A 72,089-nucleotide genomic window follows, 5' to 3' on the forward strand; every position below is an offset into this window, starting at 1 on the left:
AAGTATCCCATGGTCCCGAAGCATTTCCTTTGAAAAAATTAAGTGTCTAAACTACAGGTGGTGTAGCTTGCTTAACAGCCGGGATAATCCGCTGACTAGCAGACACTGCTACTAGGCACAAAGTATTTCCTGGGCTAGATGCAGTTAAAAATTTGTAATTAGATACTCTCGTTGGATGCTGAGAAAGCATTCCATAGAGTCTCCTGGCACGCCATATATGATTCTCTTAAAAAGCTTGGGGTAGGGGTCTAGGGGACCCTTTTATAGCCAAAATCACGGCCCTGTATCACAATACGTCACCTAGGGTGAAGATAAATGGAACTGTAGCACCCTGAGGGCTCGGTTGCTACAGACGTATTGCACCTCACCCAGAGGTGTGATATCTCACTCTCAGGTAAGGATGGAGTGTGGATCAGGACCCGACACCTGCATGCATTACACCACATTGCCGTGGGGCAGGGCGACCAATATGCCCCTGAGATGGGCACGACAGTCCCTGTCCCTGGCTGGAGTGGGGGGAGGGAACACTGAGGAAGGGGAACCCTGTAGTGCAGGAGCAGGGAGGAAGCAGTTCCTGGGTGCATTGAGAAGGGAGTATAAAAGGTGGGCACCATCTTAGTTCAGTGCAGAGAAGTCTGAGCAGAAGTGGCAGGGAGCAGGGGCTCTGCATGAGCTCTGCTCCGGAGGCGGGCCTAGTAACAGAGGCCCAGGCCTGGAAGAGGGAGAAGGAAGGAAGAGGAGCCGAGAAGGCTCCAGGAACGAGGAATGAAGGGATCCCAGGGGTGCGGACGGGCGAGTCGCCACCGCACGCCCGAATCCACCTGCGTGGAGGGGTCAGGCCAAAGGGGGAGACCGGTCCCCGAACTAGTGGAGGCAGGAAACGACCCTCAGCTAGAAACCGGAGGCTCTGACATTTTATGTGGCGCAGCCCCTCGCTACACCCGCTAGGAAGGCACCACATAGGGTCAGGGAAACTGGCGCCAAGTTTACCAAGAGGAGGCCCGAGGCAGCCGGACAGAAGTGTTGGTAAGAAAGGCCAGACAAAGGACACACAAAGGGGGTCCTGTGAAGTGCTCCAAAGTTATCTGGGAGTTGTCTGAGCCCCTCACCTGGTGAGCACAGTACGACGTGGGCAGCCGTTACCTGCAGACGTGGTCTGGATAATAAGAACTGTGAGTAAAGGCCCTGAACTGCATCACTGACTCCGTGTCGTTACTGCTGCTGCCCTGCACCATCACCCCCATCCTCCGCATACACTGCCCTGAGGCTATACTCCTCCCGTGGGGAGTTATGCTATGCTCTGCTGCACCCACAACACCAGCCTCAGCGGTCTGCCCTGTAGCGGCGGTTCACTCTGACCGCAATCCACGGGTGGCGTAGTCGTACATTTAAACATCAAAACCACATAAATAGTTCCGCCACTGGTTTGACCGCCCTGAGCCACGGAACCGGGTCGCCGCCACGAAGACTACAACCACCAGCATCCACCAAAAAGGGTCCGGCTCCGGGTGTCCCAAGGCCCAGGGGGTGCGTCAGAACATTTTCATCACCTTTCACAATCACCAATGGGACAAGGCAGGGATGTCCTCTGTCCCCTCTCTTATACATCCTAGTGACGGAGCACCTGCTCTCATCAATTCGCCATAACCCCAATATTAGGTGGATTGAGGTGGGAGGCACCGAGTACAAGTGCTCTCTATTTGCTGATGATGTCCTAGTATATATCACTCAATCACATATATCCATCCATGCTGTTATGGCTGAAATAGATCACTTTGTTACATGGTAAAATTTTAAAATCAATGCAGCGAAGTCTGAGGCCCTCGATGTCTCCCTCCCTAAATCCATATAGGATTCCATCCAGTCCAACTTTCCCTTTGCCTGGCCCTCACAGGGTATCAAATACTTAGGAATTCCTATTCATAGAGACCTCTCCCATCTATGTTATCTTAATTTTGGGCCCTTTATTGAACAATTCCATACAGACCACGGTTGGCAAGTTAGAACTGTAAGATTCACTACGTGAACCACTGGTGTTTTGTGGAAAAGCACATGTACACCGCGTTCCAAATTATTATGCAAAAAGTGTTTAGGAGTGATAAGGGAAGAATTTGTTTGTTTGTCAGTTAAACTCATTGATGGTGATGTGTGTCAGGGCTCTTTATATCACTGTAAGCAATTGCAGACACCTGTGCTAATTAGTTTGGCAGGTGTGTCCAATGAAAGGCAAGACTACTTAAGAAGGCTCTCTCACATTATTAAGCAGCCTACATTTTCTGCCAAAATGGGAAAGAAAAAGGATGTGTCGGCTGCTGAGAAGCAACAAATTGTGGAGTGTTTAGGTCAAGGCATGACTACAATCAACATTGTGCGATGATCAGGATGAAGTGTCTTGGCAATCAAGAAGTATGTAGCTGATTCACAGTACACACGTGTGCGTGCTGATAAGGGCAAATTGAGGACTCTTTCCTACAGGCAATTACGTCAGGTTGAAAGAGCAGCGGCAAAAAAGCCTTGTCATAGCAGCAGACAAGTTTTTGAAGCTGCTTGTGCCTCCAACGTCCCCCGAACAACAAGATGCAGGGTCCTTCAGAGGTTTGCAGCTGTGCATACGCCATCCTGTCGACCTCCTCTATCCACTTCACACAAGCAGAAACGGCTCCAGTGGGCCAAACATTACATGAAGACTGATTTCAAAACTGTTTTGTTCACGGATGAGTGCCGTGCAGCGCTCGATGGTCCAGATGAATGGAGTGGAGGATGGCTGGTTGATGGACACCCCACGCAAACACGGCTACAGCGCCAACAAGGAGGAGGTGGAGTAATGTTTTGGGCTGGAATCATGGGGAGAGAGATTGTCGGCCCCTTTAGGATCCCTGAAGGCGCTAAAGATGAACTCCATAATGTATGTGGATTTTCTCAAACAGCACTTCCTGCCATGGTTCAAGAAGAAGAACCGTGTATTTCACAGCAAGATCATTTTTCTGCATGATAATGCACCATCTCATGCTGCACATAAAACATCTGCATCTCTGGCTGATATGGGCATAAAAGGGGACAAACTTATGGTGTGACCCCCATGCTCCCCTGACCTCTACCCCATTCAGAACCTTTGGAGCATCATTAAAAGGAGTGTCTATGATGGCGGGAGGCAGTTCACATCTAAGCCACAGCTCTGGGAGGGTATTCTGTCCTCATGCAAAACAATTGAAGCAGAAACCATCCAAAACCTGACAAATTCAATGGACGAGAGAGTTCAGAAGCTCCTTTCGAACAAGGGGTCCTATGTGAAAATGTAACATCACCTAGAATAAAGTTTTGAGTTGAAAACTGTTTGATTTCAGTTTCTAACAACCTGCTAATGCTTATAATTTCAAAACTGACCATTTTTTTGGTCTTTATTAAAATGAAAAGGTTGATCGAAAAGTTTGGGGGATCTAAGAGTGTGGCAACCCAGTAGTCATGATTACTTCGAATTCTGACAATATGAGGGTCATGCTGCAGGTAGTGCAGCAAGAAGGCACTTATGTGTCTTGCGCATCTCGGAGCCCCAAAATTATTTTCCGGGCTAGATGCAGCTAAAAATTATTTTTAATTTTAAATCTGGTGAAGCTTATTATAGATGGCCTAATAGGATCAGTGCTGCACACTGCTACAAAGCCCAAATTATTTTCCAGTCAAGATACAGATAAACATGATTAGTAATTTGAAAGCTTAAAACGGTTGGTAGGGTGATTTTAACCAATCATCAAGCTTTTACTCTCCCCAGGATGACACAGGGGTAGAAAAGTCGTTTCGGATCCATGATTTGTTCATCTTTATGAACGTGAGTCTGTCTACATTATCAGTGGAGAGCCGCGTGCGCTTATCTGTCAGCACACCACCAGCAGCGCTGAACACACATTCAGACAGAACGCTGGCTGCGGGGCATGACAAGATCTCCAAGGCGTAAGTGGCTAGCTCCGGCCATTTATCCAGATTGGAAGCCCAAAAAGAGCAAGGGTCCAGTGACACAGTCGTGGCTTCAATGTTTACTTGGAGATACTCCTGTACCATCGTCTCTAGGCGTTGACTATGTGTCAGACTTCTTGTCTCCTGTGGCCTTGCAAAGGATGGGCTAAAAAAGTGGTGAAATGATTCCGCAAAATTGATGTTACCAGCAGATACTGTGGTTCTGTTACGGTTTGAGTGCTGAACACTTGACGGTCCCACGGTTGGCAAGTTGGAACTGTGAGATTCACTACGTGCACCACTGGTATTTTGTGGAAAAGCACATGTAAGATTCTGCAACAGTCTCTGCTGATACTCCTGCATGCGTGCATCCCTTTCTATGGCAGGAATAATTTCTGCAAATTTACTTTTGTACCGGGGATCTAACAGTGTGGCAACCCAGTAGTCAGGATTATTTCTAATTCTCACAATTCGAGGGTCATGTTGCAGGTAGTGCAGCAAGAAGGCACTCATGTGTGTTGCGCATCCAGGAGCACCAAGTCCCTGTTGTGTTGGTGGCGAGGTAACAATCATGCTTCCTTCCTCTGTCCTCTCCCCCCAACCTCGCACAACAGAAATGTGATCAAGGTCTCCCTCATCTGATGAGTCTTCCATCAGTTCGTCCTCCACTTCTTCCTGGGCTCCTGCACCTTCCTCACTAGTTTGGCTGCTACCATGCGCCCTGGTAAAATCATCTCCCCCACCCTCACATGCCTGCCGCCTTGGTGCTGCCGACCGTCTGGACCTTGCAGATGTTAGCCCTTCCGCATACAACTCCTCCTCCTCTACTTCCTCCACCTCCTCTTGTGCCACCACCTGACTCCGAATTCTGTTTAACATGTGCTCCAGCATGTAAATCACCGGAATAGTCATGCTGATAATGGCATCGTCAGCACTAAACATCTTCGTCGCCATTTCAAAACTGTGCAGAAGGGTGCATAGGTCCCTGATCTGAGACCACTCCTCCAGCGTGATTTGCCCCACCTCTGAATCTCGTTGGCCCAGGCTATACGTCAGAACGTATTGCACCAGGGCTTGTCGGTGCTGCCACAGTCGCTGCAACATGTGCAGAGTTGAATTCCACCGGGTAGGCACATCGCATTTTAGCCGGTGAAGTGGCAGGCCCAACGACTTCTGTAGAGATGTAAGTCGCTGAGCTGCGGGATGCGAACGGCGGTAGTGAGCACACAGCGACCGTGCCCTCTGCAGAAGGCCATCTAGTCTGGGATAGTGGGCTAAAAATTGCTGGACAACCAGGTTCAACACGTGAGCCATACAAGGCACGTGTGTGACATTGCCCCGGCGAACGGCCGCACCCAGGTTTGCAGCATTGTCGCACACGGCCTTCCCTGGTTTCAGGTCCAGTGGAGACAACCATTCATGAAATTGGTTCTCCAGAGCTGACCACAACTCCTCAGCTGTGTGACTCACATTTCCCAGACATTTCAATGTAAAAACCGCCTGATGACGTTGAGCCCTACTGCCAGCATAGTAAGGCGGTGTGCAGGATCCCTTCTGCGCAGTTAGAAAGCTTGTGGCATGACCAGACAGGCTTTGGGTGCAGGTGGAAGACCGAGAGGAGGTTGAGGAGGCAGAAGCAGTGGAGGAACTTTGACATAAAGAGGATTGACGCACAACTCGTGGGGACGGCAAGACTTGGACAGCAGCCCCTTGTCCTGCTGTCACCATAGTTACCCAGTGCCCAGTCAGCGACATGTAACGCCCCTGTCCATGCCTACTCGTCCAAGTGTCTGTGGTGAAATGCACCCTGTCACACACAGAGTTTCTCAAAGAAGCGGTGATGTTGTGTGCGACATGCTGGTGGAGCGCAGGCACACCTTTCTTTGAGAAGTAGTGCAGACTGGGCATCTGGTACTGGGGCACTGCGACGGACATAAGGTCTCGAAAATCCTCTGTGTCCACCAGGCGGAAAGGCAGCATTTCTGTAGCCAAGAGCTTGCAGATGGTGAAATTCAACCTCTTAGCTTTCTCATGGCTAGGAGGAAATGGTCTTTTACTTGTCCACATCTGAGGGACCGAGGGCGCCTGGCTATTGTGCTTAGACGGGGTTGATAAGGGTGTCCCCGGCAAACTGCCGGTCTGTGAGGAAGATGCAGGCGGACATGTTAGGTTGCCTTGATCCAAAGGTGGTGCTATCGATGTCGGACAGCGCTCAAGACCAGCTGGTGTTACCACCTCCAAAGAAAATGATGACCTGCCAATCACGCTGGCTGTTGCGGGTAAAGAGGTGGCAGGTCTGCGCCCCAAAACAGGTGTGACTGCTGTCCCCCCAGTCACAGAGGATGAAGAGGCCGCGGATGCACAAGATATGGCAGACGGTGGTTGGCCCGGCCGGCTAGGCCGCATTGTAGCACACTGAGCTTCCCACTGCAACTTATGCTTCATGTCCATGTGCCGGTTCATGCATGAAGTACTCAAACTATGTATTTTTTGGCCTCTACTTAGCTTTTGCTGACAAATGTTACAGATAACACGAGTTGGGTCATCTTTATCGATCTGAAAAAATGCCCAGGCTATGCAAGGCTTAGCACCCATGCGACCTGAAGAGCCACCACGACTTGTGGTGAGAGGCAGAGTTGTGTTTGAGGATGCAGTTGTTGACGTGCTTCCAGTACTACGTCTCTGTCCAGGAAGGCGCAACCTGACCTCGTCGTCACTAGCATCTTCCTCCACCTCCTCTGCTGACCTCATCTCTTGGCTGACTGTGGGTTGACAGTAAGTGGGATCTCCGACCTCATCATCATCACCCTGTGCGTTATCACACCCGTCGTCCTCAGAGTCAACCTGTTCCTGCCCTGACAAAAAACTAAAGTTGTCGCTCCAATCAGGTATTTGAGTCTTATCATCGTCTTCCTCATTGTCTCCACCAACAGGAGTTACAGTTTGGGAATGAGGGTCTACATTATGGTCAGAACCTTGTGCGTCTGGTCCTGGATCCGACTCATAAAGATTCTGGGCATCAGTGCAGATCATTTCCTCGTCTGGATTCACAGAAGCGCTGGAGTCGACCTCTGATTCCCAGGCTATAGTATGAGTAAACAGCTCTGCAGACTCAACCATCTGTTCTACCTCATACTCAGACGGGCAGCTGGAGATTTGGGAGGTGTGAGGAAGCAAGTGCGATTTGGGTGACACCTTTGAGGACTGGAGTATTTGTGATGTTGAAGTTGATGTGGAGGAGAGCCCACTTAAAGGAGCACTTGATATCCGTTGAAGCACCTGCTGTTTTTGTGCCTCATCTGGAATTTGTAGCGATTGGCGTGGCCGTAAGAAAGGGATCTTATCACATTGTCCGCTAAAAGAAGTAGACATTTTAGTTTGGCTGGAAGATGGTCTTTCTTCTGCACCTACCCCACGGACACAACCTTTTTTCCCCTTCCCAACACGCCTATTCCCCTTTCCACCAGCAGCAGGCCTTTTTCCACTCATTTTGGTGGTTAACTAATTCACAACTCTGGAGTTGTTTGCACAAAAAAACAATGGATGGTAACCGAGCAGAGCTGAGTGGCCAAACTGTGGTATTAGGCCAAAACTATTGGCTGGGTTAGATGCAGAAAAAAATTATTTTTAATTTGCAACCTGATGGAGGTCAGTATAGATGGACTAATAGACCAAGTCCCACACACCGCTAGAAGCCCAAATATTTTTTCAGAGCTAGATGCAGAAAATTTTTTTATTCAATTTGCAACCTGATGGAGGTCAGTATAGATGGACTAATAGACCAAGTCCCACACACTGCTAGAAGCCCAAATATTTTTTCAGAGCTAGATGCAGAAAAAAATTATTTTTAATTTGCAACCTGATGGAGGTCAGTATAGATGGACTAATAGACCAAGTCCCACACACCGCTAGAAGCCCAAATATTTTTTCAGAGCTAGATGCAGAAATTTTTTTTATTCAATTTGCAACCTGATGGAGGTCAGTATAGATGGACTAATAGACCAAGTCCCACACACTGCTAGAAGCCCAAATATTTTTTCAGAGCTAGATGCAGAAAAAAATTATTTTTAATTTGCAACCTGATGGAGGTCAGTATAGATGGACTAATAGACCAAGTCCCACACACCGCTAGAAGCCCAAATATTTTTTCAGAGCTAGATGCAGAAAAAAATTATATTCAATTTGCAACCTGCTGGAGGTCAGTATAGAAGGACTAATAGAACAAGTCCCACACACTGCTAGAAGCCAAAATATTCCTTTTAAAGGAATAGAGGAATCCAAGTTATCTGTAAACAGAAAGATTGTGAGGGAATATTTAGCTAACATAAATGAGTTCAAGTCTCCAGGTCCAGATGAATTACACCCCAGAGTACTGAAGGAGATCGTAGAAGAAATTTTAGAACCACTCTCCATAATCTTTGAAAATTCTTGGAGAACAGGAGAAGTCCCAGAAGACTGGAGAAGAGCAAATGTTGTTCCTATCTTCAAAAAGGGGAAGAAGGTGGACCCAGGGAACTATAGGCCGGTGAGTCTGACTTCTATACCAGGAAAGATCTTTGAACAAATTATTAAACAACATGTATGTAAGTACATGGATAAGAATGAAGTGATTAACCAGAGTCAGCATGGGTTTGTAACTAACAAGTCATGTCAGACTAACTTAATTTCCTTCTATGACAGAATCACTGACTGGGTGGATCAGGGAAATGCTGTAGATATAGTATATCTTGACTTCAGCAAAGCATTTGACAAAGTATCTCACACCATCCTTATTGAAAAAATGACCAAGTATGCAATGGACCAGGCAACTGTTAGGTGGATTCATAACTGGCTTAGTGATCGGACTCAAAGGGTGGTTGTAAATGGCTTCACATCCAGCTGGATGAATGTCTCAAGTGGGGTACCACAGGGCTCTGTCCTGGGACCTGTATTGTTCAACATCTTTATCAATGATTTAGATGAAGGAATTGAGGGTAAACTGATTAAATTTGCTGATGACACAAAGCTAGGAGGGATAGCTAATACTAGAGAAGAGAGAGAGAGGATTCAAAAAGACCTAAATAAACTGGAGCAGTGGGCAGCAACCAACAGAATGGTTTTTAACAGGGAAAAATGCAAAGTACTACATCTGGGCAATAAAAATGAAAAAAGCATATACAGAATGGGAGGAATAGAGCTAAGCAACAGTACATGTGAAAAAGACTTAGGTATACTAATAGATCATAGACTGAACATGAGTCAACAGTGTGATGCAGCAGCAAAAAAGGCAAATACAATTCTGGGATGTATTAACAGAAGCATACAGTCTAGATCACGTGAAGTCATTATCGGTCTTTACTCCTCTTTGGTCAGACCTCATCTGGAATACTGTGTACAGTTTTGGGCACCACATTTTAAAAAAGACATAGACAAACTGGAGCAAGTTCAGAGAAGAGCGACCAGAATGGTGACGGGTCTGCAAACCATGTCCTATGAGGAACGGTTGCAGGATTTGGGAATGTTTAGCTTGCAAAAAAGAAGACTGAGAGGAGACTTAATAGCTGTCTACAAATATGTCAAGGGCTGTCACATTGTAGAAGGATCATCTTATTCTCATTTGCACAAGGAAAGACTAGAAGCAATGGGATGAAACTAAATGGGAGGAGACACAGATTAGATATTAGAAAAAACTTTTTGACAGTTAGGGTGATTAATGAGTGGAACAGGCTGCCACGAGAGGTGGTGAGTTCCCCTTCAATGGACGTCTTCAAACAGAGGCTGGACAGACATCTGTCTGAGATGATCTAGTGAATCCTGCTTTGAGCAGGGGGTTGGACCAGATGACCCAGGAGGTCCCTCCAACTCTACCATTCTATGATTCTATGATTCTATGATTCTATGAAAAAAAATATTTTTAATTTGCAACCTGATGGAGGTCAGTATAGATGGACTAATAGACCAAGTCCCACACACTGCTAGAAGCCCAAATATTTTTTCAGAGCTAGATGCAGAAAAAAATTATTTTTAATTTGCAACCTGATGGAGGTCAGTATAGATGGACTAATAGACCAAGTCCCACACACCGCTAGAAGCCCAAATATTTTTTCAGAGCTAGATGCAGAAAAAAATTATATTCAATTTGCAACCTGCTGGAGGTCAGTATAGAAGGACTAATAGAACAAGTCCCACACACTGCTAGAAGCCCAAATATTTTTTCAGAGCTAAATGAAGAAAAAAATTATTTTTAATTTGCAACCTGATGGAGGTCAGTATAGATGGACTAATAGACCAAGTCCCACACACTGCTAGAAGCCCAAATATTTTTTCAGAGCTAGATGCAGAAATTTTTTTTATTCAATTTGCAACCTGATGGAGGTCAGTATAGATGGACTAATAGACCAAGTCCCACACACCGCTAGAAGCCCAAATATTTTTTCAGAGCTAGATGCAGAAAAAAATTATATTCAATTTGCAACCTGCTGGAGGTCAGTATAGAAGGACTAATAGAACAAGTCCCACACACTGCTAGAAGCCCAAATATTTTTTCAGAGCTAAATGAAGAAAAAAATTATTTTTAATTTGCAACCTGATGGAGGTCAGTATAGATGGACTAATAGACCAAGTCCCACACACCGCTAGAAGCCCAAATATTTTTTCAGAGCTAGATGCAGAAAAAAATTATATTCAATTTGCAACCTGCTGGAGGTCAGTATAGAAGGACTAATAGAACAAGTCCCACACACTGCTAGAAGCCCAAATATTTTTTCAGAGCTAAATGAAGAAAAAAATTATTTTTAATTTGCAACCTGATGGAGGTCAGTATAGATGGACTAATAGACCAAGTCCCACACACCGCTAGAAGCCCAAATATTTTTTCAGAGCTAGATGCAGAAAAAAATTATATTCAATTTGCAACCTGCTGGAGGTCAGTATAGAAGGACTAATAGAACAAGTCCCACACACTGCTAGAAGCCCAAATATTTTTTCAGAGCTAAATGAAGAAAAAAATTATTTTTAATTTGCAACCTGATGGAGGTCAGTATAGATGGACTAATAGACCAAGTCCCACACACCGCTAGAAGCCCAAATATTTTTTCAGAGCTAGATGCAGAAAAAAATTATATTCAATTTGCAACCTGCTGGAGGTCAGTATAGAAGGACTAATAGAACAAGTCCCACACACTGCTAGAAGCCCAAATATTTTTTCAGAGCTAAATGAAGAAAAAAATTATTTTTAATTTGCAACCTGATGGAGGTCAGTATAGATGGACTAATAGACCAAGTCCCACACACTGCTAGAAGCCCAAATATTTTTTCAGAGCTAGATGCAGAAAAAAATTATATTCAGTTTGCAACCTGATGGAGGTCAGTATAGATGGACTAATAGAATGATGCTATGCCCAAAAGATTTTACTTCACTAGGTGCAGTAAAAAAATTGGTATTCTATACACAGGTGGTATATCTTGCAACACAGATAGGCTACTCCACTGACTAACACACTCTGCAATAGGCCAAAAAGGATTAGCTTTGCTAGATTCAGCCAAATGCTGTGAAAAAAACTTGCACAGCACTGGCACAGACCTGCCTGGCAAAAACTGATAGGAACTCATGTAACCTAGTCCTGAAAAAGACTCCAATTACAATTAGTCTTTACTCCCACAATCTATCTATTTAAGAGCACAGACCTGCTTGATAAAAGTCGTAGGAAATGCTGTAACCTAGTCCTTAAAAGGACTGCAATCACAACTATTCCCTACTCCCAAGCTATCTGTATATTTGTGCGAAAATTGGCTTGAAATTAACAAGGTATAGCGCACACAGCAACAGCGGTGCCGTCTAACACGCAGCTGCAGCAGTGAGAAAATGGTGGCGACGGGGAAAATGGCTTGGTCTTATAGGGCAAGGACATGTGACATACACTGCCAATCACACATGCCCTTGCTTGTGTGAAAAAAAGCACTTCGCTCCGTGTGTGCGCTGCTGATAGGCTGACAGATTGCACCTCCCCACTGCAAATGCGGGAAAGAGAAAAAAAAATGGAGATCTTCATTGTTCCTGCAGAGATCCATCCCCTGCCCCTCCCCCCACCCCGCTGTACACTCAAACTGCGTATTAACATTAATTTTCATCATTACTGAGAAAAAATCCAGTTATGATTTTGGTGCACGAACAGTTATCGAACATAACCTCGAACAGCCGAATTTTTCTCAAATTGTTCGTGTTCGCCGACCGGCTCGAACACCGCCCAAAACAGCTCGAATTTGAGATTGGCGAACAGTTCGAGTAGAACAACGCTCATCTCTACTCCCAACCTATCTATTTAAGAGCACAGACCTGCCTGATAAAAGTCGTAGGAAATCATGTAACCTAGTCCTCAAAAGGACTGCAATCACAACTATTCCCTACTCCCAAGCTATCTGTAGATTTGTGCGAAAATTGGCTTGAAATTAACAAAGTATAGCGCACACAGCAACAGCGGTGCCGTCTAACACGCAGCTGCAGCAGTGAGAAAATGGTGGCGAAGATCTTCATTATTTCTGCAGAGATCCATCCCCTGTCCCTCCCTCCCCTCAAACTGCGTATTAACATTAATTTTCAGCACTACTGAGAAAAAATCCAGTTATGATTTTGGTGCACGAACAGTTATCGAACATAAACTCGAACAGCCGAATTTTTTTCAAATTGTTCGTGTTCGCCGAACGGCTCGAACACCGCCCAAAACAGCTCGAATTTGAGATTGGCGAACAGTTCGAGTCGAACACCGCTCATCTCTATTATTGACATGATCACCACTAAAATTAGGGTTGGCAGAATGAGCCAACTATTAGCCCAGAAAGAGAGCACATGGTTTTGGACTTTAAAAACACTCCATCCATTGGGCTTGAACGAAAATATTAGTTATGCCCCATTTCTCTGATCACCTATATCCACATTGTTTTAGCTATTTTGTCTTACCTTTTTATCTAGTATGGTTGGGTAGTTTGTTTGTATTTTAACTTTTTTCTATTTCTTTATTGTTCCTCCATGAGAGTTCGTCGTCTTTTTCTACCAAATATTCATAAAGGCATTACATGGCGATTGGCATGTTTGTATACGTGATACTGTATCTCCATTTCTATCCGTCAATGATGTTGAGGACTTCCATTCTGCTATTGGATAACATGGACATAATTGCTGGCGCTGTATTGTCTCTCAAGATCTGTAACTTTTTTCTGTGTGCGCATTTTTTGTCCATACAGTTATTATTGTATATATTTCGCATTTATAGATCGATATTTTGAGAGATATTTTCTTATATCTGATTATACATTTATACTATGATCTCATATAATCATGTTATACTTCATGCTTTTCTTAAAGATATACTATATTTATTTTGTCATGGTCAATTAACTTATTTATATATAACTCTGACTTATATATAATTGGCTATCGCCTATACCCCTTAGATATATATATACACATTTGGGATATGCTATTATTGACAGTTTACCCCATTATGCTAGTTTCTTTTTCTCTCCGGTTGTATTTGACTATATATGTCTGTGGACTGGGCGGTACGCATGGCTTCACGGTTCTCTGTGGTGTCCTCGCTGACCGTATCAATATGTGCAACATGATGCACGGTCACGTGGTTCCCCACTTGCTTGCGGCGTCATGGATCACATGACGCGTTTGCCGTGGATGCGGCGGTGTAGTGGTGATTGCCATGTGTCATGCCACACCCTCCCCACACCCATTGGCGGAGAGACTACACACCCCCTTTTCTATTGGCTCAAGGGTTTCTAAACCCTACCCACCTTCATTGACGCCACCTCCTGACGAAGGCAGCCGTGCTGAAACGCGCATTAGGGTGAGTGCCATTGAGGACCGTGTTCACATCCACTGTGGCTGTAAGTATTCTATAGGATTCATGATACACTCTTTTTGCTGCCGTTCTTTAATCTTTTTTCCTACTTAGGTGCATTTTCTAGGCTTTAATATGTATTAGGATATACTTTTACCCTGTAGCCTAAGGGGTCAGGGCACTGATACCACTAATAAAGATCTGCTATCTTCGGTATGAGCTATCTATATTAGTACCTATATATAGACAGCGGTATGACTAACCTCTTATATAGCAACTGCTTCTGACCTACCTCATAAGCACCTGCACTTTTATTGAATGCTTCATTGCATTTTAACAATATATTCTTATTTTTTTGGCAGCCCAATTATGTATTTACATCAGAAAATAATCATGTTAATTTGTCTCATGCTCCTCATTAGTGATCCTCTATTGTTTTACTATTAACTGTCTCTGTTTCTGCAATTCATATTTTTTTCCTGTATAAATTATAATTAATACAATTTTGTAATTTTTTCACTATTATATGGGACGCTGACTCAAAGTTTTTCCCTCTTGTTTCTTATGTATGGAGGACTATGTGGGGCCCATTATTCTGTATGGAGGACTATGTGGGGCCCATTATACTGTATGGAGGACTATGTAGGGCCCATTATACTGTATGGAGGACTATGTAGGGCCCATTATTCTGTATGGAGGACTATGTGGGGCCCATTATACTGTATACTGGTTGGCCCACGACTTTGTCAAAGTTTTTCATTTTGGCCCTCTGCATGTTTTGAGCTTTACAACCCTGATATAAAATCAGTATGGGTAAATGTACATGAAAATGGCAATAATGCAAAGCTGCTAATTGGACTTTGCTACAAGCCTCCTAATATAGCTGAACACGAAGAGGATAATATGCTGCAACAAATTAAAAAGACAACAAAAACAAGTCATGGTCAAAAGTGTTGGATCCCTTGAAATTGTTCCAGAAAATGAAGTAATTCTCCCAGAAAATTATTGAAATTACACGTTTTGTTATACACATTTATTTCCTTTGCATGTATTGGAACAACACAAGAAAACAGAGAAAAAAAGGGAAATTGAACATAATTTCACACAAAATAGGCCGGACAAAATTGTTGACATCTTGTGGGTAAACAACTCTGTTTCAAGCATGTGAAGCTTGTTCAAACGCAATTGTGGCAAGTAACAGGTGTGGGCAATATGAAAATCACAACTAAAACCAGATAAAAATGGGAGAAATGGATTCAATCTTTGCATTGTGTACATATGTGAGGCACACTAAGCATGTAGAAAACAGAAAAAGGATTAGAGAACTGTCTGAGGACTTGAGAACCAAAATTGTTGAAAAATATCAACAATTTCAAGGTTATAAGTCCATCTTTAGAGATCCACATGTTCCTTTGTCCAAGGTGCACAGATAATCAATAAATTTACAACCCATACAGTCAAATATGGTGGAGGTTCAAAGGTATTTTGGGGTTGCTTTGCTGCCTCTGACTGTGTGCAAGGCATCAGGAAATCTGAAGATCAGCAAAGGATTTTGGGTCACAATATAGTGCCTAGTGTCAGAAAGCTGAGTTTGCGTCCTAGGTCATGGGTCTTCCAGCATGAAAATGAGCCCAAACATACTTCAAGAAGCACCCAGAAAATGGATGGAAACAAAGTGCTGGAGAGTTCTGACCAGCAATGAGTCTGGATCTAAATCCCATTGAACACCTGTGGAGAGATCTTAAAATTGCTGTATGGAGAAAAATATTAAAATTTGAGAGTCCTCAGTGGTAATCTCTTCAGTTAGCCATTAGTCAGTAAGCTTTCGAGACTACTCAGGTCTCTTCATCAGACAAAGTATAACACAAAATCTGAAGAGTCACATATTTATACATAACAGGGCACAGGAATAATGCAATAGATAAGACAAGTGACGTGAAGCAGAACTATCAGTTTCGGAAAAGGATAAGCAGTGGTGGCCGGAAAAATGTGTGGCCACAAGTAGTTCTATTCTTTTTTTCTTTCTGTGTGGCGATGAGAATTCATCTAAGTTTTTGCCTTGCCTCCCCTACATACAGACCCCCAGTTGGACATTTGCTACATATAATTAAGTACATTATATTAGATGTGATGCAGCTGAAAGTACCTGGGATCTTGTGGTCCTGATGTGAGTTGGGAATCTTTATCTTGTCCATGGTCATTATAAATGGACGGGTTTGACATATACAGTTGGTGAGGATGAATTTTGTAAGTTTCACCACAAAGGTGAAACTATCCTACCGGTCAGTTTGCTTTTCCTCCCAGTACCTTTTCATTCTAAAAATGTTAGGTTTCTGGGAGATTATACTTGTTCCTTTTATTTTTGGTTCTCCTTAGCTTGCCTTCTTTGCCCTATATGAATGTGTTTTTGTTTCTCATTCAGGGTTTTCGTATTTTACTTCATACTTTCCTTTCCCCTTGTTGATACTGTGTTGCGGCCTCCCCTCTGGTTCCTCAGGAGGTATGAGAAACTCCTCAACGACTTATTAGGGAGTTAGGTCTGTGGTGGCGTTTTTAGTTGTACAGCTAGGGCCTTTCTTGTCTGTACAGAGACTAGTTGGGTGTAGTTGCGGCATTCTCCCCTGTGTGGGTTCTCTGGTGGTTATCAAGATGCGCTTTCTGTTTAAAACATTTCCCACATTTTGAACATAAAAAAGGCTTCTCCCCTGTGTGAGTTCTCTGATGTTTATTAAGATTTGATTTCTGTACAAAACATTTCCCACAATCTGAACATGAAAATGGCTTCTCTCCTGTGTGAGTTCTCTGATGTTTGATAAGAGTTGATTTCTCTGTAAAATATTTCCCACATTCTGAACATGAAAATGGCTTCTCTCCTGTGTGTGTTCTCTGATGGTTGATAAGAGTTGATTTCTTTGCAAAACATTTCCCACATTCTGAACATGAAAATGGCTTCTCCCCTGTGTGAGTTCTCTGATGTATATTAAGATTTGATTTCTGTACAAAACATTTCCCACAATCTGAACATGAAAATGGCTTCTCTCCTGTGTGAGTTCTCTGATGTTTGATAAGAGTTGTTTTCTCTGTAAAACATTTTCCACATTCTGAACATGGAAAAGGCTTGTCCCCTGTGTGAGTTCTCTGATGATTGATAAGAGTTGATTTCTCTGTAAAGCATTTCCCACATTCTGAACAGGAAAATGGATTCTCTCCTGTGTGAATTATCTGGTGCCTAACGAGACTTCTTTTCTGATTAAAACATCTCCCACACTTGGAGCAAGAAAATCTATTCTTCGCTGTGTGAATTTTTTGATGTTTAAGAAAAGACTTTTTGAGAGGAAAACTATTTCTATATTCTGAATGTGAAAATGTCTTCTTTGCATTAGGAGCAGTTTGTTTTTTAATGCTTATTTTGTGACTTTGATTTTCCATAGTAGTCGGTAATGAATCAGAAGACAGGACCTGTTTCAAAGGATCAGATGACAGATCATTGCAGTGAAGGGATGATGGTAAATCTGGAGTAATGGCATTCACTTCAATTGTATCCTGTGGGATCTGAAAATTATCTGATTTGAAAATTGAAGATGTCAGTGGTCCCTCTAATCTCCTGGTACAGACATCTGCCAATAATAAAACCATTTATTATTTTTTAATAAAAAAATCCTTGAATTTTATATTTTTGAACATTTCTACTTAAATTGTCTGTAAAAAAGGCAAGTTATATTAAAAAATTCACTTATTCACCAGGACAATGACTGTCTAATAGAAAACCTCATAGGATGGACCAGGAGCGTGGTGTTCAACTGTTTGTTCATTCTGCCTCCCAAATATGGAGTAAAAGGCGCAGGCTCTGTCCAGCTACTAAGATTAGGTTTGCTGGTACCTGTAGTACCATCGAGTCCGACAGTATGAGTGTGTGTGTTCTGTCTAGCTGGATTAATCTGCTCCCTGCTTCAGCAATTTGGAAAGCACCACACCCTACTAAAGCTGGAAGCATATTGCCGGAAGCTGCCAGATGCAGCCTTGTTCTCCTCTGGTTCAGTCCTCTGTGCTCAGCTCCCGGCTTGTGTATTTGTTTCTGTTGTGACCTCGGCCCGTTTACTGACTACTCGTGTCTTCTGATTTTGTATTTTCTCTATCCTCTTGGTTCTGACTCGGCTACCTGACTATTCTTCTTTCCATCTCAGTCCACCGAATAGCAGGTAACACTGTGGCTCAAGCCTAGGGGTCTCTGTGTAGGTTCAGATCCATGTAGAGGGGTTAAAGGGTGATGAGCAAAGTAATTTGTGAAATCTGTAAACAGGGTAGATAGTGATAAGCCTGTTCATGGTAGCCATCTTTTGAGCATTTCTAATAGCTAAATGTCACTCCTTACCTTCTTAACCTGCCATGTGCCCAAACAGTAGTGTACAACCGTATATAGGGGATTGTCAGATTCAAAAATTCAAAAATAATTTGTAAGGTCCATTTGTTTCCTATTATCCTTTGTGAAGAATTCCAAAATTATCACCACATAAAGTGACACACGTCAGATTTGAAAAATGGGGCCTGATTAGAAACATAATACTGGCTGCAGGAAGAGGTTAAATCAGAGGATTACTGAAGTCAAAAACTGTGAGTATAGACAATAACACATCTACTGAAATGATAAAACTGAACTGTCTGCATCAAAAATAGTAACTAGTGGTGAAACCTCTCTGGGGTAATTAGAGTATGGGGCTCGGTGGCTCTTGGCAATCTAAACTATCGTAAGGGACAATATTTTCTGTCAGATGAGTTTCAAGAAGAAATACTAGACATTTAAAGTGAACTTTTTATAATAGTGCAGAGATGAGGTGTCTTAAATATAGATCTCGGGCATTTGGAAGACGCAATGGAGATCTTTTTGAAAGACTACCAGGGAGTTACAGACTCACATAAGCGAGGCAGGCCGATCCAACCACAATGAAAATACATACAGAATGAACTTGTAAAAAAAGAAAGAATATATAAACATGTAACATCCCCAACAACAACGTATGTATGAAGGGAGAAATCCAACACTAAACCGGAGTCACACTCATTTATGGTTGACCATTTGGGCCGAACAAGCCGGAACCCCGAACACGAACCTGAATTTGAAATGCCGAACAAATTCGCTCAATACTATTTATGATGTGGAGTGAATCCATGAAACCAGGGCTCGAGCCAACACATCTCCAGCAGGCAGGAATAAATGTATATTACAGCCATCAGCCACGCACAGCTTAGAGATATATCATGGCACAGGTGTAATGTTTTCTGTATAGTTTATCACAATCCTGTTTGAAGTTAGTTGGTTTTAAAAGAAATTGAAAAGTCAGGATAAAGGGAAACTCTGTTGTTATTGTACAGAAATTCACACGTGTCCCTCAGTGGTCATTTAATGTTATCGATCAAAAAAGTGAAGTTTGGCCAGAAAGACTGGACCTGGTCTTGTAGGGACCATATGAGCACATTCAGCCGCACAGAAGGGAGAGAAGGTAGATTCATCCAATAAGATATCAGGGATCTAGTAAGCCAACACCATCATTACCCTCTGCTTTCACTTAAAGGCCCATCATAATATTTTTCTTCAAGTGATTTTTTAATTTGTCAGCACAATCTACGTACGCTGACATTTGGCTTTATAGTTTACAGAACTGGGCAGGTAACGGTCAGCGTCTCCTAATCCCAGGGGGTAGGTGGATCCTCCAGGTTGTAAATTCTATAGAAAAGGGCTTTCACAATTTCCCAAAGTAATTTGAATATTTTCGGACGGAGGAGAATGTTGTGGTCTAGCGGCAAAATGGTGATCACACGATTGTGATACAACTACACCACTGATAAAGAAGCCACAGCTGGTGTCTGAAAAGAATCTGTGACTTCTGTGTATTCAGTGGTTACTACTCACCTGGGTAGTCATATGTAGGAATCTCCTCTTTACACCACTCATCACCCCTCACATATGTCTCTGTAGTATTAATATGGGTCAGATCTTCACCCTGAAACAAATATTATAAAAGTCAAAGACAGATGGAAAAGTCACAAGTTTGATCGGCTCTAATCCTGTTATCTCCACCGTTCTCATGACACAAATGAAAAACATAATAATGGTGGATAAAACAGAACTGAAGACATGACCTTTACAGCCGTCTACACATCATAGGGGAGATCTAATGACACCTTCTCTCCATCTACCTGAGGAACATTGGGATCTTCTTGTTTACAGTCTTGTGGAAGAAGAGGACGGGGACATCTCTCTGGTGTTCTCCTCTTACTGGATAGATCTGGAGGAAACACATACAGGGACTGTATTCATTCTTTACATACAGATAATTATAGGCAGTGTGTATTTAGTCCTATTACCTGGTGATGTGAGGGGCTGGGGAACCTCCATCATGATGTCCCTGTACAGATCTTTGTGTCCTTCTAAATACTCCCACTCCTCCATGGAGAAATAGACGGCGACATCCTGACACCTTATAGGAACCTGACACATACAATGATACCGTCATCCCCCAATCCCTTCATAGCGTTACTGTATAATGTCCCAGCATTCCTAGCAGTGTCACCTCTCCAGTCAGCAGCTCAATCATCTTGTAGATGAGTTCTAGGATCTTCTGGTCATTGATGTCCTCATGTATCAGGGGGTGAGGTGGAGGCCCCGTGATTAATCTCTGGTTATGGAGAGACACATTAATAAATCTCACTACAGACATTTCCAGAGTCCTCACCTCTCCAGTTCTGTTCATCTGTTATTCCCATAGATAAGAATGATGTAATGGGACATCATCAGAATCTCTCACCTCTCCAGTAAGCCGGAAGAGGATCTCTAGGGTGAGGTGTAATATCCTCTCCACCATCTTGTCCATCATTTTCCTGGATAAATGAGGAAAATTTTCTTATATAGACGATCGTCACTGAGAGGATCCGGTATTTTAGAGATCTGAATGAGAAAAAGATGAGCTAATGCACCATTTTTCTGCAAACGATGATGCGGAATCCAAAATGTACCACGAGTACCCTTTATCCCTTAATCTGGTGTTCAGGTCTATTGCCGGTATATTAAAATCTGTGACATTCGAGCAGTACCTTCTCAACCATAAAAATTGTCCCTTGGGTTTTCCTCTTTTTATGGGGATAGGGGTGGTGGTTATCCCACTTCAATAGTTTATTAGTGCTTGAAGGTTTCTGGTAGATGAGTGTCCCTAGGGTCCCGTTACAATCCTTCTTGATCAGTACATACAGGAAAGGCAACTGGTAATAATTGGTGTTGGTCTGCTCCTTTAAACAAAATGTACTTTTCAGGTTATATCCCCAGTACCCTCACTTTTCATCCCTTCTTTTGAGGCCCACACAGTCAGACTCTACCGGCCCTTCTCCCTGCGAGTGGCGGTTGTGTATCGCCCTCCGGGCCCCTCCTGTCAGTTTGTGGATCACTTTGCCACTTGGCTTCCAAACTTTCTATCCTATGACATCCCCACCCTCATCATGGGAGACTTTAACATCCCAATAGGCGATTCCCTCTCCCCATCTGCCGCTCATCTTTTATCGCTAACTTCCTCCTTCGGCCTTTCACAGCTTACTAATTCTCCTACACATGAAGATGGAAATACTCTTTGACCTGATCTTCGCCCGGCTCTGGTCAATACATGACTTAACTAACTCTCCTCTTCCGCTCTCTGATCACAACCTTCTTTCATTCTCTGTCAAGAACTGTCACCCTGCTCAAGACACCTCCACTTTCCACACTTATAGAAATATACATGCCATTAACACCCAGAAATTTATAAAAACGGTGCAATCATCATTGGCCCCAATCTCCTCCCTCTCATGCCCTGACGTTGCACTGAAGCATTATAACGAAACATTGCAATGAGCCCTGGATGAAGGCGCAGCTCCTACACAGAGAACAACTCGGCACAGACGGCGACAATCCTGGAACACGCTGCAAACACGTTTTCTCCAGCGGGGCTCCAGGTGTGCCAAACGGCTGTGGACAAAATCTAATCTGGCCGAAGATTTCCTCCATTATAAATTTATGCTTAAAACCTATAACTCCGCCCTTCACCTCTCCAAACAAACCTACTTTAACAACCTCATCATCTCATGGTCCAATAATCCTAAACACCTGTTTGACACTTTTCATTCTCTTCTTAATCAAACAGCACAGTCCCCAACCACCAACCTCAGCACTGACGATCTGGCCAATTATTTCAAAGAAAAAATTGACCATATCCGACAGGAAATTTTCTTTCAATCCCCAAATGTTATGCATGCTCCTCCCTCCCACATTGTATATTGCTCATTTTCTGACTTCGAACCAGTCACGGAAGAAGTGACAAGGCTCCTTGCCTCCTCTCGCTCTACCACCTGCACCAGTGACCCTATTCCTTCACATCTCCTTCAGTCCCTTTCTCCAGCTGTCACCACTCACCTAACTAAAATATTCAACCTCTACCTCTCATCTTGTATTTTTCCCACCTTTTTTAAACTCTCCAGCATACATCCATTACTTAAAAAAACATCCCTCGACCAGAACTGTGCTGCTAACTACAGACTTGTTTCCAATCTTCCCTTTATCTCTAAACTCCTGGAAAGCCTGTTCCACTCCTGTCTAATATGCTATCTCTCAGATAACTCCCTTCTTGACCCTTTACAATCTGGTTTCTGCTCTTTACATTCTACTGAAACTGCACTCACTAAAGTTTCTAATGATCTACTAACAGCCAAATCTAATGGTCACTACTTCCTGCTGATTCTTCTGGATCTCTCTGTGGATCTACCTCTCTGACCGCTCCTTCACTGTGTCTTTTTCTGGCTCCTCTTCTCCCCTCCCCCTTATTGTCGGGGTTCCTCAAGGATTAGTCCTAGACGCCCTTCTTTTCTACTTATATATCGCTCCTATTGGACAAACAATCAGCAGATTCGGCTTTTAGTACCATCTCTATGCTGATGACACCTAATTATACACCTCTTCTCCGGACATCACCCCTGCATTATTACAAAATACCAGTGATTGTCTTTCCGCTGTCTCTAACACTATGTCCTCCCTCTATCTAAAACTGAATCTGTCAAAAACTAAACTACTCCTATTTCCTCCCTCCATTAACCTATCTATGCCCGATATTGCCATTTCCGTTTGTGGCTCCATCATTACTCGCCAGCAACATGCCCGCTGTCTTGGGGTCATACTTGATTCAGATCTTTCCTTCACTCCTCACATCAAATCACTCGCTCGCTCGTGTCATCTACACCTCAATAACATCTCTAGAATCAGAAATTTTCTTACCTTTGACTCGGTAAAAACTCTTACTGTAGCTCTTATTCATTCTCATCTGGACTATTGCAACTCTTTACTTATCGATTTCTCTCTTTCTGAACTTTCCCCTCTCCAATCCGTCCTGAACACAGCAGTCAGGGTCATATTCCTCGCCAACCGACACAACGATGCCTCTTCCCTGTGCCAGTCATTGCACTGATTGCCCATCCAATACAGAGTTCAATATAAACTTATCGCTCTTACCCACAAAGCTATCCACGATTCAGCACCACTCTACATCTCCTCCCTCGTCTCAGTCTACCACCCTACCCGTGCCCTTTGTTCTGCTAATGACTTAAAACTAAAATCCTCCGTAATCCGAATCTCCCATTCCCGTCTCCAAAATTTCTCGCATGCTGCACCAATTCTATGGAATGCACTACCCAGGACAATTCGATTAATTCCCAATACTCACAGTTTTAAGCGTGCCCTAAAAACCCATTACTTTAGACTGGCCTATCACCTCAACATACTTATCTAACCGTCCCAGTTTGGCCCATATTAAAATTTTCTTCAAAATCGTGCTCATACCATCCAGGCACCGAATAGCCTCTGTCTGTACTGTACACATACTGGCTGGCGACCAGTTCATGTAGTGTTATATAGTTACCCTATTTAGTATATTAAGGCAGTATTATACAATATATGTACATTTTACCTTTTGTGTTTCCCCTATTTCCTTACAGACTGTAAGCTTGTGAGCAGGGCCCTCACTCCTTTTAATATCTGAGTTATGCTTATTCTGGAAAGTCTGTATTGTCTGTATAAGTCCCCCCAAAAAATTGTAAAGTGCTGTGGAATATGTTGTCGCTATAAAAATAAAAATTATTATAATAAATTCAGATGTAAATCTAAGGCCCACTCTATTGATGTTGAGTTCCCCGACAAATTAAAAAGATTGTTCACTCGTCCCTGACCAGGTGATAAAAATGTAGTCAATATATTTGTACCATACCCCAATATATGGATGCCATCACTTATGATCATCCCTGAATATTGTGGCTTCCTCCCACCAGTCCAGGGATAAGTTAGCATATGAGGGAGCACAGCGGCTCCCCATCGCAGTACCCCTGAGCTGGTGGAAGTACTTCCTGTCAAAAAGAAAGAAGTTATGAGTAAGAGTGAATTTTAGAAGATCCTCCATGAAGTCATTATGTCTGCTACACTCTATTGATCTCGATTTCAAGAAATGTCTTACTCCTCTAATATCATCCTCATGTGGTATATTACTGTACAAAGCCTCGATATCTAGTAAGGCCTGCTCCCCTACATGGATGTATACAAGCTCGAGGGTCTATATGTAGGGGAGCAGCCAAAGGGAAAACCATTTTCCAGATGGATTATTCCAGCTGTAAAATCTCAGGTGGTACTGGGGGAACATTATACTGTGGGGGGAATCATACATACTGCATAAGGGGAATAATGGGGACATTACATTGTGTGGGGGCATCATACATACTGCATAAGGGGGTATAATGGGGGCATCATACATCCTGCATAAGGAGTACAATGGGGGCATTACACTTTGTAGGGGCATCATACATCCTGCATAAGGGGCATAATGGGGGCATTACACATCCTGCATAAGGGGCACAATGGGGGCATTACACTGTGTGGGGGCATCATACATCCTGCATAAGGGGCATAATGGGGGCATTACACTGTATGGGGGCATCATACATACTTCATAAGGGGCATAATGGGGACATTACATTGTGTGGGGGCATCATACATACTGCATAAGGGGCATAATGGGGGCATCATACATCCTGCATAAGGGGCACAATGGGGGCATTACACTGTGTGGGGGCATCATACATCCTGCATAAGGGGCATAATGGGGGCATTACACTGTGTGGGGGCATCATACATCCTGCATAAGGGGCACAATGGGGGCATTACACTGTGTGGGAGGCATCATACATCCTGCACAAGGGGCATAATGGGGGCATTACACTGCGTGGGGGCGTCATACATCCTGCATAAGGGGCATAATGGGGGCATTACACTGTGGGGGGCATCATACATACTGCATAAGGGGCATAATGGGGGCATTACACTGTGTGGGGGCATCATACATACTGCATAAGGGGCATAATGGGGGCATTACACTGTGTGGGGGCATCATACATACTGCATAAGGGGCATAATGGGGGCATTACACTGTATGAGGGCATCATACATAATGTATAAGGGGCATAATGGGGGCATTACACTGTGTGCGGGCATCATACGTACTGTATAAGGGGTATAATGGGGGCATTACACTGTGTGGGGGGCATCATACATCCTGCATAAGGGGCATAATGGGGGCATAATACATCCTGCATAAGGGGCATTACACTGTGGGGGGCATCATACATCCTGCATAAGGGGCATAATGGGGGCATTACACTGTGTGGGGGCATCATACATACAGCATAAGGGGTATAATTGGGGCATTACACTGTGTGGGGGCATCATACATCCTCCATAAGGGGTATAATGGGGGCATTACACTGTGTGGGGGCATCATACATCCTGCATAAGGGGCATAATGGGGACATTACACTGTGTGGGGGCATCATACATACTGCATAAGGGGCATAATGGGGGCATCATACATCCTGCATAAGGGGCACAATGGGGGCATTACACTGTGTGGGGGCATCATACATCCTGCATAAGGGGCATAATGGGGGCATTACACTGTGTGGGGGCATCATACATTCTGCATAAGGGGCACAATGGGGGCATTACACTGTGTGGGAGGCATCATACATCCTGCACAAGGGGCATAATGGGGGCATTACACTGCGTGGGGGCGTCATACATCCTGCATAAGGGGCATAATGGGGGCATTACACTGTGGGGGGCATCATACATACTGCATAAGGGGCATAATGGGGGCAATACACTGTGTGGGGGCATCATACATACTGCATAAGGGGCATAATGGGGGCATTACACTGTGTGGGGGCATCATACATACTGCATAAGGGGCATAATGGGGGCATTACACTGTATGAGGGCATCATACATACTGTATAAGGGGCATAATGGGGGCATTACACTGTGTGCGGGCATCATACATACTGTATAAGGGGTATAATAGGGGTATTACACTGTGTGGGGGGCATCATACATCCTGCATAAGGGGCATAATGGGGGCATAATACATCCTGCATAAGGGGCATTACACTGTGGGGGGCATCATACATCCTGCATAAGGGGCATAATGGGGGCATTACACTGTGTGGGGGCATCATACATACAGCATAAGGGGTATAATGGGGGCATTACACTGTGTGGGGGCATCATACATCCTCCATAAGGGGTATAATGGGGGCATTACACTGTGTGGGGGCATCATACATCCTGCATAAGGGGCATAATGGGGGCATTACACTGTGTGGGGGCATCATACATACTGCATAAGGGGCATAATGGGAGCATTACACTGTCTGGGGGCATCATACATCCTGCATAAGGGGTATAATGGGGGCATTACACTGCGAGGGGGCATCATACATCCTGCATAAGGGGCATAATGGGGTCATTACACTGTGTGGGGGGCATCATACATACTGCATAAGGGGCATAATGGGGTCATTACACTGTGTGGGGGGCATCATACATACTGCATAAGGGGCATAATGGGGGCATTACACTGTGTGGGGGGCATCATACATCCTGCATAAGGGGTATAATGGGGGCATTACACTGTGTCGGGGAATCATACATCCTGCATAGGGGGCATAATGGGGGCATTACACTGTATGGGGGAATCATACATCCTGCATAAGAAGCATAATGGGGGCATTACACTGTGTGGGGGCATCATACATCCTCCATAAGGGGTATAATGGGGGCATTACACTGTGTGGGGGCATCATACATCCTGCATAAGGGGCATAATGGGGGCATTACACTGTGTGGGGGCATCATACATACTGCATAAGGGGCATAATGGGAGCATTACACTGTCTGGGGGCATCATACATCCTGCATAAGGGGTATAATGGGGGCATTACACTGCGAGGGGGCATCATACATCCTGCATAAGGGGCATAATGGGGTCATTACACTGTGTGGGGGGCATCATACATACTGCATAAGGGGCATAATGGGGTCATTACACTGTGTGGGGGGCATCATACATACTGCATAAGGGGCATAATGGGGGCATTACACTGTGTGGGGGGCATCATACATCCTGCATAAGGGGTATAATGGGGGCATTACACTGTGTCGGGGAATCATACATCCTGCATAGGGGGCATAATGGGGGCATTACACTGTATGGGGGAATCATACATCCTGCATAAGAAGCATAATGGGGGCATTACACTGTGTGGGGGCATCATACATCCTGCATAAGAGGCATAATGGGAGCATTACACTGTGTGGGGGCATCATACATCCTGCATAAGTGGCATAATGGGGGCATTACACTGTGTGGGCATCATACATCCTGCATAAGGGGCATAATGGGGGCATTACACTGTGTGGGGGCATCATACATCCTGGATAAGGGGCATAATGGGGGCATTACACTGAGTGGGGGCACCATACATCCTGCATAAGGGGCATAATGGGGGCATTACACTGTGTGGGGGCATCATACATCCAGCATAAGGGGCATAATGGGGGCATTACACATCCTGCATAAGGGGCATAATGGGGGCATTACACTGCATGGAGGCATCATACATATTGCATAAGGGGCATAATGAGGGCATCATACATCCTGCATTAGGGGCATAATGGGGGCATTACACTGTGGGGGGCATCATACACACTGCATAAGGGGCATAATGAGGGCATTACACTGTGTGGGGGGCATCATACATCCTGCATAAGGGGCATAATGCGGGCATTACACTGTGTGGGGGCATCATACATACTGCATAAGGGGCATAATGGGGGCATTACACTGTGTGGGGGCATCATACATACTGCATAAGGGGCATAATGGGGGCATTACACTGTGTGGGGGGCATCATACATCCTGCATAAGGGGCATAATGAGGGCATTACACTGTGGGGGGCATCATACATACTGTATAAGGGGCATAATGGGGGCATTACACTGTGTGGGGGGCATCATACATCCTGCATAAGGGGCATAATGGGGGCATAATACATCCTGCATAAGGGGCATTACACTGTGGGGGGGCATCATACATCCTGCATAAGAGGCATAATGGGGGCATTACACTGTGGGGTCATCATACATACTGCATAAGGGGCATAATGGGGGCATTACACTGTGGGGGGCATCATACATCCTGCATAAGGGGCATAATGGGGGCATTACACTGTGTGGGGCATCATACATCCTGCATAAGAGGCATAATGGGAGCATTACACTGTGTGGGGCATCATACATCCTGCATAAGGGGCATAATGGGGACATTACACTGTGTGGGCATCATACATCCTGCATAAGGGGCATAATGGGGGCATTACACTGTGTGGGCATCATACATCCTGCATAAGGGGCATAATGGGGGCATTACACTGCATGGAGGCATCATACATATTGCATAAGGGGCATAATGAGGGCATCATACATCCTGCATTAGGGGCATAATGGGGGCATTACACTGTGGGGAGCATCATACACACTGCATAAGGGACATAATGGGGGCATTACACTGTGTGGGGGGCATCATACATCCTGCATAAGGGGCATAATGGGGGCATTACACTGTGTGGGGGCATCATACATACTGCATAAGGGGCATAATGGGGGCATTACACTGTGTGGGGGCATCATACATACTGCATAAGGGGCATAATGGGGGCATTACACTGTGGGGGGCATCATACATACTGCATAAGGGGCATAATGGGGGCATTACACTGTGTGGGGGGCATCATACATCCTGCATAAGGGGCATAATGAGGGCATTACACTGTGGGGGGCATCATACATACTGTATAAGGGGCATAATGGGGGCATTACACTGTGTGGGGGGCATCATACATCCTGCATAAGGGGCATAATGGCGGCATAATACATCCTGCATAAGGGGCATTACACTGTGGGGGGCATCATACATCCTGCATAAGGGGCATAATGGGGGCATTACACTGTGGGGGCATCATACATCCTGCATAAGGGGCATAATGGGGGCATCATACATCCTGCATAAGGGGCATAATGGCGGCATAATACATCCTGCATAAGGGGCATTACACTGTGGGGGGCATCATACATCCTGCATAAGGGGCATAATGGGGGCATTACACTATGAGGGCAGTAAAGGGGTCCTGTACTATGAGAACAATACGTTTCCTCCCTTCCTGTCTCCATAGTTGGGTCGAATGTATCTATTACAGGGAACAGAACAAAAACCTTATGATTCTTATAAAGGGGCAACACAAGACCCCAAAAGAGTCTCCGTGTTGAAGGGGTTAATGCCCCCTGCGCCCAGTAATGGGGGTCTCCACATACCTCCACCTGCAGAGCCGCCACCACATATATGGCTGCTCTGTGCGCACAGGACCTGTGATGAGGTCACAGGAGGGGAGGAGTCAGGGGTCACATGATCAGGGGCCTCAGTGGATGCAGGACTCTGCTGTGCTGGTTGTCATGGTGCTGGATGAGCTGAAGTTTATGTGTGGGGTCAGGAGGGGTTTACAGTGTGGATGTAACAGAGCCGCGTGTGTACGAGGTGTACGGAGCGGAGCCGCGTGTGTACGAGGTGTACGGAGCAGAGCCGTGTGTGTACGAGGTGTACGGAGCAGAGCCGCGCGCGTACGAGGTGTACGGAGCAGAGCCGTGTGTGTACGAGGTGTACGGAGCGGAGCCGCGGGTGTACGAGGTGTACAGAGCGGAGCCGTGTGTGTACGAGGTGTACGGAGCGGAGCCGCGCGTGTAAGAGGTGTACGGAGCAGAGCCGTGTGTGTACGAGATGTACGGAGCAGAGCCGCGTGTGTAGGAGGTGTACGGAGCGGAGCCGCGTGTGTACGAGGTGTACGGAGCAGAGCCGCGTGTGTACGAGGTGTACGGAGCGGAGCCGTGTGTGTGCGAGGTGTACGGAGCAGAGCCGTGTGTGTACGAGGCGTACGGAGCGGAGCCGCGTGTGTGCGAGGTGTACGGAGCGGAGCCGCGTGTGTACGAGGCGTACGGAGCGGAGCCACGTGTGTACGAGGTGTACGGAGCAGAGCCGCGTGTGTACGAGGTGTACGGAGCGGAGCCGCGTGTATACGAGGTGTACGGAGCGGAGCCGCATGTGTACGAGGTGTAAGGAGCGGAGCCGCGTGTGTACGAGGTGTACGGAGCGGAGCCGTGTGTACGAGGTGTGCGGAGCAGAGCCGTGTGTGCGAGGTGTGCGGAGCGGAGACGTGTGTACGAGGTGTGCGGAGCGGAGACGTGTGTACGAGGTGTGCGGAGCGGAGACGTGTGTACGAGGCGTGCGGAGCGGAGACGTGTGTAAGAGGCGTGCGGAGCGAAGCCATGTGTACGAGGTGTGCGGAGCGGAGCCGTGTTTACGAGGCGTGCGTAGCGGAGCCGTGTGTGTACAAGGCGTACGGAGCGGAGCCGTGTATGTACAAGGCGTACGGAGCGAAGCCGTGTGTACAAGGTGGAGCCATGTGTACGAGGCGTACGGAGCAGAGTCATGCGTGTGTGCGAGGTGTACGTAACGGAGCCGCGTGTGTACGAGGTGTACGTAGCGGAGGCGCGTGTGTACGAGGTGTACGTAGCGGAGCCGCGTGTGTACGAGGTGTACGTAGCGGAGCCGCGTGTGTACGAGGTGTACGTAGCGGAGGCGCGTGTGTACGAGGTGTACGGAGCTGAGCCGCGTGTGTACGAGGTGCACGGAGCTGAGCCGCGTGTGTACGAGGTGTACGGAGCGGAGCCGCGTGTGTACGAGGTGTACGGAGCGGAGCCGCGTGTGTACGGAGCGGAGCCGCGTGTGTACGAGGTGTACGGAGCGGAGCCGCGTGTGTACGAGGTGTACGGAGTGGAGCCGCGTGTGTACGAGGTGTACGGAGCGGAGCCGCGTGTGTACGAGGTGTACGGAGCGGAGCCGCGCGTGTACGAGGTGTACGGAGTGGAGGCGCGCGTGTACGAGGTGTACGAAGCGGAGCCGCTTGTGTACAGAGGTATACGGAGAGGAGACGCGTGTGTACGGGGTGTCCGCAGCGGAGCCGCGTGTGTACGAGGTGTACGGAGCGGAGCCGCGTGTGTACGAGGTGTACGGAGCGGAGCCGCGTGTGTACGAGGTGTACGGAGCGGAGCCGCGTGTGTACGAGGTGTACGGAGCGGAGCCGCGTGTGTACGAGGTGTACGAAGCGGAGCCGCGTGTGTACAGAGGTATACGGAGAGGAGACGCGTGTGTACAGAGGTGTACGGAGCGGAGCCGTGTGTGTACAGAGGTATATGGAGAGAGAGGAGCTGCGTGTACAGAGGTGAGTCGCGCATGTACGGAGAGGAGCATGTTTGACATGTGCTGAGCGGAGGGTTTATTCGATAATCTTGTTCTGCCATTTGGATTCTCCAATGCACCAACAGGATTTTACAACTTTCTGAATTATATTTCGCTGATAACTTTGGGGGATTTGTTGTGATTTATCTTGATGATATATAATTATTCTCCTGATCTGGATTCTCGCCAGGAACATGTCCGTGTTGCATTAGAAAGGATGATGGAAAAATTCTTTATTTGGTAAATTTTTGAAAATGTATTATTTCTGTGCAGGAAATTTCATTCCTGGGGATCATTTTATCAGCTGATGGGTTTCAGATGGATCCTGGGAAGGTGAAAGCCATAATAGTCACCTGAAAGGGTTGCAATGTTTTGTAGAATTCATCAACTATTATAATAAATTCATTAGGGGTTTTCTCAGATTGTTGAACCTCTTACTGACCTCACACGTACGGGGCGGATATCAATGTTTGGCCATCAGATGCTATTGGGGCTTTTGAAAGATTGAAAGAGTGCTTTATGTCTGCTCCTGTTCTAATTCAACCTGATCTCCAAGTAACATTCATTGTTGAGTAGTGTTGAGCGAGTATGTTCTATTAACCCTTTCGCCGAGTATTCTCGGGCCGAGCTCCGAGTATTTATAGCTGCTCGGTGATAAGATTAAATCACTCCCGTGTGCATGATTTGCAACTGTTTGACAGCTTTATTACATGTGAGGAATGTCTATTTCTTACACATTCCTCACAAGTAATAAAGCTGTCAAACAGTTGCAAATCATGCACACGGGAGCGATATAACCTTATCACCGAGCAGCTATAAATACTCGGAGCTCGGCCCAAGCATACTCGGACAGAACATACTCGCTCAACCCTAGTGTTGAGCGAACATGCTCGACACTGCTCGGTACTTGCCTGAGCATCACGCTACTCGGGATGTTCGGTGAGCACCGAGCATTTCCGGGTTACTCGGGCGGGAGCTCTGGTCTCCGCCCTGCATGTTTGGCGCTCTTTACGGAGCCAATGAGCATGCAGGGATTGCCAGCCAGTCACTGTAATGCCGCAGCCATGTTGGTTGTGGGCATTACATTGATTGGCTGGCCGCACAGCGTCACCGAGTATTTAAAACCGAGCGCCGCCATCTTGGACACAGACGCCCGGGATTAGCTAGTGTAGGGAAAGTGCTGCTGAGCTAGGGAGAGATTTATACTGCGAAAGAGGTAGTGTAGGGTCTCTAAAGGCTGCCAGATCAAACAAACAGTCCTTCTCAGGACTAATATCCATCCCAGATATCAGGCAGGCAGGCTGTATAGGAGACGCAGTGGTTATACCAGCAAACGCTGCATTACAGTCCTGTGTGCTCCTGTTGCTAAAATTTCTGGACTTAGCTCCAGGTCTCAGGGGCCAGGAAAAATCCTTTTTTTTTCATCTAAATCATCTTTTTTTTTCCTCCTTCACACTGTACGCACTGTACAAATACCCGTCTTATTAACCTTTTGGTGCCCCCCCCCCCAAAAAAAAAAAAAAAAGTGTCTGTGACAGTTCAGACACAAATATATCTGTTGAAAATAGTCTGGTGTAGGCCTGAGAAACAGAAGTGTGGTTTTGCAGTTCCACAGTTCAAACCTCTGTATTATCCACTTTTGGGCTATTTGTATCTAAAAAAAAACAGTTTGAGTGTGTCGCTCACTGTTCAGCCGCAAATATATATATTTAAAAAAAGTCTGGTATACGCCAGTAAATTATAACTGTGGTTTTGCTGTTCCACGGTAAAAAATCTCTATTATCCTGCTTTTGGCATTTTTTGCTGTAAAAAAAAAACTATAATAGTGTCTCCCTGATTGTTCAGATTGTTTAAAAGAGTCGGGTGTAGGCCAGAGAAATAGAACTGTGGTTTTCCTCTTCCACGGTTCTAATCTACTTTTTATTACCCTTTTTCCATTGATAGTGCGAGTGTAAGCTATTTTACTTCCTTTACAAAGGGCAAGGCTCGTGGCAAGGGACGTGGAACTGGACGTTCTGGTGATGGCGCGTGCAGAGGACGGGGCCGTGGCCAAGGTGAAAATGTGCCACAACCAACAGCCACATCTTCTCGCTCCCACTTCTTGACCGAAATACTAGGGAAGCACAGAACAACACCAGTATTGCGAACTGATCAGTGTGAACAGCTTATTAATTGGATAGCAGATAACACTTCCAGTTACCTGGGAACCACCACCTCCGGTCTGTCTTCCACACGGTCAAATCTTAGTAGCCGTGAGTCTTGACCACATACTCCTCCTCACCCTGATGCTCCTTCCTCCCGCCATGCTGAGTGTCGTCAGACAGCAACTGATCTAACACTTGGACACTCTGAAGAGCTGTTCACTGGTCCATTTCCATATTTGTGCCCCTCGTCTGCTCCGCTTGAAGTGGTGGAAGAGGAGATCCCATGTAGCAATGCTCAAATATTTTAACAGCCACGGCCACAGGAAGTCGACGCTGGCAATTTGTCACAAGAGGTGGACGATGACGAGACACAATTGCCAGGAAGTGAGAAGGAGGATCGGGGTGCGCAAGTGGAAGAGGAGGAGGTGGTGGATGATCTAGTAACTGACCCAACGTGGCAGGAGAACCTGCAGAGCGAGGCCAGCAGCACACAGGGTGAGGGAGGCAGAGTACCCCAACAGGCAGGAAGAAGCAGTGTGGTGGCCCCACACAGAAGGCAGGCAACAGTTCCCCGTAACACCAACACGAGGGACATTGCCAGTACAACCTGTAGGTCTTCCAGAGTCTGGATTTTTTTAAAGACTGCTGATAACCCCAAAAAGGCCATTTGTACCACCTGCCATGCCAGCAACAGCAGGGGTGACAAAACTACCAGCCTTACCACCACCAGCATGATCAGGCACATGGCAGCAAAGCACCCGACTTTGTGGGGTGAACCCCAGGGTCCACGACCAGTGTCAGCGGGTGTCACCACTGCTTCTTCCGCTGTTGTGCGTGCAATAGAACCCCCTTTTGTGTGTGCAAGGCAATCCCCTGTCCATACTGCATGCAAAGATGCCCCCTCCTCTCAGTCTTCACTTGTTATGGCAGTTTCTCAAGAAACAGCATCAACGTCCACGTCCCACCGCAGCGTTGAATTGTCCATATCCCAGACCTTTGAACGAAAGCGGAAATTCGCAGCCAACGCCCCACAGGCCACAGTCTTAAATTCGCACATTTCACGACTGCTTGCGTTGGAAATGCTGCCTTTTAGGCTGGTGGAGACGGAATCCTTCCACAACCTTATGGTGGTGGCCGTCCCTCGGTACTCGGTCCCCAGCCGACACTATTTTGCCCGGTGTGCCATTCCCGCACTACACAAGCACGTGTCCCAAAACATCTGCCGTGCCCTCAACAACGCAGTTACTGGGAGAGTCCACCTGACAACGGACACGTGGACAAGTGCTTGTGGCCAGGGACGGTACATCTCCCTGACGGCACACTGGGTAAACATAGTGGAACCCAGGACCCAGTCGTACCTTGGGACGGAACACATCCTTCCCACACCGAGGATTGTAGGCCCTATGTCAGTCAGAGTTGCCCCCACAGTGTACAGCTCCTGCGCATCATCCTCCTCCTCATGTTCAGCCTCCATCTCAGATATCACATCAGTTACAAGCTGGAAGCACTGCAGTACTGCCACTGCCAAGCGGCAACAGGCTGTGCTGTAACTCATAAGCTTAGGTGAGAAACCTCACACTGCTTGTGAGTTGTGGACAGCTGTGAAAGAGCAGGCAGATCTGTGGCTAACACCGCTGAACCTACATCCAGGCATGGTCGTGTGTGACAATGGCCTTAACCTGGTGGCGGCTCTGAGGCGAGGTGAGATCACACACGTACCATGCCTGGCTCATGTGCTTAACCTCGTGGTTCAGCGGTTTCTTAAATCGTACCCCGAGTTGCCAGATCTGCTTGTGAAAGTACGCCGCCTGTCAGCTCATTTTCACAAGTCGGCTACAGCTTCCACCGCCCTTGCTGTTTTGCAGCAGCGTTTGCAGCTTCCCTCACACCGACTGGTGTGTGATGTCCCCACATGTTGGAACTCTACCCTCCACATGTTGCAAAGGATTTGTGAGCAGAAGAGAGCAGTTGTGGACTACCAGCTGCAACAAGGCCGTTGATATTCAGGTCAGACTCCACACATAAGACCTCAGGAGTGGACCTGGATGTCAGACATATGTACCATCCTGACAAACTTTGAGGACTCCACCAAGATGGTGAGTGGCGATGACGCCATCATTAGCATCAGCATTCAACTTGTCTGTCTTTTGTAGCGCTCTCTGCAGAGAATTAAAGAGGAGGCATTGCAGCCAGAGTATGATGAGATGGATCAAGAAGCTGTAGTGGTCAATTACACACACCCCAGCCTCATCTCATCCCAACGTGCATTGGGGGACAATGAGGGAGAGGAGGAGGAGGAAGAACAGGAGCTGGTATCATGCGCTGTAGACGGTAGTACCTGTACAACTGTCATACCACGGTTCAGCGTGGTTGGCCTGAGGACAGGGGAGGAGGAGGAGAGCATGGTCAGTCGTCATCTTGGTGAGGAAACGGAAGTCTTGCCCGTTACCAGTCTGGCACGCATGGCTGACTTTATGTTACGCTGCCTTAACCGTGACCCTCGTGTTGTCAAAATGTTGGGTGACAGTCATTGCTGGTTGGTGACATTTTTAGACCCCTGCTACAAGGAGAACTTTCACTCTCTTATTCCTGAGGTGGAGAGGTCTACAAAAATGGGGCAGTACCAGAAGTCCCTTGCTGCAGAACTGTTAAAAAAATTCCCATCTGAACACGCTAGCGGCAGAGGTCACAGTTCATTGCCCAACCAAGGCGTACATGCGAGAGAGATGCAACTCCAATCCAGAAGAGGCAGGGGAACACTGTCAACATTCTGGGACAGTTTTCTCAGACCCTCCCTTCGGACAGACCCTGAGGCGCGGGGTACTCTCACAAGGAGTGGAAAGTTTCAAAAGATGGTGAGGGAGTACCTTGCCGACCGTCCCAGCGTCCTCCGTGATTCCTCTGTGCCTTTTAATTATTGGGTATCCAAGCTGGACACTTGGAATGAACTCGCTCGGTACGCCTTGGAGGTCCTGGCCTGTCCTGCCGCTAGTGTGTTATCGGAGCGTGTTTTTAGTGCCGCTGGGGGAATTATAACTGATAAGCGCACTCGCCTGTCAACTGACAATGCTGACAAGCTGATCCTTATCAAAATGAACAAGGACTGGATTGGGCCAGACTTCTCATCACCACCAAATGACAGCAGAGTAACATAAAGTCAAATCCACTGTGTTATTTCGGGAGCTGTATTCACATGCACCGCTTCACACCCACACATGGGTATATGCTTCCTCATTTCGGCTGTTTTATATTCTTCTCCTTATCCTCAGCCTCCACCACCACTATACCACCAGGGTGACCGTCGTCCGTGTTGCCATTATTAAATGTTCCTCCGTCCTTATTTTTGTCATCTTTTGCTTGGAAGGCATAGGCAAAGACTATGGGAGACCCACTCCCCAATAATGGGAATAATGTTTGTAATATGCTGCACTGCATGGCTCTTGTAAGGGGCATTGCAAGTTCTTCCATCCTAATTTTTGGCAGCTTTTGCTTGGAAAGCATAGGCAAAGACTATGGGAGACCCACTCCCCAATAATGGGAATAATGTTTGTATTATGCTGTACTGTATGGCTCTTGTAAGGGGCATTAGAACCGTCTTGTTAAGCTACTGGGACCTCCACGTCTCTTCCAAGGGGCATTAAAACCATCTTGTTAAGCTACTGGGACCTCCACGTCTCTTCCGAGGGGCATTAAAACCGTCTTGTTAAGCTACTGTGACCTCCACCACTTTTCCAAGGGGCATTAAAACCGTCTTGTTAAGCTACTGTGACCTCCACGTCTCTTCTGAAGGGCATTAAAACCGTCTTGTTAAGCTACTGCGACCTCCACCACTTTTCTAAGGGGCATTAAAACCGTCTTGTTTAGCTACTGTGACCTACACCACTTTTCCAAGGGGCATAAAAACCGTCTTTTTAAGCTACTGGGACCACCACGTCTCTTCCGAGGGGCATTAAAACCGTCTTCTTAAGCTACTGTGACCTCCACCACTTTTCCAAGGGGCATTAAAACCGTCTTGTTAAGCTACTGTGACCACCACCACTTTTCCAAGGGACATTAAAACCGTCTTGTTAAGCTACTGAGACTTCCACGTCTCTTCCGTGGGGCACTAAAACCGTCTTGTTAAGCTACCGGGACCTCCACGTCTCTTCCGGGGGGCATTAAAACCGTCTTATTAAGCTACTGGGACCTCCACGTCTCTTCCGAGGGGCATTAAAACCGTCTTGTTAAGCTACTGTGACCTCCACCACTTTTCCAAGGGGCATTAAAACCATTTTGTTAAGCTACTGTGACCTCCACGTCTCTTCCGAGGGGCAGTAAAACCGTCTTGTTAAACCATTCTGAACTCCACAGCTCTTCCAAGGGGCATTGAAATGTTGTTTTTAATTAACTCGAACCTCCATGACTCTTCCAACAGGCATTGCATTTCCTCCTAATTTTAGTCAGCTTTTGCTTTTCAATACATAGGCGAATACTAAGGGAGACCCACTCCCCAATAATGGGTAGAAGGTTTTTAGTATGCTGTAATGCACGTCTGTTTCAAGGGCCATTTCAGTTCCTCATAATTTTTGGAAAGCCTTCCATTCACTGCTTAGGCCACCAGTGCACAGGAGACCCAGTTGCTATAAATGGAAAAAACGGTTTAGTTAAGGCCCTCTGACCTCCATGTCACTTCCAAGGGGCATTGGAGTGCCTCGAAATTTTTGGTAGGCATTGCACTCACTCTATGCCCTATAACTGTGTAGCCGAACCGCTCCTTTTGGTACAGAAACATATCCTACAAGACATGTGTGGTTGACTGGCCTGATATTGATGTGAATGGTCCCTTTTCCTCCTGCTCTTTCTCCTTTGCCACCACCTCATCCATCATTCATCACCTGAAGCTTTGTTTTAACGGGAGTCATAGAACTGGGATAGTAGCAGGAAAACATCCAGCAATCCTCGGAGGAGGTAGGATATGCGCCACAACGCTGACCACCTCAGACCTAGCCGCTACTACATACATGCGCTTGCATTCCAAGAAAGCTAAGAAGATGGATGGCCTCATGATCATGAATAATTTACTCATTGTGTAGGAGGCTGACCACTGCTGCTGTCTACCTTTTGAACTTTGTGTTGAAGCCTGATTGACCCAGGACCCGCAATCCTCTATGTCTGGAGGACGTGTTACGTCCCAGTGTCCAACTGTGTCCCGGCTTCCACAATATTAACCCAGTGTGAAGGCGTGAGATGGACCATCCCTGGCCACATTCACTTGTCCACGTGTTTGTGGGTAGGCTGTCCTTCAAATAGGGGCATCTGGGGATCGTTTATGGACACCTGGCCGCCCCCAGGCCGCTAGAGACCGTGTGTGGACACCCGGCCACAATGGAAGAGTTCCAAAGCATTTTTAAACTTCAGCAAAAATTCTGAGAACAATGGAAGAGTTCCAAAGCATTTTTAAACTTCAGTGGAATTCCGAGAATAATGGAACAGTTCCAAAGCATTTTTAAACTTCAGCGGAATTCCGAGAACAATGGAAGAGATCCAAAGCATTGTCAAACATCAGTGGAATTCCGATAACAATGGAGGAGTTCCAAAGCATTGTTAAACATCAGCGGAATTCCGAGAACAATGGAAGAGTTCCAAAGTATTGTTACTCATCAGCGGAATTCAGAGAACAATGAAAAATTTCCAAAGAATTTTTAAACTTCAGCAGAATTCCGAGAACAATGGAAGAGTTCCAAAGCTTTGTTAAACATCAGCGGAATTCCTAAATCAATGGAAGAGTTCCAAAGCATTGTTAAACATCAGAGGAATTCCGAGAACATTGGAAGAGTTCCAAAGCATTATTAAACTTCAGCAAAATTGCGAGAACAATAGAAGAGTTCCAGACCAATTTTAAACTTCAGCGGAATTCCGACAACAATGGAAGAGTTCCAAAGCATTCTTAAACTTCAGCAGAATTCCGAGAACAATGTAAGAGTTCCAATGCATTTTTAAACTACAGCAGTATTCCGATAACTATGGAAGAGTTCCAAAGCATTGTTAAACATCAGCGGAATTCCGATAACAATGGAAGAGTTTCAGAGCATTTTTAAACTTTAGTGAAATTTCAAGAACAATGGAAGAGTTTCAAAGCATTGTTAAACAACAGCTGAATTCTAAGAAAAATGGAAGAGTTCCAAAGCATTGTTAAAAATCAGCGGAATTCCGAGAACAATGGAAGGGTTCCAAAGCATTTTTAAACTTCAGCGGAATTCCGAGAACAATGGAAGAGTTCCAAAGCATTTTTAAACTTCCACAGAATTCCGAGAACAACGGAAAAGATCCAAATCATTGTTAAACATGAGCGGAATTCCGAGAACAATGGAAGAGTTTCAAAGCATTGTTAAACAACAGCGGAATTCCGAGAAAAAGGGAAGAGTTCAAATGCATTTTTAAACTTCAGCAGTATTCCGAGAACAATGGAAGAGTTCCAAAGCATTGTTAAACTTCAGCTTAATTCTGAGAACAATGGAAGAGTTTCAGAGCATTTTTAAACTTCAGCAGAATTCCAAGAACAATGGAAGAGTTCCAAAGCATTTTTAAACTTCAGCAGAATTCCGAGAACAATGGAAGAGTTCCAAAGCATTTTTAAACTTCAGCGGAATTCCGAGAACAATGGAAGAGTTCCAAAGCATTTTTAAACTTCCACAGAATTCCGAGAACAACGGAAAAGGTCCAAATCATTGTTAAACATCAGCGGAATTCCGAGAACAATGGAAGAGTTCAAAAGCATTGTTAAACAACAGCGGAATTCCCAGAACAATGGAAGAGTTCCAATGCATTTTTAAACTTCAGCAGTATTCCGAAAACAATGGAAGAGTTCCATAGCATTGTTAAACTTCAGCGGAATTCTGAGAACAATGGAAGAGTTTCAGAGCATTTTTAAACTTCAGCGGAATTCCAAGAACAATGGAAGAGTTCCAAAGCATTTTTAAACTTCAGCGGAATTCCGAGAACAATGGAAGAGTTCCAAATCATTTTTAAAATCCAGCGGAATTCTGAGAACAATGGAAGAGTTCCAATGCATTTTTAAACTTCAGCAGTATTCCGAGAACAATGGAAGAGTTCCAAAGCATTGTTAAACTTCAGCGGAATTCTGAGAACAATGGAAGAGTTTCAGAGCATTTTTAAACTTCAGCAGAATTCCGAGAACAATGAAAGTGTTCCAAAGCATTTTTAAACCTCAGCGAAATTCCGAGAACAATGGAAGAGTTCCAAAGCATTTTAAACTTCAGCGGAATACCGAGAACAATGGAAGAGTTCCAAAACATTTTTAAACTTCAACGGAATTCCGAGAATAATGGAAGAGTTTCAAAGCATTTTTAAACTCCAGCGGAATTCCGAGAACAATGGAAGAGTTCCAAAGCATTGTTAAACTTCAGCGGAATTCCTAGAATAATGGCAGAGTTCCAAAGCATTTTTAAACTTCAGCAGAATTCTGAGAACAATGGAAGAGTTCCAATGCATTTTCAAACTTCAGCAGTATTCCGAGAACAATGGAAGAGTTCCAAAGCATTGTTAAACTTCAGCGGAATTCCGAGAACAATGGAAGAGTTCCAAAGCATTTTTAAACTTCAGCGGAATTCCGAGAACAAAGGAAGAGGTCCAATGCATTTTTAAACTTCAGCAGTATTCCGAGAACAATGGAAGAGTTCCAAAGCATTGTTAAACATCAACGGAATTCAAAGAACAATGGAAGAGTTCCAAAGCATTGTTAAACATCAGCGGAATTCCGAGAACAATGGAACAGTTTCAAATTATTGTTACACATCAGCGGAATTCAGAGAACAATGAAAAAGTTCCAAAGAATTTTTAAACTTCAGCAGAATTTCGAGAACAATGGAAGAGTTCCAAAGCTTTGTTAAACATCAACGGAATTCGGAGAACAATGGAAGAGTTCCAAAGCATTTTTAAACTTCAGCGGAATTCCGAGAACAATGGAAGAGTTCCAATGCATTTTTAAACTTCAGCAGTATTCCGAGAACAATAGAAGAGTTCCAAAGCATTGTTAAAATTCAGCGGAATTCCGAGAACAATGGAAGAGTTCCAAAGCATTTTTAAACTTCAGCGGAATTCCGAGAACAATGGAAGAGTTCCAATGCATTTTTAAACTTCAGCAGTATTCCGAGAACAATGGAAGAGTTCCAAATCATTTTTAAAATCCAGCGGAATTCTGAGAACAATGGAAGAGTTCCAATGCATTTTTAAACTTCAGCAGTATTCCGAGAACAATGGAAGAGTTCCAAAGCATTGTTAAACTTCAGCGGAATTCTGAGAACAATGGAAGAGTTTCAGAGCATTTTTAAACTTCAGCAGAATTCCGAGAACAATGAAAGTGTTCCAAAGCATTTTTAAACTTCAGCGAAATTCCGAGAACAATGGAAGAGTTCCAAAGCATTTTAAACTTCAGCGGAATACCGAGAACAATGGAAGAGTTCCAAAACATTTTTAAACTTCAACGGAATTCCGAGAATAATGGAAGAGTTTCAAAGCATTTTTAAACTCCAGCGGAATTCCGAGAACAATGGAAGAGTTCCAAAGCATTGTTAAACTTCAGCGGAATTCCTAGAATAATGGAAGAGTTCCAAAGCATTTTTAAACTTCAGCAGAATTCTGAGAACAATGGAAGAGTTCCAATGCATTTTCAAACTTCAGCAGTATTCCGAGAACAATGGAAGAGTTCCAAAGCATTGTTAAACTTCAGCGGAATTCCGAGAACAATGGAAGAGTTCCAAAGCATTTTTAAACTTCAGCGGAATTCCGAGAACAAAGGAAGAGGTCCAATGCATTTTTAAACTTCAGCAGTATTCCGAGAACAATGGAAGAGTTCCAAAGCATTGTTAAACATCAACGGAATTCAAAGAACAATGGAAGAGTTCCAAAGCATTGTTAAACATCAGCGGAATTCCGAGAACAATGGAACAGTTTCAAATTATTGTTACACATCAGCGGAATTCAGAGAACAATGAAAAAGTTCCAAAGAATTTTTAAACTTCAGCAGAATTTCGAGAACAATGGAAGAGTTCCAAAGCTTTGTTAAACATCAACGGAATTCGGAGAACAATGGAAGAGTTCCAAACCATTTTTAAACTTCAGCGGAATTCCGAGAACAATGGAAGAGTTCCAATGCATTTTTAAACTTCAGCAGTATTCCGAGAACAATAGAAGAGTTCCAAAGCATTGTTAAAATTCAGCGGAATTCCGAGAACAATGGAAGAGTTCCAAAGCATTTTTAAACTTCAGCGGAATTCCGAGAACAATGGAAGAGTTCCAATGCATTTTTAAACTTCAGCAGTATTCCGAGAACAATGGAAGAGTTCCAAAGCATTGTTAAACATCAGCGGAATTCCGAGAACAATGGAAGAGTTCCAAATCATTGTTACACATCAGCGGAATTCTGAGAACAAGGAAAAAGTTCCAAAGAATTTTTAAACTTCAGCAGAATTCCGAAAAAAATGGAAGCGTTCCAAAGCATTGTTAAACATCAGCGGAATTCCGAGAACAATGGAAGAGCTCCAAAGCATTTTTAAACTTCAGCAGAATTCCGAGAACAATGGAAGAGTTCCAAAGCATTTCTAAACTTGAGCGGAATTCTGAGAGCAATGGAAGAGTTCCAAAGCATTTTTCAATTTCAGCGGAATTCCGAGAACAAAGGAAGAGTTCCAAAGCATTTTTAAACTTCAGCGGAATTCCAAAAATAATGGAAGAATTCCAAAGCATTTTTAAACATCAGCGGAGTACCCAGAATAATGGAAGAATTCCAAAGCATTTTTAAACTTCAGCGGAATTCCGAGAGCAAAGGAAGAATTCCAAAGCATTTTTAAACTTCAGCGGAATTCCGAAAATAATGGAAGAGTTCCAAAGCATTTTTAAACATCAGCGGAGTACCCAGAATAATGGAAGAATTCCAAAGCATTTTTAAACTTCAGTGGAATTCTGAGAACAATGGTAGAGTTCCAAAGCATTTTTAAACTTCAGTGGTATTCCGAGAACAATGGAAGAGTTCCAAAGCATTTTTAAACTTCTGCGGAATTCCGAGAACAATGGAAGAGTTCCAAAACATTTTTAAACTTCAGCGGAATTCCAAGAACAATGGAAGAGTTCCAAAGTATTTTTAAACTTTAGCGGAATTCTGAGAACAATGGAAAAGTTCCAAAGCATTTTTAAACTTCAAAAGAATTCTGAGAACAATGGAAGAGTTCCAAAGCATTTTTAAACTTCAGCGGAATTCCGAGAACAATGGAACAGTTCCAAAGCATTTTTAAACTTCAGCGGAATTCCGAGAACAATGGAAGAGTTCCAAAGCATTGTTAAACATCAGTGGAATTCCAAGAACAATGGAGGAGTTCCAAAGCATTTTTAAACTTCAGCGGAATTCCGAGAACAATGCAAGAATTCCAAAGCATCTTTAAACTTCAGCAGAAATCTGAGAACAGTGGAAGAGTTCCAAAGCATTTTTAAACATCAGCGGAATTCCGAGAATAATGGAAGAGTTCCAAAGCATTTTTAAACTTCAGCAGAATTCCGAGAACAATGGAAGAGTTCCAAAGCATTGTTAAACTTCAGCGGAATTCCGAGAATAATGGAAGAGTTCCAAAGCATTTTTAAACATCAGCAGAATTCTGAGAATAATGTAAAAGTTCCAAAGCATTTTTAAACTTCAGCAGTATTCCGAGAACAATGGAAGAGTTGCAAAGCATTTTTAAACTTCAGCGGAATTCCGAGAACAATGGAAGAGTTCCAAAACATTTTTAAACTTCGGCGGAATTCCGAAAAAAAAGGAAAAGTTCCAGAGCATTTTTAAACATTAGCGGAATTCCGAGAACAATGGAAGAGTTTCAAAGCATTGTTAAACTTCAGCGGAATTCCGAGAATAATGGAAGAGTTGCAAAGCATTTTTAAACATCAGCGGAATTCCGAGAATAATGGAAGAGTTCCAAAGCATTTTTAAACTTCTGCAGAATTCCAAGAACAATGGAAGAGTTCCAAAGCATTTTTAAACTCCAGTGGAATTCCGAGAACAATGGAAGAGTTCCAAAGCATTGCTAAACTTCAGCAGAATTCCGAGAACAATGAAAGAGTTCCAAAGCATTTTTAAACTTCAGCGGAATACCGAGAACAACAGAAGAGTTCCAAAGCATTGTTAAACATCAGCGGAATTCCGAGAAGAATGGAAGAGTTCCAAAGCATTTTTAAACTTCAGAAGAATTCCGAGAACAATGGAAGAGTTCCAAAGCAATTTTAAACTTCAGCGGAATTCCGAGAACAAAGGAAGAATTCCAAACCATTTTTAAACTTCAGCAGAATTCCAAGAACAATGCAAGAGTTCCAAAGCATTGTTAAACTTTAGCGGAATTCCGAGAATAATGGAAGAGTTCCAAAGCATTTTTAAACATCAGCGAAATTCTGAGAATAATGGAAGAGTTCCAAAGCATTTTTAAACTTCAGCAGAATTCCGAAAATAATGGAAGAGTTCCAAAGCATTTTTAAACATCAGCGGAGTTCCGAGAATAATGGAAGAGTTCCAAAGCATTTTTTAAACTTCAGTGGAATTCTGAGCACAATGGTAGAGTTCCAAAGCATTTTTAAACTTCAGTGATATTCCGAGAACAATGGAAGAGTTCCAAAGCATTTTTAAACTTCTGTGGAATTCCGAGGAAAATGGAAGAGTTCCAAAACATTTTTAAACTTCAGCGGAATTCCAAGAACAATGGAACAGTTCCAAAGTATTTTTAAACTTTAGCAGAATTCTGAGAACAATGGAAGAGTTCCAAAGCATTGTTAAACTTCCTCAGAATTCCGAGAATAATGGAAGAGTTCCAAAGCTTTGTTAAACATCAACGGAATTCTGAGAACAATGGAAGAGTTCCAAAGCATTTTTAAACTTCAGCGGAACTCCGATAACAATGGAAGAGTTCCAAAGCATTGTTAAACATCAGCGGAATTCCAAGAACAATGGAAGAGTTCCAAAGTATTTTTAAACTTCAGAAGAATTCCGAGAATAATGGCAGAGTTCGAAAGCATTTTTAAACTTCAGCAGAATTCTAAGAACAAGGGAAGAGTTCCAAAGCATTTTTAAACTCCAGCGGAATTCCGAGAACAATGAAAGAGTTCCAAAGCATTTTTAAATTTCATCGGAATTCCGAGAACAATGGAAGAGTTCCAAAGCATTTTTAAACTTCAGCAGAATTCCGAGAACAATGGAAGAGTTCCAAAGCATTTTTAAACTTCAGCGGCATTCTGAGAATAATGGAAAAGTTCCAAAGCATTTTTAAACTTCAATAGAATTCTGAGAACAATGGAAGAGTTCCAAAGCATTTTTAAACTTCAGCGGAATTCCGAGAACAATGGAACAGTTCCAAAGCATTTTTAAACTTCATCGGAATTCCGAGAACAATGGAAGAGTTCCAAAGCATTGTTAAACATCAGTGGAATTCCGAGAACAATGGAGGAGTTCCAAAGCATTTTTAAACTTCAGCGGAATTCCGAGAACAAAGCAAGAATTCCAAAACATTTTTAAACTTCAGCAGAATTCTGAGAACAGTGGAAGAGTTCCAAAGCATTTTTAAACATCAGCGGAATTCCGAGAATATTGGAAGAGTTCCAAAGCATTTTTAAACTTCAGAATTCCAAGAACAATGCAAGAGTTCCAAAGCATTGTTAAACTTTAGCGGAATTCCGAGAATAATGGAAGAGTTCCAAAGCATTTTTAAACATCAGCGAAATTCTGAGAATAATGGAAGATTTCCAAAGCATTTTTAAACTTCAGCAGAATTCCGAAAATAATAGAAGAGTTCCAAAGCATTTTTAAACATCAGCAGAGTTCTGAGAATAATGGAAGAGTTCCAAAGCATTTTTAAACTTCAGTGGAATTCTGAGCACAATGGTAGAGTTCCAAAGCATTTTTAAACTTCAGTGATATTCCGAGAACAATGGAAGAGTTCCAAAGCATTTTTAAACTTCTGTGGAATTCCGAGGAAAATGGGAGAGTTCCAAAACATTTTTAAACTTCAGCGGCATTCTGAGAATAATGGAAAAGTTCCAAAGCATTTTTAAACTTCAGCGGAATTCCGAGAACAATGGAAGAGTTCCAATGCATTTTTAAACTTCAGCAGTATTCCGAGAACAATGGAAGAGTTCCAAATCATTTTTAAAATCCAGCGGAATTCTGAGAACAATGGAAGAGTTCCAATGCATTTTTAAACTTCAGCAGTATTCCGAGAACAATGGAAGAGTTCCAAAGCATTGTTAAACTTCAGCGGAATTCTGAGAACAATGGAAGAGTTTCAGAGCATTTTTAAACTTCAGCAGAATTCCGAGAACAATGAAAGTGTTCCAAAGCATTTTTAAACTTCAGCGAAATTCCGAGAACAATAGAAGAGTTCCAAAGCATTTTAAACTTCAGCGGAATACCGAGAACAATGGAAGAGTTCCAAAACATTTTTAAACTTCAACGGAATTCCGAGAATAATGGAAGAGTTTCAAAGCATTTTTAAACTCCAGCTGAATTCTGAGAACAATGGAAGAGTTCCAAAGCATTGTTAAACTTCAGCGGAATTCCTAGAATAATGGAAGAGTTCCAAAGCATTTTTAAACTTCAGCAGAATTCTGAGAACAATGGAAGAGTTCCAATGCATTTTCAAACTTCAGCAGTATTCCGAGAACAATGGAAGAGTTCCAAAGCATTGTTAAACTTCAGCGGAATTCCGAGAACAAAGGAAGAGGTCCAATGCATTTTTAAACTTCAGCAGTATTCCGAGAACAATGGAAGAGTTCCAAAGCATTGTTAAACATCAACGGAATTCAAAGAACAATGGAAGAGTTCCAAAGCATTGTTAAACATCAGCGGAATTCCGAGAACAATGGAACAGTTTCAAATTATTGTTACACATCAGCGGAATTCAGAGAACAATGAAAAAGTTCCAAAGAATTTTTAAACTTCAGCAGAATTTCGAGAACAATGGAAGAGTTCCAAAGCTTTGTTAAACATCAACGGAATTTGGAGAACAATGGAAGAGTTCCAAAGCATTTTTAAACTTCAGCGGAATTCCGAGAACAATGGAAGAGTTCCAATGCATTTTTAATCTTCAGCAGTATTCCGAGAACAATAGAAGAGTTCCAAAGCATTGTTAAAATTTAGCGGAATTCCGAGAACAATGGAAGAGTTCCAAAGCATTTTTAAACTTCAGCGGAATTCCGAGAACAATGGAAGAGTTCCAATGCATTTTTAATCTTCAGCAGTATTCCGAGAACAATAGAAGAGTTCCAAAGCATTGTTAAAATTCAGCGGAATTCCGAGAACAATGGAAGAGTTCCAAAGCATTTTTAAACTTCAGCGGAATTCCGAGAACAATGGAAGAGTTCCAATGCATTTTTAAACTTCAGCAGTATTCCGAGAACAATGGAAGAGTTCCAAAGCATTGTTAAACATCAGCGGAATTCCGAGAACAATGGAAGAGTTCCAAATCATTGTTACACATCAGCGGAATTCTGAGAACAAGGAAAAAGTTCCAAAGAATTTTTAAACTTCAGCAGAATTCCGAAAAAAATGGATGCGTTCCAAAGCATTGTTAAACATCAGCGGAATTCCGAGAACAATGGAAGAGCTCCAAAGCATTTTTAAACTTCAGCAGAATTCCGAGAACAATGGAAGAGTTCCAAAGCATTTCTAAACTTGAGCGGAATTCTGAGAGCAATGGAAGAGTTCCAAAGCATTTTTCAATTTCAGCGGAATTCCGAGAACAAAGGAAGAGTTCCAAAGCATTTTTAAACTTCAGCGGAATTCCAAAAATAATGGAAGAATTCCAAAGCATTTTTAAACATCAGCGGAGTACCCAGAATAATGGAAGAATTCCAAAGCATTTTTAAACTTCAGCGGAATTCCGAGAGCAAAGGAAGAATTCCAAAGCATTTTTAAACTTCAGCGGAATTCCGAAAATAATGGAAGAGTTCCAAAGCATTTTTAAACATCAGCGGAGTACCCAGAATAATGGAAGAATTCCAAAGCATTTTTAAACTTCAGTGGAATTCTGAGAACAATGGTAGAGTTCCAAAGCATTTTTAAACTTCAGTGGTATTCCGAGAACAATGGAAGAGTTCCAAAGCATTTTTAAACTTCTGCGGAATTCCGAGAACAATGGAAGAGTTCCAAAACATTTTTAAACTTCAGCGGAATTCCAAGAACAATGGAAGAGTTCCAAAGTATTTTTAAACTTTAGCGGAATTCTGAGAACAATGGAAAAGTTCCAAAGCATTTTTAAACTTCAATAGAATTCTGAGAACAATGGAAGAGTTCCAAAGCATTTTTAAACTTCAGCGGAATTCCGAGAACAATGGAACAGTTCCAAAGCATTTTTAAACTTCAGCGGAATTCCGAGAACAATGGAAGAGTTCCAAAGCATTGTTAAACATCAGTGGAATTCCAAGAACAATGGAGGAGTTCCAAAGCAGTTTTAAACTTCAGCGGAATTCCGAGAACAATGCAAGAATTCCAAAGCATTTTTAAACTTCAGCAGAAATGTGAGAACAGTGGAAGAGTTTCAAAGCATTTTTAAACATCAGTGGAATTCCGAGAATAATGGAAGAGTTCCAAAGCATTTTTAAACTTCAGCAGAATTCCGAGAACAATGGAAGAGTTCCAAAGCATTGTTAAACTTCAGCGGAATTCCGAGAATAATGGAAGAGTTCCAAAGCATTTTTAAACATCAGGGGAATTCTGAGAATAATGTAAAAGTTCCAAAGCATTTTTAAACTTCAGCAGTATTCCGAGAACAATGGAAGAGTTGCAAAGCATTTTTAAACTTCAGCGGAATTCCGAGAACAATGGAAGAGTTCCAAAACATTTTTAAACTTCGGCGGAATTCCGAAAAAAAAGGAAAAGTTCCAGAGCATTTTTAAACATCAGCGGAATTCCGAGAACAATGGAAGAGTTTCAAAGCATTGTTAAACTTCAGCGGAATTCCAAGAACAATGGAAGAGTTCCAAAGTATTTTTAAACTTCAGAAGAATTCCGAGAATAATGGCAGAGTTCGAAAGCATTTTTAAACTTCAGCAGAATTCTAAGAACAAGGGAAGAGTTCCAAAGCATTTTTAAACTCCAGCGGAATTCCGAGAACAATGGAAGAGTTCCAAAGCATTTTTAAATTTCATCGGAATTCCGAGAACAATGGAAGAGTTCCAAAGCATTTTTAAACTTCAGCAGAATTCCGAGAACAATGGAAGAGTTCCAAAGCATTTTTAAACTTCAGCGGCATTCTGAGAATAATGGAAAAGTTCCAAAGCATTTTTAAACTTCAATAGAATTCTGAGAACAATGGAAGAGTTCCAAAGCATTTTTAAACTTCAGCGGAATTCCGAGAACAATGGAACAGTTCCAAAGCATTTTTAAACTTCATCGGAATTCCGAGAACAATGGAAGAGTTCCAAAGCATTGTTAAACATCAGTGGAATTCCGAGAACAATGGAGGAGTTCCAAAGCATTTTTAAACTTCAGCGGAATTCCGAGAACAAAGCAAGAATTCCAAAACATTTTTAAACTTCAGCAGAATTCTGAGAACAGTGGAAGAGTTCCAAAGCATTTTTAAACATCAGCGGAATTCCGAGAATATTGGAAGAGTTCCAAAGCATTTTTAAACTTCAGCAGAATTCCAAGAACAATGCAAGAGTTCCAAAGCATTGTTAAACTTTAGCGGAATTCCGAGAATAATGGAAGAGTTCCAAAGCATTTTTAAACATCAGCGAAATTCTGAGAATAATGGAAGATTTCCAAAGCATTTTTAAACATCAGCAGAATTCCGAGAATAATGGAAGAGTTCCAAAGCATTGTTAAACATCAGTGGAATTCCAAGAACAATGGAAGAGTTCCAAAGCATTTTTAAACTCCAGTGGAATTCCGAGAACAATGCAAGAATTCCAAAGCATTTTTAAACTTCAGCAGAAATCTGAGAACAGTGGAAGAGTTCCAAAGCATTTTTAAACATCAGCGGAATTCCGAGAATAATGGAAGAGTTCCAAAGCATTTTTAAACTTCAGCAGAATTCCGAGAACAATGGAAGAGTTCCAAAGCATTGTTAAACTTCAGCGGAATTCCGAGAATAATGGAAGAGTTCCAAAGCATTTTTAAACATCAGCGGAATTCTGAGAATAATGTAAAAGTTCCAAAGCATTTTTAAACTTCAGCAGTATTCCGAGAACAATGGAAGAGTTGCAAAGCATTTTTAAACTTCAGCGGAATTCCGAGAACAATGGAAGAGTTCCAAAACATTTTTAAACTTCGGCGGAATTCCGAAAAAAAAGGAAAAGTTCCAGAGCATTTTTAAACATCAGCGGAATTCCGAGAACAATGGAAGAGTTTCAAAGCATTGTTAAACTTCAGCGGAATTCCGAGAATAATGGAAGAGTTGCAAAGCATTTTTAAACATCAGCGGAATTCCGAGAATAATGGAAGAGTTCCAAAGCATTTTTAAACTTCTGCAGAATTCCAAGAACAATGGAAGAGTTCCAAAGCATTTTTAAACTCCAGCGGAATTCCGAGAACAATGGAAGAGTTTCAAAGCATTGTTAAACTTCAGCGGAATTCCGAGAATAATGGAAGAGTTGCAAAGCATTTTTAAACATCAGCGGAATTCCGAGAATAATGGAAGAGTTCCAAAGCATTTTTAAACTTCTGCAGAATTCCAAGAACAATGGAAGAGTTCCAAAGCATTTTTAAACTCCAGTGGAATTCCGAGAACAATGGAAGAGTTCCAAAGCGTTGCTAAACTTCAGCAGAATTCCGAGAACAATGAAAGAGTTCCAAAGCATTTTTAAACTTCAGCGGAATACCGAGAACAACAGAAGAGTTCCAAAGCATTGTTAAACATCAGCGGAATTCCGAGAAGAATGGAAGAGTTCCAAAGCATTTTTAAACTTCAGAAGAATTCCGAGAACAATGGAAGAGTTCCAAAGCAATTTTAAACTTCAGCGGAATTCCGAGAACAAAGGAAGAATTCCAAACCATTTTTAAACTTCAGCAGAATTCCAAGAACAATGCAAAAGTTCCAAAGCATTGTTAAACTTTAGCGGAATTCCGAGAATAATGGAAGAGTTCCAAAGCATTTTTAAACATCAGCGGAGTACCCAGAATAATGGAAGAATTCCAAAGCATTTTTAAACTTCAGTGGAATTCTGAGAACAATGGTAGAGTTCCAAAGCATTTTTAAACTTCAGTGGTATTCCGAGAACAATGGAAGAGTTCCAAAGCATTTTTAAACTTCTGCGGAATTCCGAGAACAATGGAAGAGTTCCAAAACATTTTTAAACTTCAGCGGAATTCCAAGAACAATGGAAGAGTTCCAAAGTATTTTTAAACTTTAGCGGAATTCTGAGAACAATGGAAAAGTTCCAAAGCATTTTTAAACTTCAATAGAATTCTGAGAACAATGGAAGAGTTCCAAAGCATTTTTAAACTTCAGCGGAATTCCGAGAACAATGGAACAGTTCCAAAGCATTTTTAAACTTCAGCGGAATTCCGAGAACAATGGAAGAGTTCCAAAGCATTGTTAAACATCAGTGGAATTCCAAGAACAATGGAGGAGTTCCAAAGCAGTTTTAAACTTCAGCGGAATTCCGAGAACAATGCAAGAATTCCAAAGCATTTTTAAACTTCAGCAGAAATCTGAGAACAGTGGAAGAGTTTCAAAGCATTTTTAAACATCAGTGGAATTCCGAGAATAATGGAAGAGTTCCAAAGCATTTTTAAACTTCAGCAGAATTCCGAGAACAATGGAAGAGTTCCAAAGCATTGTTAAACTTCAGCGGAATTCCGAGAATAATGGAAGAGTTCCAAAGCATTTTTAAACATCAGGGGAATTCTGAGAATAATGTAAAAGTTCCAAAGCATTTTTAAACTTCAGCAGTATTCCGAGAACAATGGAAGAGTTGCAAAGCATTTTTAAACTTCAGCGGAATTCCGAGAACAATGGAAGAGTTCCAAAACATTTTTAAACTTCGGCGGAATTCCGAAAAAAAAGGAAAAGTTCCAGAGCATTTTTAAACATCAGCGGAATTCCGAGAACAATGGAAGAGTTTCAAAGCATTGTTAAACTTCAGCGGAATTCCAAGAACAATGGAAGAGTTCCAAAGTATTTTTAAACTTCAGAAGAATTCCGAGAATAATGGCAGAGTTCGAAAGCATTTTTAAACTTCAGCAGAATTCTAAGAACAAGGGAAGAGTTCCAAAGCATTTTTAAACTCCAGCGGAATTCCGAGAACAATGGAAGAGTTCCAAAGCATTTTTAAATTTCATCGGAATTCCGAGAACAATGGAAGAGTTCCAAAGCATTTTTAAACTTCAGCAGAATTCCGAGAACAATGGAAGAGTTCCAAAGCATTTTTAAACTTCAGCGGCATTCTGAGAATAATGGAAAAGTTCCAAAGCATTTTTAAACTTCAATAGAATTCTGAGAACAATGGAAGAGTTCCAAAGCATTTTTAAACTTCAGCGGAATTCCGAGAACAATGGAACAGTTCCAAAGCATTTTTAAACTTCATCGGAATTCCGAGAACAATGGAAGAGTTCCAAAGCATTGTTAAACATCAGTGGAATTCCGAGAACAATGGAGGAGTTCCAAAGCATTTTTAAACTTCAGCGGAATTCCGAGAACAAAGCAAGAATTCCAAAACATTTTTAAACTTCAGCAGAATTCTGAGAACAGTGGAAGAGTTCCAAAGCATTTTTAAACATCAGCGGAATTCCGAGAATATTGGAAGAGTTCCAAAGCATTTTTAAACTTCAGCAGAATTCCAAGAACAATGCAAGAGTTCCAAAGCATTGTTAAACTTTAGCGGAATTCCGAGAATAATGGAAGAGTTCCAAAGCATTTTTAAACATCAGCGAAATTCTGAGAATAATGGAAGATTTCCAAAGCATTTTTAAACATCAGCAGAATTCCGAGAATAATGGAAGAGTTCCAAAGCATTGTTAAACATCAGTGGAATTCCAAGAACAATGGAAGAGTTCCAAAGCATTTTTAAACTCCAGTGGAATTCCGAGAACAATGCAAGAATTCCAAAGCATTTTTAAACTTCAGCAGAAATCTGAGAACAGTGGAAGAGTTCCAAAGCATTTTTAAACATCAGCGGAATTCCGAGAATAATGGAAGAGTTCCAAAGCATTTTTAAACTTCAGCAGAATTCCGAGAACAATGGAAGAGTTCCAAAGCATTGTTAAACTTCAGCGGAATTCCGAGAATAATGGAAGAGTTCCAAAGCATTTTTAAACATCAGCGGAATTCTGAGAATAATGTAAAAGTTCCAAAGCATTTTTAAACTTCAGCAGTATTCCGAGAACAATGGAAGAGTTGCAAAGCATTTTTAAACTTCAGCGGAATTCCGAGAACAATGGAAGAGTTCCAAAACATTTTTAAACTTCGGCGGAATTCCGAAAAAAAAGGAAAAGTTCCAGAGCATTTTTAAACATCAGCGGAATTCCGAGAACAATGGAAGAGTTTCAAAGCATTGTTAAACTTCAGCGGAATTCCGAGAATAATGGAAGAGTTGCAAAGCATTTTTAAACATCAGCGGAATTCCGAGAATAATGGAAGAGTTCCAAAGCATTTTTAAACTTCTGCAGAATTCCAAGAACAATGGAAGAGTTCCAAAGCATTTTTAAACTCCAGCGGAATTCCGAGAACAATGGAAGAGTTTCAAAGCATTGTTAAACTTCAGCGGAATTCCGAGAATAATGGAAGAGTTGCAAAGCATTTTTAAACATCAGCGGAATTCCGAGAATAATGGAAGAGTTCCAAAGCATTTTTAAACTTCTGCAGAATTCCAAGAACAATGGAAGAGTTCCAAAGCATTTTTAAACTCCAGTGGAATTCCGAGAACAATGGAAGAGTTCCAAAGCGTTGCTAAACTTCAGCAGAATTCCGAGAACAATGAAAGAGTTCCAAAGCATTTTTAAACTTCAGCGGAATACCGAGAACAACAGAAGAGTTCCAAAGCATTGTTAAACATCAGCGGAATTCCGAGAAGAATGGAAGAGTTCCAAAGCATTTTTAAACTTCAGAAGAATTCCGAGAACAATGGAAGAGTTCCAAAGCAATTTTAAACTTCAGCGGAATTCCGAGAACAAAGGAAGAATTCCAAACCATTTTTAAACTTCAGCAGAATTCCAAGAACAATGCAAAAGTTCCAAAGCATTGTTAAACTTTAGCGGAATTCCGAGAATAATGGAAGAGTTTCAAAGCATTTTTAAACATCAGCGAAATTCTGAGAATAATGGAAGAGTTCCAAAGCATTTTTAAACTTCAGCAGAATTCCGAAAATAATGGAAGAGTTCCAAAGCATTTTTAAACATCAGCGGAGTTCCGAGAATAATGGAAGAGTTCCAAAGCATTTTTTAAACTTCAGTGGAATTCTGAGCACAATGGTAGAGTTCCAAAGCATTTTTAAACTTCAGTGATATTCCGAGAACAATGGAAGAGTTCCAAAGCATTTTTAAACTTCTGTGGAATTCCGAGGAAAATGGAAGAGTTCCAAAACATTTTTAAACTTCAGCGGAATTCCAAGAACAATGGAACAGTTCCAAAGTATTTTTAAACTTTAGCAGAATTCTGAGAACAATGGAAGAGTTCCAAAGCATTGTTAAACTTCCTCAGAATTCCGAGAATAATGGAAGAGTTCCAAAGCTTTGTTAAACATCAACGGAATTCTGAGAACAATGGAAGAGTTCCAAAGCATTTTTAAACTTCAGCGGAACTCCGATAACAATGGAAGAGTTCCAAAGCATTGTTAAACATCAGCGGAATTCCAAGAACAATGGAAGAGTTCCAAAGTATTTTTAAACTTCAGCAGAATTCTAAGAACAAGGGAAGAGTTCCAAAGCATTTTTAAACTCCAGCGGAATTCCGAGAACAATGGAAGAGTTCCAAAGCATTTTTAAATTTCATCGGAATTCCGAGAACAATGGAAGAGTTCCAAAGCATTTTTAAACTTCAGCAGAATTCCGAGAACAATGGAAGAGTTCCAAAGCATTTTTAAACTTCAGCGGCATTCTGAGAATAATGGAAAAGTTCCAAAGCATTTTTAAACTTCAATAGAATTCTGAGAACAATGGAAGAATTCCAAAGCATTTTTAAACTTCAGCGGAATTCCGAGAACAAAGCAAGAATTCCAAAACATTTTTAAACTTCAGCAGAATTCTGAGAACAGTGGAAGAGTTCCAAAGCATTTTTAAACATCAGCGGAATTCCGAGAATAATGGAAGAGTTCCAAAGCATTTTTAAACTTCAGCAGAATTCCAAGAACAATGCAAGAGTTCCAAAGCATTGTTAAACTTTAGCGGAATTCCGAGAATAATGGAAGAGTTCCAAAGCATTTTTAAACATCAGCGAAATTCTGAGAATAATGGAAGAGTTCCAAAGCATTTTTAAACTTCAGCAGAATTCCGAAAATAATAGAAGAGTTCCAAAGCATTTTTAAACATCAGCGGAGTTCCGAGAATAATGGAAGAGTTCCAAAGCATTTTTAAACTTCAGTGGAATTCTGAGCACAATGGTAGAGTTCCAAAGCATTTTTAAACTTCAGTGATATTCCGAGAACAATGGAAGAGTTCCAAAGCATTTTTAAACTTCTGTGGAATTCCGAGGAAAATGGGAGAGTTCCAAAACATTTTTAAACTTCAGCGCAATTCCAAGAACAATGGAACAGTTCCAAAGTATTTTTAAACTTTAGCGGAATTCTGAGAACAATGGAAGAGTTCCAAAGCATTGTTAAACTTCCTCAGAATTCCGAGAACAATAGGAAGAGTTCCAAAGCTTTGTTAAACATCAACGGAATTCTGAGAACAATGGAAGAGTTCCAAAGCATTTTTAAACTTCAGCGGAACTCCGATAACAATGGAAGAGTTCCAAAGCATTGTTAAACATCAGCGGAATTCCAAGAACAATGGAAGAGTTCCAAAGTATTTTTAAACTTCAGCAGAATTCCGAGAATAATGGCAGAGTTCCAAAGCATTTTTAAACTTCAGCAAAATTCCGAGAACAATGGAAGAGTTCCAAAGCATTTTTAAACTTCACCAGAATTCCAAGAACAAGGGAAGAGTTCCAAAGAATTTTTAAACTCCAGCGGAATTCCGAGAACAATGGAAGAGTTCCAAAGCATTTTTAAATTTCATCGGAATTCCGAGAACAATGGAAGAGTTCCAAAGCATTTTTAAACTTCAGCAGAATTCCGAGAACAATGGAAGAGTTCCAAAGCATTTTTAAACTTCAGCGGCATTCTGAGAATAATGGAAAAGTTCCAAAGCATTTTTAAACTTCAATAGAATTCTAAGAACAATGGAAGAGTTCCAAAGCATTTTTAAACTTCAGCGGAATTCCGAGAACAATGAAACAGTTCCAAAGCATTTTTAAACTTCAGCGGAATTCCAAGAACAATGGAAGGGTTCCAAAGCATTGTTAAACATCAATGGAATTCCGAGAACAATGGAGGAGTTCCAAAGCATTTTTAAACTTCAGCAGAAATCCAAGAACAATGCAAGAGTTCCAAAGCATTGTTAAACTTCAGCGGAATTCCGAGAATAATGGAAGAGTTCCAAAGCATTTTTAAACATCAGCGAAATTCTGAGAATAATGGAAGAGTTCCACAGCATTTTTAAACTTCAGCAGAATTCCGAGAACAATGGAAGAGTTCCAAAGCATTGTTAAACATCAGTGGAATTCCGAGAACAATGGAAGAGTTCCATTGCATTTTTAAACTTCAGCGGAATTCCGATAACAGTGGAAGAATTCCAAAGCATTTTTAAACTTCAGCAGAATTCTGAGAACGATAGAAGAGTTCCAATGCATTTTTAAACTTCAGCAGTATTCCGAGAACAATAGAAGAGTTCCAAAGCATTGTTAAACTTCAGCGGAATTCCGAGAACAATGGGAGAGTTCCAAAGCATTTTTAAACTTCAGCGGAATTCCGAGAACAATGGAAGAGTTCCAATGCATTTTTAAACTTCAGCAGTATTCCGAGAACAATTGAAGAGTTCCAAAGTATTGTTAAACATCAACGGAATTCCGAGAACAATGGAAGAGTTCCAAATCATTGTTACACATCAGCGGAATTCTGAGAACAAGGAAAAAGTTCCAAAGAATTTTTAAACTTCAGCAGAATTCCGAAAACAATGGAAGAGTTCCAAAGCATTTTTCAATTTCAGCGGAATTCCGAGAACAAATGAAGAGTTCCAAAGCATTTTTAAACTTCAGCGGAATTCCAAGAACAATGGAAGAGTTCCAAAGCATTTTTAAACTTCAGCTGAATTCCGAGAACAATGGAAGAGTTCCAAAACATTTTTAAACTTCAGCGGAATTCCGAAAAAAATGGAAGAGTTCCAAAGCATTTTTAAACTTTAGCGTAATTCTGAGAACAATGGATGAGTTCCAAAGCATTGTTAAACTTCAGCGGAATTTCGAGAACAATGGAAGAGTTCTAAAGAATTTTTAAACTTCAGCGGAATTCCGAGAAAAATGGAAGAGTTACAAAGCATTTTTAAACTTCAGTGGAATTCCAAGAACAATGGAAGAGTTCCAAAGCATTGTTAAAGATCAGTGGAATTTCGAGAACAATGGAAGAGTTCCAATGCATTTTTAAACTTCAGCGGAATTCCGATAACAATGGAAGAGTTCCAATGCATTTTTAAACTTCAGCAGTATTCCGAGAACAATGGAAGAGTTCCAAAGAATTGTTAAACTTCAGCGGAATTCCGGGAACAATGGAAGAGTTCCAAAGCATTGTTAAACATCAGTGGAATTCCGAGAACAATGTAGGAGTTCCAAAGCATTTTTAAACTTCAGCGGAATTCCGAGAACAAAGCAAGAATTCCAAAACATTTTTAAACTTCAGCAGAATTCTGAGAACAGTGGAAGAGTTCCAAAGCATTTTTAAACATCAGCGGAATTCCGAGAATAATGGAAGAGTTCCAAAGCATTTTTAAACTTCAGCAGAATTCCAAGAACAATGCAAGAGTTCCAAAGCATTGTTAAACTTTAGCGGAATTCCGAGAATAATGGAAGAGTTCCAAACCATTTTTAAACATCAGCGAAATTCTGAGAATAATGGAAGAGTTCCAAAGCATTTTTAAACTTCAGCAGAATTCCGAAAATAATAGAAGAGTTCCAAAGCATTTTTAAACATCAGCGGAGTTCCGAGAATAATGGAAGAGTTCCAAAGCATTTTTAAACTTCAGTGGAATTCTGAGCACAATGGTAGAGTTCCAAAGCATTTTTAAACTTCAGTGATATTCCGAGAACAATGGAAGAGTTCCAAAGCATTTTTAAACTTCTGTGGAATTCCGAGGAAAATGGGAGAGTTCCAAAACATTTTTAAACTTCAGCGGAATTCCAAGAGCAATGGAACAGTTCCAAAGTATTTTTAAACTTTAGCAGAATTCTGAGAACAATGGAAGAGTTCCAAAGCATTGTTAAACTTCCTCAGGATTCCGAGAACAATAGGAAGAGTTCCAAAGCTTTGTTAAACATCAACGGAATTCTGAGAACAATGGAAGAGTTCCAAAGCATTTTTAAACTTCAGCGGAACTCCGATAACAATGGAAGAGTTCCAAAGCATTGTTAAACATCAGCGGAATTCCAAGAACAATGGAAGAGTTCCAAAGTATTTTTAAACTTCAGCAGAATTCCGAGAATAATGGCAGAGTTCCAAATCATTTTTAAACTTCAGCAAAATTCCGAGAACAATGGAAGAGTTCCAAAGCATTTTTAAACTTCAGCAGAATTCCAAGAACAAGGGAAGAGTTCCAAAGCATTTTTAAACTCCAGCGGAATTCCGAGAACAATGGAAGAGTTCCAAAGCATTTTTAAATTTCATCGGAATTCCGAGAACAATGGAAGAGTTCCAAAGCATTTTTAAACTTCAGCAGAATTCCGAGAACAATGGAAGAGTTCCAAAGCATTTTTAAACTTCAGCGGCATTCTGAGAATAATGGAAAAGTTCCAAAGCATTTTTAAACTTCAATAGAATTCTAAGAACAATGGAAGAGTTCCAAAGCATTTTTAAACTTCAGCGGAATTCCAAGAACAATGGAAGGGTTCCAAAGCATTGTTAAACATCAATGGAATTCCGAGAACAATGGAGGAGTTCCAAAGCATTTTTAAACTTCAGCAGAAATCCAAGAACAATGCAAGAGTTCCAAAGCATTGTTAAACTTCAGCGGAATTCCGAGAATAATGGAAGAGTTCCAAAGCATTTTTAAACATCAGCGAAATTCTGAGAATAATGGAAGAGTTCCAAAGCATTTTTAAACTTTAGCAGAATTCCGAGAACAATGGAAGAGTTCCAAAGCATTGTTAAACATCAGTGGAATTCCGAGAACAATGGAAGAGTTTCAATGCATTTTTAAACTTCAGCGGAATTCCGATAACAGTGGAAGAATTCCAAAGCATTTTTAAACTTCAGCAGAATTCTGAGAACGATAGAAGAGTTCCAATGCATTTTTAAACTTCAGCAGTATTCCGAGAACAATAGAAGAGTTCCAAAGCATTGTTAAACTTCAGCGGAATTCCGAGAACAATGGGAGAGTTCCAAAGCATTTTTAAACTTCAGCGGAATTCCGAGAACAATGGAAGAGTTCCAATGCATTTTTAAACTTCAGCAGTATTCCAAGAACAATTGAAGAGTTCCAAAGTATTGTTAAACATCAACGGAATTCCGAGAACAATGGAAGAGTTCCAAATCATTGTTACACATCAGCGGAATTCTGAGAACAAGGAAAAAGTTCCAAAGAATTTTTAAACTTCAGCAGAATTCCGAAAACAATGGAAGAGTTCCAAAGCATTTTTCAATTTCAGCGGAATTCCGAGAACAAATGAAGAGTTCCAAAGCATTTTTAAACTTCAGCGGAATTCCAAAAATAATGGAAGAATTCCAAAGCATTTTTAAACTTCAGCGGAGTTCTGAGAATAATGTAAGAGTTCCAAAGCATTTTTAAACTTCAGTGTAATTCTGAGAACAATGGTAGAGTTCCAAAGAATTTTTAAACTTCAGCGGTATTCCGAGAACAATGGAAGAGTTCCAAAGCATTTTTAAACTTCAGCTGAATTCCGAGAACAATGGAAGAGTTCCAAAACATTTTTAAACTTCAGCGGAATTCCGAAAAAAATGGAAGAGTTCCAAAGCATTTTTAAACTTTAGCGTAATTCTGAGAACAATGGATGAGTTCCAAAGCATTGTTAAACTTCAGCGGAATTTCGAGAACAATGGAAGAGTTCTAAAGAATTTTTAAACTTCAGCGGAATTCCGAGAAAAATGGAAGAGTTACAAAGCATTTTTAAACTTCAGTGGAATTCCAAGAACAATGGAAGAGTTCCAAAACATTGTTAAAGATCAGTGGAATTTCGAGAACAATGGAAGAGTTCCAATGCATTTTTAAACTTCAGCGGAATTCCGATAACAATGGAAGAGTTCCAATGCATTTTTAAACTTCAGCAGTATTCCGAGAACAATGGAAGAGTTCCAAAGAATTGTTAAACTTCAGCGGAATTCCGAGAACAATGGAAGAATTCCAAAGCATTTTTAAACTTCAGCAGAATTCTGAGAATGATAGAAGTGGTCCAATGCATTTTTAAACTTCAGCAGTATTCCGAAAACAATGGAAGAGTTACAAAGCATTTTTAAACTTCAGCGGAACTCCGATAACAATGGAAAAGTTCCAAAGCATTGTTAAACATCAGCGGAATTCCAAGAACAATGGAAGAGTTCCAAAGCATTTTTAAACTTCAGAAGAATTCCGATAACAATGGAAGAGTTCCAAAGCATTTTTAAATTTCAATGAAATTCCGAGAACAATATAAGAGTTCCAAAGTATTTTTAAACTTCAGCAGAATTCTAAGAACAATGGAAGTGTTCCAAAGCATTTTTAAATTTAAATGAAATTCCGAGAACAATGGAATATTCCAAAGTATTTTTAAATTTCAGCAGAATTCCAAGAACAATGGAAGAGTTCCAAAGCATTTTTAAACTCCAGTGGAATTCCTTGAACATTGGAAGAGTTCCAAAGCATTTTTAAATTTCAGCGGAATTCTGAGAACAATGGTAGAGTTCCAAAGCATTTTTAAACTTCAGTGGTATTCCGAAAACAATGGAATAGTTCCAAAGCATTTTTAAACTTCAGCGGAACTCCGATAACAATGGAAGAGTTTCAAAGCATTGTTAAACATCAGCGGAATTCCAAGAACAATGGAAGAGTTCCAAAGCATTTTTAAACTTCAGCAGAATTCCGAGAATAATGGCAGAGTTCCAAAGCATTTTTAAACTTCAGCGAAATTTCGAGAACAATGGAACAGTTCCAAAGCATTTTTAAACTTCAGCAGAATTCCAAGAACAATGGAAGAGTTCCAAAGCATTTTTAAACTCCAGCAGAATTCCGAGAACAATGGAAGAGTTCCAAAGCATTTTTAAATTTCATCGGAATTCCGAGAACAATGGAAGAGTTCCAAAGCATTTTTAAACTTCAGCGGAATTCCGAGAACAACGGAAGAGTTCCAAAGCATTGTTATCCGAGAACAATGGAAGAGTTCCAAAGCATTTTTAAATTTCATCGGAATTCCGAGAACAATGGAAGAGTTCCAAAGCATTTTTAAACTTCAGCGGAATTCCGAGAACAACGGAAGAGTTCCAAAGCATTGTTAAACATCAGCGGAATTCCGAGAACAATGGAAGAGTTCCAAAGCATTTTTAAACTACAGCAGAATTCCGAGAACAATGGAAGAGTTCCAAAGCAATTTTAAACTTCAGCGGAATTCCGAGAACAATGGAACAGTTCCAAAGCATTTTTAAATTTCAGCGGAATTCCGAGAACAATGGAAGAGTTGCAAAGCATTGTTAAACATCAGTGGAATTCCGAGAACAATGGAGGAGTTCCAAAGCATTTTTAAACTTCAGCGGAATTCCGAGAACAATGCAAGAATTCCAAAGCATTTTTAAACTTCAGCAGAAATCTGAGAACAGTGGAAGAGTTCTAAAGCATTTTTAAACATCAGCGGAATTCCGAGAATAATGGAAGAGTTCCAAAGCATTTTTAACTTCAGCAGAATTCCGAGAACAATGGAAGAGTTCCAAAGCATTGTTAAACTTCAGCGGAATTCCGAGAATAATGGAAGAGTTCCAAAGCATTTTTAAACATCAGCGGAATTCTGAGAATAATGGAAGAGTTCCAAAGCATTTTTAAACTTCAGCAGAATTCCGAGAACAATGGAAGAGTTCCAAAGCATTTTTAAACTTCAGTGGAATTCTGAGAAAAATGTAAGAGTTCCAAAGCATTTTTAAACTTCAGCGGTATTCAGAGTACAATGAAAGAGTTCCAAAGCATTTTTAAACTTCAGCGGAATTCCGAGAACAATGGAAGAGTTCCAAAACATTTTTAAACTACGGCGGAATTCCGAAAAAAAAGGAAAAGTTCCAGAACATTTTTAAACTTCAGTGGAATTCCGAGAACAATGGAAGAGTTTCAAAGCATTGTTAAACTTCAGCGGAATTCCGAGAATAATGTAAGAGTTGCAAAGCATTTTTAAACATCAGCGGAATTCCGAGAATAATGGAAGAATTCCAAAGCATTTTTAAACTTCTGCAGAATTCCGAGAACAATGGAAGAGTTCCAAAGCATTTTTAAACTTCAGCAGAATTCTGAGAACAATAGAAGAATTCCAAAGCATTGTTAAACATCAGCGGAATTCCGTGAACAATGGAAGAGTTCCAAAGCATTATTAAACTTCAGCAGAATTCCGAGAACAATGGAAGAGTTCCAAAGCAATTTTAAATTTCAGCGGAATTCCGACAACAATGGAAGCGTTCCAAAGCATTTTTAAACTTCAGCAGAATTCTGAGAACAATGTAAGAGTTCCAATGCATTGTTACACATCAGCGGAATTCAGAGAACAATGAAAAAGTTCCAAAGAATTTTTAAACTTTAGCAGAATTCCGAGAACAATGGAAGAGTTCCAAAGCATTGTTAAACATCAGCGGAATCCGAGAACAATGGAAGAGCTGCAAAGCATTTTTATCTTTAGCAGAATTCCAAGAGCAATGGAAGAGTTGCAAAGCATTTTTAAACTTCAGCGGAATTCTGAGAACAATGGAAGAGTTACAAAGCATTTTTAAACTTCAGCGGAATTCCGAGAACAAAGGAAGAGTTCCAAAGGATTTTTAAACTTCAGCAGAATTCCAAGAACAATGGAAGAGTTCCAAAGCATTTTTAAACTTCAGTGGAATTCCGAGAAAAATGGAAGAGTTCCAAAGCATTTTTAAACATCAGCGGAATTCCAAGAACAATGGAAGAGTTCCAAAGCATTGTTAAACATCAGTGGAATACCGAGAACAATGGAAGAGTTCCAAAGCATTTTTAAACTTCAGCGGAATTCTGATAACAATGGAAGAATTCCAAAGCATTTTTAAAGTTCGGCAGAATTCTGAGAACGATAGAAGAGTTCCAATGCATTTTTAAACTTCAGCAGTATTCCGAGAACAATGGAAGAGTTCCAAAGCATTGTTAAACTTCAGAGGAATGCCGAGAACAATGGAAGAGTTCCAAAGTATTTTTAAACTTCAGCGTAATTCCGAGAAAAATTGAAGAGTTCCAAAGCATTTTTAAACTTCAGCGGAATTACAAGAACAATGGAAGAGTTCCAAAGCTTTGTTAACCCCTTAAGCCCCGAGGGTGGTTTGCACATTAATGACCAGGCCAATTTTTACAATTCTGACCACTGTCACTTTATGAGGTAATTACTCTGGAACGCTTCAACGGATCCCCCTGATTCTGAGATTGTTTTTTCGTGACATATTGTACTTAATGATTGTGGAAAAATTTCTTTGATATCACTTGCATTTATTTGTGAAAAAAATGGAAATTTGGCGAAAATTTTTAAAATTTTGCAATTTTCAAAATTTTAATTTTTAAGCCCTGAAATCAGAGAGATATGTCACACAAAAGAGTTAATAAATAACATTTCCCACATGTCTACTTTACATCAGCACAATTTTGGAACCAAAATTTTTTTTTGTTAGGGAGCTATAAGGGTTAAAAGTTGACCAGCGATTTCTCATTTTTCCAACAAAATTTACAAAACCACATCACATTTGAAGTCACTTTGAGAGGTCTTTATGACAGAAAATACCCAAAAGTGACACCATTCTAAAAACTGCACTCCTCAAGGTGCTCAAAACCACATTCAATAACTTTATTAACCCTTCAGGTGCTTCACAGGAATTTTTTGAATGTGGAAGAAAAAAATGAACATTTAACTTTTTTCACAAAAATGTTACTTTAGACCCAATTTTTTTTATTTTCACAGGGGTAACAAGAAAAAATGGACCCCAAAATTTGTTGTGCAATTTCCCCTGGGCACGCAGATACCCAATATTTGGGGAAAAAACACTGTTTGGGCGCACGGCAGGGCTCAGAAGGGAAGGAGAGCCATTTGACTTTTTGATTGTAAAATTTGCTTGAATAATTAGCGGACGCCATGTTGTGTTTGGAGAGCCCCTGTGTGCCCAAACTTTGGAGCTACCCCACAAGTGACCCCATTTTGGAAACTACACCCCCCAAGGCACCTTTCTAGATGCAAAGTGAGCACTTGGAACCCCCAGGTGCTTCACAAATTGATTCGTAAAAATGAAAAAGTGAAAAAAAAACACTTTTTCATTTTTACGAATCAATTTCATAGAATCATAGAATGGTAGAGTTGGAAGGGACCTCCTGGGTCATCTGGTCCAACCCCCTGCTCAAAGCAGGATTCACTAGATCATCTCAGACTGATGTCTGTCCAGCCTCTGTTTGAAGACGTCCATTGAAGGGGAACTCACCACCTCTCGTGGCAGCCTGTTCCACTCATTAATCACCCTAACTGTCAAAAAGTTTTTTCTAATATCTAATCTGTGTCTCCTCCCATTTAGTTTCATCCCATTGCTTCTAGTCTTTCCTTGTGCAAATGAGAATAAAGATGATCCTTCTACAATGTGACAGCCCTTGACATACTTGTAGACAGCTATTAAGTCTCCTCTCAGTCTTCTTTTTTGCAAGCTAAACATTCCCAAATCCTGCAACCGTTCCTCATAGGACATGGTTTGCAGACCAGTCACCATTCTGGTCGCTCTTCTCTGAACTTGCTCCAGTTTGTCTATGTCTTTTTTAAAATGTGGTGCCCAAAACTGTACACAGTATTCCAGATGAGGTCTGACCAAAGAGGAGTAAAGACCGATAATGACTTCACGTGATCTAGACTGTATGCTTCTGTTAATACATCCCAGAATTGTATTTGCCTTTTTTGCTGCTGCATCACACTGTTGACTCATGTTCAGTCTATGATCTATTAGTATACCTAAGTCTTTTTCACATGTACTGTTGCTTAGCTCTATTCCTCCCATTCTGTATATGCTTTTTTCATTTTTATTGCCCAGATGTAGTACTTTGCATTTTTTCCTGTTAAAAACCATTCTGTTGGTTGCTGCCCACTGCTCCAGTTTATTTAGGTCTTTTTAAATCCTCTCTCTCTCTTCTCTAGTATTAGCTATCCCTCCTAGTTTTGTGTCATCAGCAAATTTAATCAGTTTACCCTCAATTCCTTCATCTAAATCATTGATAAAGATGTTGAACAATACAGGTCCCAGGACGGAGCCCTGTGGTACCCCACTTGAGACATTCATCCAGCTGGATGTGAAGCCATTTACAACCACCCTTTGAGTCCGATCACTAAGCCAGTTATGAATCCACCTAACAGTTGCCTGGTCCATTGCATACTTGTTCATTTTTTCAATAAGGATGGTGTGAGATACTTTGTCAAATGCTTTGCTGAAGTCAAGATATACTATATCTACAGCATTTCCCTGATCCACCCAGTCAGTGATTCTGTCATAGAAGGAAATTAAGTTAGTCTGACATGACTTGTTAGTTACAAACCCATGCTGACTCTGGTTAATCACTTCATTCTTATCCATGTACTTACATACATGTTGTTTAATAATTTGTTCAAAGATCTTTCCTGGTATAGAAGTCAGACTCACCGGCCTATAGTTCCCTGGGTCCACCTTCTTCCCCTTTTTGAAGATAGGAAAAACATTTGCTCTTCTCCAGTCTTCTGGGACTTCTCCTGTTCTCCAAGAATTTTCAAAGATTATGGAGAGTGGTTCTAAAATTTCTTCTACGATCTCCTTCAGTACTCTGGGGTGTAATTCATCTGGACCTGGAGACTTGAACTCATTTATGTTAGCTAAATATTCTCTCACAATCTTTCTGTTTACAGATAACTTGGATTCCTCTATTCCTTTAAAAGGACAGTGAAGATCAGTTGATGTTACATTTTCTTTCTGAGAGAAAACAGATGCAAAATAGGAATTAAAAAGTTCGGCCTTCTCAACATCCTCTCTTACCATTTCTCCATTTTCATCCTGTAAAAATCCTATAGCATCTTTGACTTTTCTTTTACGTTTGACATACCCCCAAAATCCTTTTTTATTGCTTTTGACATCTCTTGCAAGCCTTAATTCATTATCAGCTTTAGCTAACCTGATACGTGCCCTGCAGGATCTGCAGACTGCATTATAATCTTCTATAGATATGCCTCCCTCTTTCCATTTAATAAACATTTCTTTCTTTCTTTTTAGCATGTGTTTAAGTTCTGTGTTCATCCATCCTGGTTTCCTTAAATGCTTCCCATTCTTCCTACTTTTCGGGATTGTTAACGATTGTGCTTTGAGAATCTCATTTTTAAAAATTTCCCATCCTTCCTGGACATTTTTGTCCTTAAGGACATCCAGCCATTGGATCCCTCCTATTCTCTTTCTGAGTCTCTTAAAATCTGCCTTTCTAAAATCTAACCTTGAAGTTTGAGTCTTCACATGTCTTCCTCCTCTAGTTATCCAAAATTCTATAATAGCATGATCGCTGCCTCCTAGGGTCCCAGCCACCTTTACCTCCTCAACCATTTCCTCCCTGTTTATAAGGATTAGATCCAAAGTAGCAGATCCCCTTGTTTTCTCCCCTACCTTTTGGAAGATAAAGTTGTCAGCAAGAGAGGATAAGAATTTGCTTGACCTGTTAGTTTTACTTGAGAGAGATTCCCAACAAATGTCTGGATAGTTGAAATCTCCCATGACCACTATGTCATATTTTTTGGAGAACTTGGTCATTTGATACATAAAGAGTTCATCCATATCTTCAGCTTGCCCAGGTGGCCTGTAGTAAATGCCTACAATGGTGTCCTTTCCGTTGTTCTCTCCTTGTATTCTTACCCAAACAGTTTCCACAGAACTCCCAGTCTCTGAAGCTTCAATCTCTGTGCAGATATACGCTTTTCTAACATACAATGCAACACCTCCTCCTCGTTTATCAAGTCTGTTTCTTGCAAATAAGTTGTATCCTTTTAGCCTTTTATTCCAATCATGTGTATCGTCCCACCAAGTTTCAGTGATTCCAATGACATCATATTCCTTTTCCTGCATTAGTAGTTCCAATTCTCCTTGTTTGTTGCCCATGCTTTGTGCATTTGTATAAATGCAACATGGTATCCGCTAACAAATTGAATGGAAAATCGGCTCAAATTGTTAGCGGACACCACGTTGCGTTTGGAGAGCCCCTCTGTGCCCAAACTTTGGAGCTCCCCCACAAGTGACCCCATTTTGGAAACTAGACCCCCCAAGGCACCTTTCTAGATGCATAGTGAGCACTTGGAACCCCCAGGTGCTTCACAAATTGATTCGTAAAAATGAAAAAGTGAAAATAAAAACACTTTTTCATTTTTATGAATCAATTTGTGAAGCACCTGGGGTTCCAAGTGCTCACTATGCATCTAGATAGGTGCCTTGGGGGGTCTAGTTTCCAAAATGGGGTCACTTGTGGGGGAGATCCAATGTTTGGGAACACAGGGACTCTCCAAATGCAACATGGTATCCGCTAACAAATTGAATGGAAAATCGGCTCAAATTGTTAGCGGACACCACGTTGCGTTTGGAGAGCACCTCTGTGCCCAAACTTTGGAGCTCCCCCACAAGTGACCCCATTTTGGAAACTAGACCCCCCAAGGCACCTTTCTAGATGCATAGTGAGCACTTGGAACTCCCAGGTGCTTCACAAATTGATTCGTAAAAATGAAAAATTGAAAAAAAACCCACTTTTTCATTTTTATGAATCAATTTGTGAAGCACCTGGGAGTTCCAAGTGCTCACTATGCATCTAGATAGGTGCCTTGGGGGGTCTAGTTTCCAAAATGGGGTCACTTGTGGGGGAGCTCCAAAGTTTGGGCACACAGGGACTCTCCAAATGCAACATGATGTCCGCTAACAAAATGTCGGCTCAAATTGTTAGCGGACACCATGTTGCGTTTGGAGAGCCCCTGTGTGCCCAAACTTTAGAGCTCCCCCACAAGTGACCCCATTTTGGAAACTAGACCCCCCAAGGCACCTATCTAGATGCATAGTGATCACTTGGAACCCCCAGGTGCTTCACAAATTGATTCGTAAAAATGAAAAAGTGAATAAAAACACTTTTTCATTTTTATGAATCAATTTGTGAAGCACCTGGGGGTTCCAAGTGCTCACTATGCATCTAGATAGGTGCCTTGGGGGGTCTAGTTTCCAAAATGGGGTCACTTGTGGGGGAGCTCTAAAGTTTGGGCACACAGGGGCTCTCCAAACGCAACATGGCGTCCGCTAACAATTTGAGCCGATTTTCCATTCAATTTGTTAGCGGACACCATGTCGCGTTTGGAGAGCCCGTGATGTGCCTAAACAGTGGAGCTCCCCCACAAGTGTCCCCATTTTGGAAACTATACCCCTCAAGGATTTTATTAAGGTGTATAGTGAACATTTTGAACCCAGAGGTACTGCACAGAATTTGTTTACATTAGGTCATCATATTGAATAAGTTGTCATTATTCTTGACCGCAAGTGCTCGCTACTTGAGTTTGCATCGGGTACTCAGGTATGCACCATGTACAGTGTGTGCTCGAGTGACATGCTCGAGTCCCTGCTCTTCATGTTTCACGGTTATTAGACACCCAAAAAAAACATGCGGGGATCGCTCGTGCATGGCAGGCAATCCCCATAAAGTTTTTTTGGCCGCGAAGCATATGGGGCAGAGACTCGAGCATGTCACTCAAATACCCACGATACTCAATGCATACCAGAGCACCCGATGCAAACTCAAGTAGCGAGCACTTGCGCTCAACACTAGTCGCCATATCGTCATCTTTTTTTCTTACTTTTGAAAAAAATTCCAACCCCAGCCCTAACCCTAGCACAGCCCTAGCCCTAGCACAACCCTAGCCCTAGCACAACCCTAGCCCCAGCACAACCCTAGCCCCAGCACAACCCTAGCCCCAGCACAACCCTAGCCCCAAACCCAGCCCTAACCCTAGCCCAATCCTAACCCAAGAGTTTATTTTTGACGCCATTCCTTGTGCGGTATAAGTGATTAGACGACTTTATTCTTCAGGTCGGTGTGATTACAGCAATGCCAGAATCATATGGGGTTTTTATGACTGACAGCTATCACACACTAAAAGACGCATTTTTTGTAAAATCTAGTTTTTGCATCGCCATATTTTGAGAGCTATAATTTTTCCAGATTTTGGCAGACAGTCATGTGACGGCTCATTTTTTGCGGGATGACTTGACGTTGTTATTGGTGCCATTTTCAGGCAGGTGACATTTTTTGATCGCTTTCTATTCCGATTTTTGGGAGACAGAATAAACAAAAACCAACAATTCAGGAATTGTTTTTTTTTTTTTTTTTTATTCTGTTCCGCGTGTGGTAAAATTGATGAGGTAGTTTTATTCTTCGGGTCAGTACGTTTACAGCGGTACCACATTTGTATCATTTTTCTATGTTTTGGCGCTTATACACAATAAAAGCTATTTTATAGAAAAAAATATTTTTTAGCATCGCTTTATTCTGAGAGCTATAACTTTTTTATTTTTTGGCTGATGGAGCTGTATGGTGGCTTGTTTTTTGCGGGACGAGATGACGTTTTCAGCGGTACCAATGCTATTTATATGCGTCTTTTTGATCGCGTGTTATTCCACTTTTTGTTTGGCGGTATGGTGATAAAGCATTGTTTTTTGCTTCGTTTTTTTTTTTTTTTTTTTTACCGTGTTCACTGAAGGGGTTAACTAGTGGGACAGTTTTATAGGTCAGGTTGTTCCGGACGCGGCGATACCAAATATGTGTACTTTTATTGTTTTTTGTTTTTTTTTATAATAATATTTATTGAGGGGTACATTATATTTTTATTTTTGGTGGATTATTTTTTTTGTTTTTTTTTAATATTTTTGCAATTTTTTTTTTTTTTTTTCACTTTCAGACAGTTTATACACTTTATTACTTTGTCCCACTCTGGGACTTTCACTTTTTTTCTCTGATCGCCTGCATGGCATAGGGACGGAGCACCATCCCTATGCCATGCAGGCTGTCAGCGGTGCACAGTGTGAAGATTGTTTGGAGATGCACTGCGCATGTCCAAACAATCTTCCTGCTGTCTGGTGACCCGGATGTTGTCATGACGACATCGGGTCGTCATGGCAACACCCGGGAAGCCTTTGCAGACTGCGCTGGAAGCCGGAAGAGGAGGTGAGTATCGGCGATCACCTCCCTTTGCCCCCGCAATGCCGCGATCGGCTGCGATCGACTTAGATCGCAGCATCGCGGGGGTTAATGTACTGGGAGCGGTGCAGGACCGCTCCCTGCACATAGTACCGGGTGTCAGCTGTGACAATCAGCTGACACCCAGCGGCGATCGCGCCCGCACAGCCTGTGTGCGCGCGCGATCGCCATGACGTACTAATACGGGTCAGGCTCTTAAGTCCCAGGGCACAGACGCGTATTAGTACGTCAGATGTTGTTAAGGGGTTAAACATCAGTGGAATTCCGAGAACAACGGAAGAATTCCAATGAATTTTTAAACTTCAGCGGAATTCTGAGAACAATGGAAGAATTCCAAAGCATTTTTAAACTTCAGCAGAATTCTGAGAATGATAGAAGAGTTCCAATGCATTTATAAACTTCAGTAGTATTCCGAGAACAGTGGAAGAGTTCCAAAGCATTGTTAAACTTCAGCAAAATTCCGAGAACAATGGAAGAGTTCCAAAGCATTTTTAAACTTCAGCGGAATTCCGAGAACAATGGAAGAGTTCCAATATATTTTTAAACTTCAGCAGTATTCCGAGAATAATGGAAGAGTTCCAAAGCATTTTTAAACATCAGCGGAATTCTGAGAATAATGGAAGAGTTCCAAAGCATTTTTAAACTTCAGTGGAATTCTGAGAACAATGGTAGAGTTCCAAAGCATTTTTAAACTGCAGCCGTATTCCGCGAACAATGGAAGAGTTCCAAAGCATTTTTAAACTTCAGCGGAATTCCCAGAACAATGGAAGA

General features: G+C 42.1%; 1 protein-coding gene across 1 annotated transcript; it reads right to left on the reverse strand.

Moving 5' to 3' along the window:
- Positions 1 to 14,870: 14,870 nt before the first annotated feature.
- Positions 14,871 to 29,621, reverse strand: LOC141194364 (uncharacterized). Its single transcript, XM_073662275.1, has 7 exons — positions 29,540 to 29,621; positions 20,582 to 20,721; positions 20,348 to 20,452; positions 20,142 to 20,265; positions 19,974 to 20,062; positions 19,687 to 19,777; positions 14,871 to 17,395 (listed from the first exon to the last, which is right to left on the reverse strand). The coding sequence occupies exons 2-7, from the start codon at positions 20,648 to 20,650 to the stop codon at positions 16,371 to 16,373; spliced, it is 1,503 nt and encodes a 500-aa protein (XP_073518376.1). The 5' UTR covers positions 20,651 to 20,721; positions 29,540 to 29,621; the 3' UTR covers positions 14,871 to 16,370.
- Positions 29,622 to 72,089: the final 42,468 nt, after the last annotated feature.

The sequence above is a fragment of the Phyllobates terribilis genome, unplaced genomic scaffold (assembly GCF_046119375.1).
Source record: "Phyllobates terribilis strain yellow unplaced genomic scaffold, ASM4611937v1 Scaffold_69__1_contigs__length_7402412, whole genome shotgun sequence".
In the NCBI taxonomy this organism is placed as follows: Eukaryota; Metazoa; Chordata; class Amphibia; order Anura; family Dendrobatidae; genus Phyllobates; species Phyllobates terribilis.

What these genes read in the sequence shown, in the direction of transcription:
- LOC141194364 (XM_073662275.1), bottom strand. Translation starts at nt 20,650, where the DNA reads ATGATGGACAAGATGGTGGAGAGGATATTACACCTCACCCTAGAGATC. An exon ending in TTGAGCTGCTGACTGGAGAG is followed by an intron (nt 20,266 to 20,347) that starts GTGACACTGCTA and finishes TGTATGTGTCAG; the next exon opens with GTTCCTATAAGGTGTCAGGA. An exon ending in CCAGCCCCTCACATCACCAG is followed by an intron (nt 20,063 to 20,141) that starts GTAATAGGACTA and finishes TGTTTCCTCCAG; the next exon opens with ATCTATCCAGTAAGAGGAGA.